This window comes from Neofelis nebulosa, chromosome 16 (genome assembly GCF_028018385.1).
Source record: "Neofelis nebulosa isolate mNeoNeb1 chromosome 16, mNeoNeb1.pri, whole genome shotgun sequence".
In the NCBI taxonomy this organism is placed as follows: domain Eukaryota; kingdom Metazoa; phylum Chordata; class Mammalia; order Carnivora; family Felidae; genus Neofelis; species Neofelis nebulosa.
Genome location: NC_080797.1, coordinates 40,365,067 through 40,427,919, shown reverse-complemented (window position 1 = coordinate 40,427,919; position 62,853 = coordinate 40,365,067). Strand labels below are relative to the sequence as shown.

The 62,853-nt window shown below is 54.2% G+C and overlaps 1 protein-coding gene across 2 annotated transcripts; it reads right to left on the bottom strand.

The window, feature by feature from the left end:
- Positions 1–40,237: 40,237 nt before the first annotated feature.
- TMEM92 (transmembrane protein 92) lies at positions 40,238–50,775 on the bottom strand. Of its 2 annotated transcripts, none has more exons than XM_058704343.1 (6): positions 46,151–50,775; positions 45,559–45,844; positions 42,310–42,335; positions 41,406–41,480; positions 41,065–41,260; positions 40,238–40,837 (listed from the first exon to the last, which is right to left on the bottom strand). In XM_058704343.1, exons 2-6 carry the CDS (start codon positions 45,640–45,642, stop codon positions 40,730–40,732), a joined length of 489 nt encoding a protein of 162 aa, XP_058560326.1. In that variant the 5' UTR covers positions 45,643–45,844; positions 46,151–50,775; the 3' UTR covers positions 40,238–40,729. The 2 variants fall into 2 exon arrangements, with proteins under 2 accessions (XP_058560326.1, XP_058560327.1); XM_058704344.1 differs by having other exon boundaries at positions 45,574–45,844; positions 46,151–50,048.
- Between the last annotated feature and the right edge of the window lie 12,078 nt (positions 50,776–62,853).

Here is a 62,853-nt window from a genome sequence, read left to right as displayed (position 1 = left end):
GGTGCACTTTAGGGACAGGGAGGGCGGTGCTGTGGTGGGTGGCGTGGAAGGCTGGAAGCCTCCCGAAACCTTGCTGGCTGGGCCTGGGGGAAAAAAACCGCCGTCTGCAAATTAGAAGCAGTTGTGGAGGACATTCGAATTCCCCTTGCTCCAAGGCTCGTTCTTATTCTGGGCCAAACACCGGGAGACACGAGTTACCTGGCTGACCCGCAGGTTCCCACTTGTCCCTCCTGGGGAGGACCCTTGAGTCACTGACCACACCGACCCCGAGCACAATGCGAGCGGTCTGCTTCCAAATGTCAATGCGGTGCGTTTGTGCAGAACTGGACCTCGGTTTACAGACTCAGAAGCTTCTCAGAACGGATTTCAATGGTCTGTGTCGCCTGTGTGTGTGTGTGTGTGTGTGTGTTCATACACTCATGGATCAGGGGCCCTGAGGCTCTGGGGAAACTCACACAGGCCTGACCCTGATGGACTCTGACTTAAAAGAATCTGGCCTGGATCTGGCAGGACTTAATTCTGACCAGACTGCTGGTGTCTCGGACAGCGGTCTTCAACCCTAAGTGACGACCGGGTGCCCCAGTCGGTTAAGCGTTCGACTCTGGCTCAGGTCATGATCTCACGGTTTGTGGGTTTGAGCCCCGCGTCAGGCTCTGGGCTGATGGCTCAGAGCCTGGAGCCTGCTTCGGATTCTGTGTCTCCCTCCCTCTCTGCCCCTCCCCTGCTCGCACTCTGTCTGTGTCTCTCTCAAAAATAAACCTTAAAAGAACTATTTAGAAAGTGTCTCTCTTCTGCTGGCCTCCTCTCCCCTCACACTTGCAGCAGGGTCTTTACAAGGTAGAACCCAGTCTCCTACTATCGCGTCAAACTCCCGGGAGCGCCTGGGCCAGTCCTGGGGATGAGGAGGGTCACCCTGACGGGGGCCGGGGATGGGCTGTGACACAGTGGGCAGGGGATGGGTGGCGAAAGCAGAGCCATGGTAGGGGCAGAAGGCTGGGAAAGGCCGGGTGTCCCACAGCTGATGGGAGGGGAGCGGGAGCCCAGGCTGCTGAGGCCAGGGCCTGCCAATAACCCTGAGGGCTGGGGATCCTCGCTGAGCCTCGCTGAGCTGCAGGATTGGAGGAACTGGGGGCCCTGTGGGCTCTTCTGTCTGAAATGGTACACATGGGGGCATGGGCTCTTGTGCTGAGGAGGAGGCAGGAGGGATTCACTTTTTTTTCTTGTTCTTTCTACAGAGTTTCTTGAGCATCCGTTATGCGCTAAGCACTGTTCTGAGCACTGAAGAGCCGATGGTGAAGAACACGGGCAAAAAAAATACCTGCACTCATGGAGCTTACATTCACGTGTGTGTGTGTGTCTGTGTGCGTATGCATATGTGTGCACGTGTACACACACACACATGCACAGCATGTGGAAGGAGATCCAGGAGAGGGAGGAAGTGAGAGTGGAGAAGGGAAGGAATGGAATAGCCCATGCGTCCTGGCCCAGCCTGCAGAACTGGTTTAGAACCTCCACGGTGACAGGTGCGGGGGGCCAGAAGCTGAAGGATGTGGGGAGACTGCACGCGCCCCTGTCCCTCTGGAGCCCAGGTGACAGGATGCGGTGTGGAGCTGCGGAGGGGCCGTCCTCCCTCTCCCCTTCCCCTTCCAGGTCTCCACAGGCAGGCGTCAGCAGCTTCCCAGCAGGAGGGCTCTGGGTGTCCCAGCAAAGACTAGCAGGCATCAGGAGAGGCCTTGGTCGCTGCAAAGCTCCCGGAGCAGAGACGGTGCTGGAACCGTCTTCGAGGAGACATGCAGGCAGTGGCTGGCTGGGGAAGAGGCTCAGACGGGGAGGCTTGTCCTAGGGCACAGAGAGGTCCCTCATTCAGACATGCTGTGGAGGGGGTGGCCGGCCATCTGGGGTGCTGCAGGCCAGAGCAAAGAGCTTTTGTGTTTGGGGCATTAATGATGATGTGTCTGTCCTCACTTGGACCCACAGGCTATTGAGGCCAGGGGCCAGGGGGACTGAGAGACCTAGGTGCCCCTTGAAACCGACATTCCCCAAACACATTAGTTGTAGATGGGGAGAAACAGGTGCTCTGTCAATAAAACCTGTATATAAATTCCTTTACGTTAAAAATGAGGGACTTATTGGGGCGCCTGGGTGGCTCAGTTGGTTGAGCGTCCAACTTCGCCGCAGGTCATGATCTCACAATTGTTGGGTTCGAACCCCATGTCGGGCTCTGTGCTGACAGCTCAGAGCCTGGAGCCTGCTTCGGATTCTGTATCTCCCTTTCTCTCTGCCTTCCTCCACTCATGCTTGTCTCTCTCTCTCAAAAATAAATAAATATGTTAAAAAAATTTTTTTAATAGGGGCACCTGGGTGGCTCAGTTGCTTGGGCGACCGACTTCGGCTCAGGTCATGATCTCTCGGTTCGTGAGTTTGAGCCCCGCGTCGGGCTCTGTGCTGATGGCTCAGAGCCTTGAGCCTGCTTCGGATTCTGTGTCTCCCTTTCTTCTGCCCTTTCTCCACTCATGTTCTGTCTCTCTGTCTCTCAAAAATAAACTAAAAGGTTAAAAAAATTTTTTTAATAAAAAAATGAGGGACTTACTGCATATATTTGTTATAGGGTCTCTTTTGAACCATTCAGACAATGTACTGGGAGGCATATTAAACTGTTTAAATATTAGACAATAAAATAAATCTCGCCTTCTGGGTAAGCAGTCTTCCCCTGGTGTGATTCGGTTTCATAATTTCAGCTGACTGCAGCTGCGGTCTTTAGGGAAGTTCCTCAGAGCTGGCTGGGTTAGGGCCCCTGTCATGACCATGGCTGCACCTTGTGATTTCCACGTCGGAGGAAATACTCAACAGAAACTGTTTGGGGGCCGATGAACACTATTTTAAAATTTGCACCACAGGCATTGCCCCCTCTGGCAAGAGTGGGGGTCATTTATATCCTGCCTCTAAGGTACAGAGTCACATGTGGAAACCTGAGTTAGCTGGGACCGCTTTTCTGATTAGGGTCAAGGGTTCTCCTCCCAGCAGGCAGCTGCCACGCTGGCCTTCCTCCTAAACTGGCCCTATCAAGAGACATTGGTTATACTCAGAAATAGTGCCAGTCCTCTTGATTTTGGCTCAAGTCACCATCTCATGGTTTGTGGGTTCGAGCCCCGCATCTGGCCCCGCGCTGATGGTGAGGAACCTGCTTGGGATTCTCGCTCTCTCCTCTCTCTCTGCCTCTTCCCCGCTTGCACTCTCTCTCTCTCTCTCTCAAAATAAAAAAATAAACTTAAAAAAAAGAGAGAGAGAGAAAGAATTAGTACCAGTTTAAGCTAAAGGAAAGAATAACCCTTCAAATTTAAAAGTAAACCCTTATCATTAGACAACCAATCCTTGAGTCTGAGCCTCAAGAATGGTACAGAAAATTTCACCCTATTTTTTTTTATTTTTTTTTAATGTTTATTTATTTTTGAGACAGAGAGAGACAGAGCATGAACAGGGGAGGAGCAGAGAGAGAGGGAGACACAGAATCTGAAACAGGCTCCAGGCTCTGAGCTGTCAGCACAGAGCCTGATGCGGGGCTCGAACTCACGGACGGCGAGATCATGACCTGAGCCAAAGTCGGACGTTTAACCGACCGAGTCACCCAGGCGCCCCAATTTCACCCTATTTTTTGTTGAGCTCAGACCAGCAGACATCTGAAAGCTCCCTCTCTGGTTTGTCCTTATTCTCTCCTCCACCCCCTACCCCCCCCCCCCCCGCACCCCTACCCCAAACAGCTAGTCCTGGGGCCATTTTATCCCATGTGCTACATTCCAGGCCCTTAGTCAAATGGTTCTTTCTGGGTTTTCTCTCCATGGAAGCAGAGGTGGTTTGTGTTTGAGGGAGAGGGTTTTAGTTCCCTCTGAGTGAAACACTGACCAGTGAAACAATTCTTTCTCTGGCTAAAATGGGTCACTTCTTGCAGGCGACTTCGTGGAGTTTTTCTGCTAACAAAGTATCTTTCACTTCTCTCCATTTTACCCAAATACTTTCTTGTAGGTCCTTGCTCGGCATGGGACCTACAGAGGGGGAGGGGGCGCACCTCCTTGGTGGACAGGAAGAGGAAAACCCCAACTGGCCACGTAAGGCAAAACCACAAATGTCCTCAAGAGAAGCAGGTTCCCGGGAGAGGTAACGAACGTGCTGTCTGAAAGTGTTCAAACGGAGGCTGGTTAATTACCTTTTTGGTGAGAGCTTGGACGCGATGATCTCTCCGCTCTGTCCTAGAAGAATCTAGGCACATTTTTCTTGGCGACTTGTTCCCCAAACAAATCTGTCATGGTAGTAGGCATCTACTGTTTCTGTCCCCCTCTGCCCTTTATCCCTTCTCTCTGGCCCGAGAGGGATTGGCTTCAACCCCAGCCCCCATGCGGGGCTCAGTGATCACATTAACGAGTGATAGAAAATGTTCACACCTTGTGCCTCCTCCCAGGAGTCTGTCCACACGCCTTTCTCCAGACCTCCTTTTTCCTAATCTTCGAATGCTACTCCTAGGTCCCTGACTGACCAGCCAAACTATTTACCACTCCCCCGCAAATCCACGCACATCCCCAATTCAGGCCATTTCTCTTTGTGCACAAAGCAGATGACCAGATGTAGGACCTGAAGCTCTGCCCACGGGGGACAGTTTTCTCCTGCCTACAGTTCCAGGACCACCCCTGAGAAGACTATAGGGCAGCTGTAGTCCTTTGTGGCTTTCCCCCACATGCCCAGCCAACTGATCCGTGAACCAAACGTTGTCTTTTTCTTCTCCCACCAGCTAGCTGGTTGTGAGCCCAATCCCTCCATCCCAAGGTGGCTATAGATGCGGCCAAAGCAGGAGGTGCGGATCCCATGGCGGTGGATGGCAGAGGGTCAGACTGAGGGACTAAATGGGAGAAATGACAAGGTTGTCCTTTAAGGACAGCACTCATCTCTGCCATTTGCCCCGAAGAGACAGGATTATTGGTTGGCTGGGGTGGGAGGCAGTTCCAGAAGCTTCCCCTTCTCCTGCCTCATCCTCGTGGCCCTTACCCCATAGGACGAGGATCCAAATCAGCTCCGTCTATCCCAATTATATATAGAGAGGCCAGAAAAACGACCGCTTGGTGGTTCTGTGGACCTGGGGACCCACTGTAAAGCAGGTCATGAACTTGGACTACGCTTACTACCTGACCTTCATGCTCTCCCTTTGGGAAGGGGCCACGATGACATTTCGGGTGCCTGGGCAATAATGTCCACTTGGACTTTGGGTCCAACAGTTTTCAAAATGTCTGTGTAGTCCCCTTTCCCCAGTGTATGATTCTCAAGTACCCAATTTCTTCCTATGGAAAAGCGTGGGGAAACCTCACCCTATACGTTTGCCAGGTGATGTAAGGCCTTCTTTATTCAGTAGGTTCTAGGTCTTACCTTAGGCTGGGAGCTGGCAAAGGATCATGACTTTTTATTGGGGTGGCTGATCGTTTTTAAATAAGCAATGTTCTTTTTCTTTCTTTTGTTTTTTATTTTTTATTTTTTTATTTTATTTTTTTTTTAATTTTTTTTCAACGTTTTTTATTTATTTTTGGGACAGAGAGAGACAGAGCATGAACGGGGGAGGGGCAGAGAGAGAGGGAGACACAGAATCGGAAACAGGCTCCAGGCTCCGAGCCATCAGCCCAGAGCCTGACGCGGGGCTCGAACTCACGGACCGCGAGATCGTGACCTGGCTGAAGTCGGACGCTTAACCGACTGCGCCACCCAGGCGCCCCATCTTTCTTTTGTTTTTTAGAGAGACAGAAAGAGAGAGAGAGAGCGAGCGCGCAAGCGGGGGAAGGGGCAGAGAGAGGGAGAGAGAATCTCAAGCTTCATGCCCAGCGCAGAGCTCAACGCGGAGCTCTTTCCCGTGACCCTGGGAACGTGACCTGAGCCGAAATCAAGAGTCAGAAGCCCAACCAACCGAGCCACCCAGCTGCCCCAAGCAATGCTCTTTCTGTCTGTCTGCGTATCTTGCCTCGAGGAATATCATGTGCTCTTAACCATTTCCATGGCCCCCTGGGAGTCCGGACCTCCGGCTGCTTCTGTGACCTTGCTGCTCCCATGAGAATTGTGCCCACTTTGCTGCAGTCAAGTGCTACCACGTGGTCTCTGTCATTATAGGTTCTTCTCATCCCCGCTGCTCTCAGAGAGTCTGCTCTGGAACAGCATCTCCCACCCGCAGCCCCGGCCAGTGGAGGAAACGGTCAACAACGAACTTCTTCCAGAAGGTCAGCGTGTCCTGTGGGGTCTCTGAAGAAGAGCCAGCTGGGGGGTCTTCAGGCCTTCTGTAGGATAATCCGGCCTAGCAGGCCCTGTCCTGTAAGCCGTTCGATCCTTCCTTCTACCACCTGCCACCACAGTTCTGGCTTTTCTGCTTCACTTACTTTGTGCCACTGCTGTGTCCAGGCCCACCCAAGCCATCCTGGCGGAATCCTGTATCACGGCAGCGTGCTCCCATATTATTAAATCTTCTCTAAGCAGGAGTCCCTGGATGGCTCAGTCGGTTAAGGGTCTGACTCTTGATTCCAGCTCAGGGCATGATCTCATGGTTCGTGAAGTTCGAGCCCCACATTGGGGCTCTGCGCTGACAGATCGGAGCCTGCTTGGGATTCTCTTTCTCCCTTTCTCTCTCTGCCCTTCCCCCACTTGCATTTTCTTTCTCTCTCTCTCTCTCTCTCTCCCCCTCAAAATAAATAAATAAAAAAAAATACACTTAAAACAAAAATCTTCTCCAATCAGACCTTATGTTCTGCCCCCGGGGCCCTCGTTCTTGGGGCCCAGCCTCAGATCCACTCTCCGGACTCCTGCCAGGACTTGTTGGCAGGACATTCTGGTAGCGCCTCCAGGGTACGGTATGGGCTTCTTCCTCCCCTTCACAGGCTGGGTTTTGTTGCGATTTGACTCGTGTTCTTTGTCTGGGGGCTGGGCGAGGGCATGCATGCCATGCTGCCTGGCAGGGACCCCGCACCATCTATAAGCTGGGAGGGGGAGGGGGGCTTTAGCCCTTAACAGGGTGGGTGGAGCACTTCCTCAGGGGCAAGGGGTTCAGTGGAACCCGGAGACTTGAGCTGTTTGAGTGCATTGACCCAGATGCTTCTATGCCAAGTCTCTGAGTCCTAATCCTTGTCTACTGGGGCATGACCTTGGCAGGACAGACTTGTCTTCGGTTGAGAATTTGATCTTCTCTGGATCTCCATTCTTCCCTTTCTCCGCTGGGGTCGGTTTTCACACTGCTATTGGGGGCCACAGAGGAGGCCTCCTCCTTGTCGACAGAGATGCTCACAATTTCTGTAGCCTGTCCAAACTTGGGCCCTGGGGGGTCCTGGGGTGGCTGGGGATGTCGGGTATGTCCCCACCACTTCAGAGGGACACTGGGTAGTGGTAGGGTGTGGCCTGGTGGATCAGGATGGTGTACTTGGTGGGGAGGGGGGGGGGCAGAATTATAGTGAGGCCCCCTGTGGTGAAGGCCCCGGGGTCAGCACTGGCTCCTTGGCCCAGGCATCGCTGAGGAAGGCGACGAGTCCTGAAGGGGTGGGTGAGAAGGGTAACCATCCGCCATCTTGTCTCCCCTGTGACTGCGCCATTATTCTTCTAGTGAATTCCCAGACACGATTCTTAGCTTTTTCTGCCCTCCAGCTGCAGAAGATAAGAGTCTCTCTCTCTACTTGCTGCCAAGGAGACTTTTACACTTTGCCTTAAATTGATGATTAAGTCCTCAGCCTTTCATTGCCTTTCTTTAAGCATTGATAGCCTCCAGCCATGTGACCCCACAGTCCTTGCAGGCCTATTTCCCTCCAACTTCTGAAACGCTTGGGGATTGGCCTCCACCAGTGCCTTCCTTCCAAGGTTTCCCAACCCAGGGCATCCCCAGTGAAAGTTTTAACAATTTCACCAGGTCCAGAGTGCCAGGGCCTCCCGGCTCCTGACCTTCCAGCTCCAAACTGGTTTTAGAAGTCTACTTCCTGTCCGACTTAGGCTCAGGTCATGATCTCCCGGTTTGTGAGTTGGAGCCCTTTGTCTGGCTCTGTGCTGACCGCTCAGAGCCTGGAGCCTGCTTCGGATTCTGTGTCTCCCTTGCTCTCCGCCCCTCCCCCACTTGTGCTCTCTCTCTCTCTCTCTCTCTCTATCAAAAATAAATAAAATGTTAAAACAAAATTTTTTTAATTTTTAATTTTTTTATTAAAAATTTTTTTAACATTTATTTTTGAGACAGAGAGAGAGCATGAACAGGGGAGGGTCAGAGAAAGAGGGAGACACAGAATCTGCAGAGTAACAAGGTGAACCGCCAACTGGTTGTAGCCGAGGCCTTAGCCGGTCCCGCAGGGAGCTCTGGGGCTAAGTTGGCCCTTCAACGGTCTCAAATTTAGGCAAGAGGACTTGCCATTGTACCGCGCATCAGGAGGCCACATAACCTGGGGCGAGACAGAGGAGTATTTGGATGGGAATATCTGAGCGCTCACTAATATGAAACAATGCCTCAAGCGGTGAGCCATCAACAGTCAAGCCACCTGACCGCTGGGGGTGTGAGAGCCCTGATCCCGAAGTGGAGGGAGAGGAAAGGTTCTCGATAGCACAGGCCTTCCCCCAACCCCCCCCCCCCCCCCCCCCCCCGTGAGAGAGGCCGGAAGATGCCAGGTTCTTGGCGACATCCTTGAGCTGCTGCGTGAAACCTTGCCTGAAGTCACATTTCCTTCGTACTTTTCAGTTAAACATGCAAATTCTCCTTTACGCTGAGGCCACGTGAGTTGGGCTTTCTGTCCCTTGCCACCCAAAGACCGTCCACGATCGGTGGATCCGCGTGTGAGCGCCAAGGCTTTATTCCCGTTTTCAAAACCAGATGCCAAGATTAAATTTGTGAATTGGAAAATGCACAAAGGTTTCGGTATAAATTTAATGAGGATTCTTTTGTTTTGTTTTGTTTTGTTTTTGACTGTTGGGTTACCTGAACATGGGGTGTGAATTACTTATGGAAATGTTTACAAACTTACACTGTGGTATAATAAGCGCTTGTTTGAGCCCTTCATTAATATTTAATTTCACACCATTTCTTGAACGAATTTATTGGCACATTTTCACATTCCACTGAGAGACTTAACATAAATCACATTAATAATAAATGGCAGGAGAGCTTTTTACATTTCTTTTTCTGAGCTATCATTTTAAACTAATTTTCTATGACAGGGCGTCCTAAATGTACTCTTGAAGATAAGACTTTCTTAATGTGTGCCGCGGCAGCCAACAGGGAACACCATGTGATTTTAATTATATTCACGTCTTGGATTTTGACAGTGCTTTCTGTCATTAACTCTTGCTTAGTGTTCCTCTTCCTAAAGGGTCTGCAGCCACCCATGAAAAAAACAGGCTTGCTCCGACAAGTGCTTGAAGCTCAAATAAAACTAAAGAAGCAAGGTCATCAGCTGAAGCAAGAAGTGTTCTTGTGGGAACTGGGGCGAGACATGTTTGTCAGGAAGGCGAGGACCTGAATTCTTCAGGTGGCCGATCTTCCCGTTGACAGGCTGTCACGCTCCGTCTACTTCCTGAGAAACCACCAAGTTAAGCCGTATTCAGTCATAAGTAATTCAAAAGTTTTATGCGGAAGAGATGAGAGGATAAACCACCAGAAGCCCATCTTTAAACGCGTGTCAAGAAGGAAGCTGCGGAATTTCAAAACAAACTTTAAAATAGTTTAAAATTCGTTTTTTTTTTAATTTTTTTTAACGTTTTATTTATTTTTGAGACAGAGAGAGACAGAGCATGAACGGGGGAGGGGCAGAGAGAGAGGGAGACACAGAATTGGAAGCAGGCTCCAGGCTCTGAGCCATCAGCCCAGAGCCCGACGCGGGGCTCGAACTCACGGACCGCGAGATCGTGACCTGAGCCGAAGTCGGACGCCCAACCGACTGAGCCACCCAGGCGCCCCAAAATAGTTTAAAATTCTTAAAAGCACTTTTTCGCCAAGCGGATATTAAAAAGAAGCGCGAAAACTGGTATTTTTCCCCCCTGCAATGCTGCTGTGAAAGTATAGATTCTTTTGATTGCAAGTGGTAGAAATCCAGCAGAGAGGGTGATGGGGCGATTAAAGTAACCAAAATGTTCTGTTGCAAAGTAAGAAGGGGAATCCCTCCTCCCCCTCTCCCATAGCCTACTTCCACTTCCAAGGGGATCCCCAAGTCGGGATAACTATTGGTTTTGCGTGCACATCAACCTTCTCCTGCTAACACCATCCCCTTTGTTTTGGAGGAAATACACCGGACGCCCTGTCGGCACCGTGGGGGTGCTGTCAATCACTGGGCCCCTCCCACTCCTGCAAGCAGGGTGGGCTCGTGCCTCCGGCTGCCCCTAACTTAGCCGTACATCTTCCTGGAGACAGTGATTGGGCCAAGAGGTGGGCACGTGACAAATACTGGCCAATCAGAAGCTTTTCTTCTGAAGGCCTGAGGGCTGGGTCTCAACGCTGTTCTTGGTAAGTGGAGTTTCCTGAGCAAGGTCACGGAAAGGGAAGGAGGTAGGAATGTGGTTAGAAGCCCAGAGAGGAGCCAACCCATTCCACAAAAGGAAGGAGAGCACTGAAGGGGGAGGTCCATGGGAAGAGTCAAGAGTGGCAGGAAAAGTGTCAGCGAGGTAATTGGGGGGGGGGGGGGGTGGAGAGCGTGGAAGGATGAGGAGGGCGGGACTCCCAGGGAGGCATCAGGAAGGCTGGGTGATGCTGTCTCTGTCCCAAGTTTCTCTCCTTGTGGGACAAGAGCCTCAGAAAGGGCCAAGGGCAAGGTGGGCCCCTGGCACGCCCCTGGTCAGACTGATCAACATGAAGACCCAGCTTTAATAAAGATTAGACAAACAAACAAGCAAGGGCCCAGGAAGCAGGAGGTGGGGGTGCTGAACAATGCCAGGGGCTGCATGGGGAGGGTCAGAAAAGAGCCCCAAGGACCCACTGACCAGGGAGTGGGAAGAAGACATGGGCGACAAGGAATCTGAAGAGTTTGCTATCCAGGGAGTGTTGTAAACCCCCACCCTGCTCAGTTTTCTCCATGAAATAGTCAGTAAAATCCACATTGCTGATTCATGCCAGAGCACGCAAGATTGGCATGGGGGAAAAACAGAGATTGCTTTCAAGGACAGCGGATGGCTCTGCAGTGACCTCTGACACTCACAAAATAAGAACAGAAGGCTCCTTTCTAAACCTTCTAAATCTCATCCGTTGAAAACCCGCGGGCAAGGCCATATCGAAAGGAGACATTTGCACTGTTATTATGTGATCTGGTTCCGGAGGTCCTTTTCTTTGCCCTGAAGAGGACGACGCAGTGGGTAGGGTTGGAAAGCCTCATGAGCCCCTTGCCTCTCTGGGGAAGGTCTGCCTTTTGTTTCCATGCTTGAACCCACCAGAGAGACCCAGTCAGAAGGTCACTGCTGGCCAAGTTATTCTGGACATCGTTGGGCAAAACTGTCACCATCACTGATGTCTGGATCTTATTCTTCCCGTGGGGGCTTAGAGGGCGGTATCTGGGTGGGAATCCATAAAGCCTGAAGCTTTACTAATAAGAAACATTAGATGGAACAGTCTGGTTCAGTCTAGAGGGGATCAAAGTAGAAGGTCCTGGCCACTAAACTCTGCCCCCAAGCATGGACCAGGAGGAACCTGTGAGCCTTCCTCGCTGATGATGGCGCCAAAGGCAGGAGGTGATGGCGCGTGGCCATGTTGGTGGGGACGAACCCTGGAGCCAGGGGCTTCCATTTACCTTGTACAGATGACCCTTGAACAATGTGGGGGTTAGGGGTGCCACCTCCCTCCCATACAGTCAAAAATCTGCCTATAACTTTTGACTCCCCCAAAACTTAACTGCTAATAGCAGTTAAGGTAGGCTAATAGCCTACTCTTGACCGGAAGCCTAACCGATAGCATAAACAGATGATTAGCACGTATTTGGATTGTTATATGGGTTGCATACTGTGTTCTCAACAGTAAAGCCAGCTAGAAAGAAGAAAGAAGAAAGTTCTTAAGAAAATCAGACGGAAGATAAAACACATTTCCGGCGCTGGAATATAAAAGCATCCACATGGAAGTGAACCCCCACAGTACATATGGATGCTGTTTAAGGATCAGCTGTACTAACCGGACCTCCAGAGGAGCGGCCTGGGCAACATCAGTTATGTGGTGTCCCAGCATGTGGCACAGGACAACGAATGCAGTGACGCTTACAAAACTGAGACCCACGGTATCTATTACGCGTCTCTGGGCAGGTGCAAAGCCTCGGTGCCACCCAGCCATGCAGAGAAAATAGCCCTGCGCTTCAAGAGAACCAGTTTGCCCCAGATGAGCTAACAATGGCCGAGCTAATTGAAGCTTCCCAATCAAGAGTCTCCATGTTGGATGGTGACCGGGCTATCCACTGAAACCCTCTCTCCTTGGGAAGGTTGGAGGTGAGAAGCAGACAAAAAGAGATGCTAGGGAAGGCCCTGAGAGACAGACGCCACCCCCCCCCCCCCCGCCGTCCCCACTGCCACAACTCCCAGCAGCCTGAAAGAGTGGGACCCACACAGCCCCTGGTCCCTCAGCCCCTCGCAGAAGAGGCTGAGCTTGGCAGGCCTCGTCTTGGGAGCCTCTCTAGCTCCCAGGGCTCACCAGGCTCATTTCTAAATGCACACCCACCATCTGTTGGCTGATTTACGCCTGGCTGGTTGCAAAGTCGAGGCTCGATTTGGGTCTTGGGACTTGAATTCATTCCAAAATCAAAGGTGTCAAGCTTAGTGGCCTTAAAATTCTGGAATCATTTTGGGAAATGAGGACCTTGTACAATCTCTTGACGTGTCTTCCATTTTCAGAGAAACGTGGAGAAGGTGCCGAGAGGCCCCCTGAAACAACCGTTTCCCCATCTGGGCTGGGGCCCCTGTGGACCAGGGAGGGGGGCGCCCTTGGGAAGCTCCTGCTCACACCCACCTGCTCCCTTCCTGGATCAGCTTGCTTCCTTCCTGTCCTCCTTCCTCCCTCCTTTGCTTTTATGTCCCCGTGCCCCATACTGTTTCAGCGTTCTGTGCAGAAATTTGAGTTAATCACATGCCTAGTTCATGTGGTTCTGTTGTCTCTAGTCCACGCAAGACCCCTCTTTTGTTTGTGATAGTTTATTCTCTGTTATCCGCATTCCCCTTTGCCATTCTGTAGCTCCTCTCTTGCCATAGGCAAATACTCCCGCAAGTGAATCTTTTCTTTGTAGGTGTCCTTGTAAAAAGAGTCTTGCTGCTTTGTATTTTGTATTTTGTGACTTTAGAGACAGAGAGACAGAGTGTGAGCAGGAGAGGGACAGAGAGAGAGACACAGAATCTGAAGCAGGCTCCAGGCTCTGAGCCATCAGCACAGAGCCCGATGCGGGGCTGGAAATCACGAACCGTGAAATCAAGACCTGAGCTGAAGTCAGACGCTTAAATGACTGGGCCACCCAGGTGCCCCCCCGCCCCAACCCATTGCTTCTAACCCTGCAAAGCTCTTTATGGTGTGTGTGCTGGGCACCTGCCACTTACTCCCAGACCCACTTTCCACCTTGCTCAGTGCTCTGGGAAGCGAAACTCTATGAGCTGTAGCTATCGGGTTCTCTTATCTTCCAGCTGCCAGTTGAATTTGGGCTTCAGGAAGCGTCATCAGGAGATGAGACGGTAGGCAGGGGATGAGGCCAGGATGTTTATTTGGTCTGATGGGCTGGGGGAGCAGTGGCTGAATTCCTTTACCCACGGCAACAGGCCACCGCTTATGTCCAGAGGCCTCTTCCTGCTGTCGCTCCTTCAGGCACCAGGGAGGTGACAGCTCCCGGCAGATGCCAATCTGATGATGCTTGGCTGTCGCTTGTTGGTATCTCCGGATGCTGCCCGTACCTTGTACATGATTCCATCACTGAAGTCCCCCCGGCTGCCCTGTTGGATCCGCACCCTGCCTGACTCCATGTACTCACCACATTTATTTCTCTTCACTCCATGAGCTGGGGACCCCTACATCGCCCGCCAACTCCCGGCCCCCACAAGTATCTCTGGGATAGACATCTTCACTCCCCTCTTGCCCCCCCCCCCCCCCCCCCCCCCCGTGGCCTGCCTTTCCAATCTCAGTGCATTCCCCTTGCTCTTAAGGCTGGAGCATCTAGGATGGTTCTTCTTCTTCTTTGTGGTCAGTTACCACGGGGGTTCTTTTTTTAATAATTTTTTTAAAAAAGTTTATTTATGGGGCGCCTGGATGGCTCAGTCGGTTAAGCGTCCGACTTCGGCTCAGGTCATGATCTCGAGGTCCGTGAGTTCGAGCCCCGCGTCAGGCTCTGGGCTGATGTCTCAGAGCCTGGAGCCTGCTTCCGATTCTGTGTCTTCCTCTCTGTGACCCTCCCCTGTTCATGCTCTGTCTCCCTCTGTCTCAAAAATAAATAAACATTAAAAAAAAATTTTTTTAATTTTATTTATTTTGAGAGCGAGAGAGTGGGGGGAAGGAGCAGAGAGAGAGAGAGAGAGAGAGAGAATCCCAAGCAGGCTCTGTGCTGTCAGCACGCAGCCCGATGCAGGGCTCAAACTTTCAAACCATAAGATCATGACCTGAGCTGACCTCAAGAGTCCGACACAACCGACTGAGCCACCCAGGCGCCCCAACACAGGGGTTCTTAACCGGGGGCAGTTCCATCCCCAGGGGACAGCTGGCAATGTCTGGAGACATTTATGGCGGTCATGATTGGCAGTGGGGGTGGTCAGGTGCTAGGGACACCGTAAATAAATTTCTTCCAATGACAGGACAGTGCCCCCTTCTCCCCAAAGAGTTATCTGTTCCAAAATGTCAGTAGTGCCGAGATCGAGAAACACGGAGGTAACACAGTAGCATTTTGGATGTTAGACTTCCTCTTCTGTTGGGCTTTTATTTGTTCCAGAGAGGTAGCTGGAGAGCTTCTCAGATCTTGCCTGGGCTTCTGTGTTAGGTCCTCAAGATTCCTCATTTGTGCTTGAGAGGAGAAAACTTCGCTCAGTTGGGTTTAGTCGGAGAAGGAGAGTGTGGGCTGTGTCTGTCCAGTGTGTGTGGGGGGAGCTGAATACAGGGGCACAGGAGCTTGGTGGGGGCCAGCGCCCCTCTTCTCATCACTCTGCTTCTGTCTCCTGTGCTGACAACATTCTCAGGCAGGTGGCTGCCGGGAGCAGTGAGACCTGATATTGTTAAGTTCAAGTCCCGCTGAAAATAGCTGCATCCTGTGCGTTGCCGATTCTCTGGCCTCAGACCTATCTGTCTCCTGGACCAATGATTGAATTCTGGGGAGTGCACCTTGCTGGTCTCGTGCTCCTCCCCTATGGCCGGTGGCGATGCCCACCAGGACCATGAGGGCTGTCCGGGGAGGGGGGATGGGTCCCAAAATGAACACAGGCACTGGGGCTGGAAGAAGAGGGGAATAGATACTAGGAAGCATGTCCACAAGAGTCCCATGGGCCTGCTTCCTATCCTAACCTCCCAATCACTGGCTGTGTGATCTTGGGCAGGTCACTTAACCTCTCAGGGTTTCCTGTTTCCTCTCCTGTGAAAAGAGAATGATAAGAACACCTGTCTCACAGAGTTGCTATGAGGACTGTTTGAAATGACACTTATAAAAAGACTAGCATAATGTCTTGCTAAATGGTAGATATTACCACCAGAATTGTAGACGTTATGAATCTACCTCTGGATCCTGCTTCCAGGGGTTCTCGGAAGGCGGGCATCTGGTTGACGGAGGGCTGAGAGCAGGTGTTATCGTCGTTGGGCTGAGAGTCCTTCGAGAACACCCAGAGTAATGATGTTGGTGTGAGTCTAATGCCATTTAGGCATGAGGTCCTGATGCCATTAAAAGGATATTGAGAGAGAGTTCTGGTTGAAGCATGGAGTTAATAGATACTTCGCTTCAGAGTTAGGTGTTCGGCCAAGATACCAACATGGCGGCATGATTCCTAAGGGTAGATATGGAAGGGTTGGAAGCTGGGTGAGAAAGGCATGTTCAAGAAAGCTTTGGTATGCCACGAGTGCCCCTCTCCCCACCCCCGTGAAGGTGGTAGGTAGGGGTGCCTGCCTCTTACCCTAAGCTTAGAGGCCAACCGCTTTGAATGCTCAGTATGTGTCCGCTGGCATCCAGAGCCCAGGGCACCTGACTCCTGGATGGAGGACATAAAGGTTGGGCCTGAGAAGAGGTGCGGCTTGCAGGGCCCATGCTTCTAGGGTTTGCTGGGGGAAAGGAAGGGTGAGTGCTTCCCGTGGATCGGATGAAAGTGCTCGTGAGGGGTCACTGCAGTCCAGTCCAAGAGTGGCAAACACATCTTGGCAGAGAGAAGCTAGAGGCAGAGCCAGAGGCCCAGGGCTGGGGCTTGCGATGCGTTTGGCTTGTTGAGGGAGCTAATTGTAACCCAAAACTCTCTCCTCCACACTTGGAGGGAAGGGACGCCAAGAAGGGAAAGCATGCCTCATCATCCCCATTAACAAGACATGGCTGGCCACTGCCTTCATTTGCATTTCTTTGCTCTCCTGGGATTGTCTTGCCCAAGCAAATAGTTGATTCAGTAGAGGGGCTTCCAGAAAAACTGACCAGCTCTCCAATGGGAAGCATCAACCTTTGTGGCCTAAGATTCCGTGGCTCAAAATCCTAGCCTGGCCACCCCCACCAATCCTGGACTGTTGCATCACGATTCTTACCCAATCTTAATCTAGCACCCCCCAGGCCTGATTTGTCCCAAGCTTACTATTCTCGGTACCTCCCGACCTTAGCTTTCCTTCTGTGAGACACTACTGGGCTTTGCAAGGCGGTGACCTGCTCATGACGACCAACCACAGTGAGCAGTAAGCTGAGCTTTGTCGCATCAGCAAATACGGGAGATTCTTCTAGATGGGGAGAGGGTAGAGCCTCACCCCTGCAAACCCATGCTAAGTACCAGCCAGGGGGTTGTCCTGAGATACATCCCAGTTCCGGAGAGCACAGAGGCTGGATCAGCATGACGGCAGCTTTGCTCCTTGACTTTGCTTGGCCCTGGACCGTCCGAAACTTCTGCCAGCAGAAAGGGAGAGGCTGGAAGGGCTTCTCAGGCTGGCTTCTCTGGAAGCAGACGCTGTGGGGGAGTTTGGCCTGCAGGACATTTCTCGGGGCAGTTTATGAGGGAAGGATGCCTGAATAAAGGAAGGGCAGGAGCAGGAGTGCACAGAGGGGCCAGGTGACCTGTGACGTCTCCCAGTGGGCCTGTGGCCAGTCACTGGATGTGGGGACGGGCTGCTGGGGAGGCAGCCGCTGAGAGAAATGACGGCGCTCCCAGCCACTGGGCCGGAAGTCCCTGCCGGAAGCCAGCAGAAACTGGTGGCCGGCCTTTGTCCAGTCACAGCTCTCTCTACGTCTGGGCCCCAGCTTGGAGAGCAATCTCCTCAAGAGGAAGATGGACGATTTCCACTATTTTGCAGAATTAGATGTTTAGTGACTAACGTGACAACGATTTGTGACTTGAAGGGGCTGGAGAAAGGACAACCGGGGGCGCCTGGGTGGCCCAGTCGGTTGGGTGTCTGACTTCGGCTCAGGGCACGATCTCACAGTCCGTGGGTTCGAGCCCTGCGTCGGGCTCTGTGCTGATGGCTCAGAGCCTGGAGCCGGCTTCGGATTCTGTGTCTCCCTCTCTCTCTGCTCCTCCCCTGCTCATGCTCTGTCTCAAAAATAAATAAAAACGTTTAAAAAAAATTAAAAAAAAAATTTTTTTAAACGTTTTTATTTATTTTTGAGACAGAGAGAGACAGAGCGACCAGACCAACCAGAAGCGACCGCCGGCAGGTGGACGAAGGGAATGGAGTCCGTCCGGGCGCTTCTGAGCTGGGACTGTGGGTAAGTACGTCCCACTACAAAGTTGGGAGATGATCGTGTGACCGTCCCCTCAATTCCTCAGGGGCCTGATGCATGGCCACCCTGCACTCGCATGTCCTGGCCACCTCTTCTGGGGTTGTCAGCACCAACCATTGGGTCCAGCTTTCTGGAATGGAGAGGGGGTGGACGTGAGGAGGGAAGGGACACAATATAACCTCTACTTTCTAGAAGAAAGTGGGGGGGGGGAGGAATCACTTAAATCTAAAATCTTCCTTCAAGCAATCTATTGATAATAGGGGCAGCACAGGGGAATTTTAGGGCAGTAAAATTATTCTGTTTGACACTGTGATGGTGGATTGAGGTCACTATGCGTTTGCCAAAACTCACGGAACGTACGATACTCAGAGCGATCTCTAATGTAAATGTGGACTTTAGTTAATAATAATGCATCAGTATCGGCTCAGCTATGACAAACATACCACAGAAATGCGAGATATTAATGATAGGGGAAACTGAGTGTGGGGGGAAGGGAGGTATGTGGGAAGTCTACACTTGCCGTTGAATATTTCTGTAAACCTAAAACTGTTCTCAAAGAATGAAATCTATCAATGAAAACAAAACAAATCTATTAATACAAGGGCATATCTCTAATCCCTTCCAATGAACGCTCACAACACATGGCTGTTTTCTGCAAAGAAAACCGTTCAACGCACAGAAACAAATGACGTAAGCCCCGGTTTTTATCACGCTTCAAGCCAGCTATCTAGGCACAAGCTTTAGCTGAGGCAGACCCCGGACTCACACGCTCCGATCCTCTCAAAGGTTGCGCAAGCATACATTTTCAGTTTCAATAATTCCATTATTTATCTTTGAAAGATACCAGAGCCTTGGACAAATAAGTCCTCTGCGGAGCTCTGAGAAACGACTCCACCTGTTTCTGGGCGGTCTTTCTCCTTCCCCAAGATGACGTTCTCTGCCGGGTAAGTCTCGGTTCCAGCTTGGAAGTGGGGAAGTTTATAGACACACACAGACACACAGACGCACACACTCTTTCTGGAGTCGCACTCTTTTGCGCTTCTCAGTGAGGGGCCATTTCGACAGGCTTTCTGGAATGGGGAGGGGTGGATCACCAGAAAGCGGGTCTGGGGTGCTGGCCGCCCTCCCAGGTCTCTCCCTTCAAGCTGCGTCACCCCTCTGTTTTCCCCACTTGCCGCCAGCCCTCACTGCAGGGCCCCCCTCCTCCAGGCAGGCAGCAGGGGTCCCGCTCCAAGAGGAGGCAGCCCCTCTCTGTTCTCCATCAGCAGCCTTGTGCCTCTCACAGCCCGGATTGGCGCTTTGTCCTGTGTCCCCCTGGGGGGGTGGCCTCCTGCCTCCAGCTGTCGCGCAGCCCAAACCCCACCAGCCTTCCTTGCGGGTAACGTGATGTTCTAACAAGTGCCGTTTCAGTGTTTCCCAGCTCTGTCCATACCTGGCTTAGCCGGCTCCCTGCCAGCCGTTGGGGGCCCACACAGTTCTGCTTCTACTAAAATAATCTTCCAGCTCTGCGATGGGGCAGAGGACTACTGTCTTTTCTTTCTCAAAACAATTTTTAATGTTTATTTATTACTGAGAGAGAGACAGATCGCGAGCGAGGGAGGGGCAGAGAGAGAGGGAGACACAGAATCCGAAGCAGACGCCAGGCTCTGAGCTGTCAGTGTGGCGTCCGACGTGGGGCTCGAGCCCAGGGACTCCTCGACCATGACCTGTGCCGAAACTTAACCGACCGGGTCACCCAGGCGCCTCGAGGAGGTACTTGTCTTCAAAGAAATGTCTGAATAGCATCCCTACGTCCCCAAGAAGCTCTTCCCTTTTGGAATCGAAGTCCCTCCCCCAGCATCAGGCTCCTACTCCAGGTGCCAGACACTGAGGTCCTGGTCCTCCCTCGTGTGTGCCCAGTCCCAGTCCATGGGGACCTTCCCTCCACAAGGTTCTGGGAGAGCACAGGGCACCCGGGTTCCCCTCATGGGCTCTAGAACCAGGCAACCTGGGTCCTGATCTTCCTGAATGACCTTGGACGAATCACAGAACCTCTTTGAGCCTCCGGTTCTTATCTGTAAGGTAGGGATAAGGGTCACACCTACTTCCCTAAGGTTTTAGTACAAGCCCTGGCTTCTGCCAACAACCGTGAGTCATAAGGTCACCATTCTATTCTGACCGGTCCCCAGCAGGCAGTGCCAGAGACTCCCCTCCCCATGTCGCCTGGGGCTGAGGGCTGGGCAGGCCTGAGCTGCACCTTTATTGACATTCCCACCCCATTAGGTTAAATGCTGCCCCTTGTCCCCAGATGGCTGCGGTTTACAGGTGTTTTTCTGGACACCGGAAGGCAGCCCCTTCTCACGGCCAAGGATGAGACAGCCAGCCAGGAGCCGGGGATGCCTGTGGACAAGGGCTTCCCGCGGACAATTGCTGTGTTGCACTGATGGTTTTGCCCATGATTTTCATCAGGGGTGTGGAGAAGCAGGGTGGGGCCGGAGCTGGGTGGTCCTGTCCTCTGTGGAAACCGAGGCCCTGAAGAACACGGCCGTACTTCTTGACCAGTAACACCCTCTCCCTGTCCCATTGGCGGGTTTTGGATGAGACAGCAGGTGACTGCAGTCGCTTTGGGGACCTAATGAAGACCATCTGAGCACAAACCAACTCGGGCTCTTCAAAGATACTGTTCTCTGTCTGAAACCTCTCCTAGACACATTTCTGCCTGTGAACACATGCGCACACACACGTGCACACACACTCAGAGCCTGTCCCTAATGGACGACTCCTCAGTCCTTCCTATTCTTACTTTACAAGTCAATGCCCAGCAAATGCTAGGCTGTGATCTGCTTTCCCTGGACATGTCCTGGGGTGTTAACACTTTCCCAGCCCATTAGGGAGGGACTTGGTGAGCGCCACAAAGACACGGTGGGCCAAGAACACCGTGCGCAGGACATGCTTAACCCCGCCGGTGCGGTCATGAACTTGGTCTGGCCCACCCGACGTAGCTCCCTCCGTCAGTTTCCATCAAGGGGGTCAGCTTCCTGTTCCTTCTAATCTCAATTCCTCAAACGTGGGCCCTTGCTCAGGCATCTGCCCTTCTGACAAAACTCTGGAATGTTCTGTGCACAAAGCAACAGAGAAATCCCAAAAGAAAGACGGACCGATTTGACTACATCAAATGTTAAACTTCGGAAGGTTAAGGAAACAATGAGTTAAAGGCAAACCACAACCCGGGGAAAGCATTTGCCACAAAGATAGTGTGTTCAGCAAATATTTATTGAGCGCCTACCGCTCGCTGGGCATCAGGATACAGAACTAAGGCCGGAGCACAGTTGTGAAGTTGTCTTGTGTGTGCTCACGCACCTCTGTAAATGTGTGTGTGGTGGGGGTGTGTGGAGGGAGTCCCGGTCGGAGGAAGTCCAGATGGGACGGAGTTTGGCACACAGGAGGGGCTGGACCATACACATGGAAGGGATAAAGCCAGGAGGGGACAGAGGGGGCCTTCATCAGGGGCCAGACCCCCGGGGCCCTATAGACCTTTGTTTTATTTATTTTTTTATTTTTTTTAATTATTATTTTTTTAATTTATTTTTGGGACAGAGAGAGACAGAGCATGAACGGGGGAGGGTCAGAGAGAGAGGGAGACACAGAATCGGAGACAGGCTCCAGGCTCCGATCCATCAGCCCAGAGCCTGACGCGGGGCTCGAACACACAGACCGCGAGATCGTGACCTGGCTGAAGTCAGACGCTTAACCGACTGCGCCACCCAGGCGCCCCTGTTTTATTTTTTATAGTCTATTCTAAGAGCCATGAGAAGCCCTGGGTGGATTTTCAGCAGGGGGCAGCAAGGCTGGATTTGCCTTTTTTCAAGCTCACCCTGGCTGGTGAATGAATGGATGGTTGAGAGCAGTGTCGGGGCAGATGCAGGGAACCCTGTAAGGACAAAATGGCAACCGTATGAGGTCAGGCAAGTGGCCGTGCTGGCTTAGACCAGGCGTCATAGCCTTCAGGTGGCTGTACCTGGTCAACACGTTGACGGCGATGTTGTGAGAGACTGAGCCCCAGTTACCCACCAGATTCTGAGTCTTGGAAACACTGTCAGATGATAAATATTTGTTGGTTTAAACTGCTAAGTTCGGGAGTCATTTTGAACGCAGCACTAGATAACAAACACACCCCTGACTATTGTTTAAGGCAATTTTTTCATTTAGCAGCTATTTCTCGAGCAGCCACTCTTTCGGAACAGAAATCATATGTAAGAATCTTAAGTAAAAAGCAAAAGATACAGGGTAGTATGGAGGATACGATCTGCTTTTTATGAAAACGTGTGTGTGCGTGCACGGAAAATACTCAGAAGGATATTTATACACCACAGTGTTTATTGCTTTCCGCCTTAAATTTTCCTGTATTGTCTGAATTTCTCTAGAGTGAATGTGTAGAACTTGGGGAAATAGGAATATGTTAATGCAGCTTCCTGGGAAATCTCTGACACACTGTGACACGCGTAGCGGTCGTTCAGGGGGATGTGTTAAAATGCTGAGGCGGATTCAGTGAGTTTCCAGTGGGGCCTGAGATCCTGCATTATTCTCACAAGTTCTGATGTGACGCGGGGACTGCTGGTCCAAGGACTACGCTCCGAGGAGCCAGGCTCTAAAGCAACCCGGATTTAGCTCAGGGCTCCGGGCTCGAATGCTCTGTCCCTAAGGTGTAGTTCAGCATGGAGAAAACTACATAGCTGCCTTGGTTTTGGTTTCCTCTTTTGTAGAAGGAAAGAGGAGTGCACCTGTCCTTGTTGGAGTTCCCTCCTCTGACCTTGGGCCCTCTCGGGGGCCCTGAAATGGACCTAGAAACCAGTTTTTCAAGCCACGCTTCCTGCCTCTTCCTGTGAGGTGCACTGCTGTCCTCTCCGGAGAAGGCCTGTGTCTCCTAGTCAGTTGGAAGGGGGCTCAGTCCCTGTGGTCCCACACCGCCGCCCCGCCCCAGCCCCCCCCCCCCCCCCACAACACCTTGCCCTGTGGGTCTCTGTCCCTCCATGTCCCTGCAGTCCCACCTCCTTCCAGACGATGGCAGCAGAGGACAAGGAGTCCCAGAGGGTGAGCTCTGGCCAACGTCTTTCAAATGATTACAAGACTGTGCCAGTTCTGATTCACATATTTATTTATTTATTATTTAAAAAAATGTTTTATTTATTTTACAGACACACAGAGAGAGACAGAGAGTGCAAGAGGGGAAGGCGCAAAGAGAGAGGGAGACACAGAACTGAAACAGGCTCCGGGCTCTGAGCTGTCAGCACGGAGACCCAATGCGGCACTTGACCCGACGAACCTGGAGATCATGACCTGAGCCGAGGTCGGACGCTTAACCGACTGAGTCACCCAGGCGCCCCACCTAATTCACATTTTTATTTATTTAGGATTTAGGCTTTTCCCCCTAAAAAGACTTCAAGCATTAAATGACGTGGGAGACTTGAGGATTAAAAATAGAACAGAGGCCATGCAGAGATCTTACCTTGCACCGGAGCCGACCCTCGGGTCCTCAAGTTGGTGTTGACTTTCAAGGGAGGTGAGGTCAAAGGAGAAGCACAGGGGCCTTCCGGGCCAGGATTGGAGGGGGTGACCGCGTGGCCAGCTACAGCCAGGCTGGGACCCGGCGGCTGCTGTTTGCATTCCAGCCTCACATTCCCAGGGGTTGTTACCTCAGTTTACATACGTGGCAACAGATTCAACGAAGCGAGCATGGTGACCGCTGCCCCTCAGCTTGTTAAGTGGCAGAGCTGGGACCTCCCCCTTGCATCCTTCCGTCTCCCTCCGGTGACAAACACGACTTTTATTTTCTGGTCCAGCGGCCATACCCACCTGTTGGCAGAGAGAAGGTTTTTTGTCTTTACCCCTTGAGCTTAAACACATCAGAGTGTGCCAAATGAGCCGGGACCACAATGGGCCGTGGTTTCCACAATAGTTGCGCAGGCCCCAGAGCAGGTGGGTGTGTGGCACACTGTGCCAGGGGTGGAGGGTAGAGAGCAAACTTCCTGGAGACGGGAGTGAAACTGGTTCAGTCCTATTGTTTCCTAATGATTTCCTCCACTCTGGCCACACTGGCCTCCTTGACGTCCTCCAACATACCAAACATACTCCTACCCCCGGGCCTTTGCACCTGCTGTCCTTCTCCCTGGAACACGGTTCCTTGATAACATCAAGGCTCATGTCAACCCCTCCTTCAAGTCTCTGCCCCAAATGAGTCTTCAAGGCGCCTACCCTGACCTCTCGATTTACAGTTGCATCCGCTCTGCGCCCCAACCCGGATCTCTCTTACCCTGCCCTGTGTTTTCCCAGCACGCATCACCCGGTAGCATACTATATTATTGATTCAGGTGTTAGACCTATTCATTTATTTATATGCTGACCATGTTGACCATAATAATGCTACTGCCCCGACCTCCTGGGCCTTCTTCATTATCTTGCATAAACAGATGCCCTTCCCAAACAAACAACTCTTATTTTCTCTTAAAAACATAGAATGTCCCCCCTGCGAAGTATCTTATGGCGGGACCCTCTTCCCAGAGTTCAGACAGACATAATTTTTATTTTATTGTGTTTTATTTTTTTTAAAGTTTGTAATTAAGTGGGACGCCTGGGTGGCTCAGTCGGTTGGGCGTCGGACTTCGGCTCGGGTGGTGATCTCACGGTTTTGTGGGTTCGAGCCCGGCATCAGGCTCTGTGCTGGCGGCTTGGAGCCCGGAGCCTGCTTCAGATTCTGGGTCTCTGCCCTTCCCCCACTCATACTCTGACTTTCTCTCTCTCAAAAAATAAGTAAACGTTAAAAAAATTTTTTTTAGAAGTAAAGTTTTTATTTAAGTAATCTCTATGCCTGATGTGAGGCTCGAACTCATGACCCCGAGATCAAGAGTCACACGCTCTTCCGACTGAACCTGTCAGGCACCCCAATTTCTATCTTGTTTTTGCCCTCGGTCTGTTTGGCAATCTGAAGTCTATGGGCCCCTTCCCAGAAAAATACATAAATGCACTTTAGATGTATAAAGCAAAATACTTTGGAACAACAACAACAACAAAACCAGTTGTGTTCAAATGTAATGATGAAAATATTTTGAAAACACTGTGATACAATGATGCACGTGCTTCTTTATGAAAACACTAAACAGAGAGATCTAGTAGTGAGTCTAATAACTAACTTGATCTTAAAGTAGTTCTGAGTATAGGTATTTTAACACACTCGCAATGCCATCTGTCTGGGCACTGCTCACTGCAGGAGGCCAAAGCCAGTGGCAGCGGGGGGTGGGGGGGGGGGCTGTCCTACCCCTCGTGGCCAGGATTCTCAAGGGTTCCCCACGGAGACGGAGCTGGAGTCCTCCGTGAACCTTGTGGGTTCTCGTGCAGAGGGCCTGGCGGAACTGGCCTCAAGTAGGAGCTTAAAAAAAGAGGGGGAAGCCCGAGGAGCAATGTGGCCAGCCTGGCAGGTGCTCTGGGTGCTCCGAGGAACCTGGCTGGAGCAGGTCACCAGCACTGAGGGGTTCTGGGGGACTGCCAAGCACCTTGAAATTAAACCCGTCTGATTCCCACGGCTTATCAGGATTCTAGAGGCTCCCCGAGGCTGTCTCCTGTGTCCGAGACTGAGAAGCTACCCTGAGGGGTCCCGATATTTCCAAGGTTAAGGGGGAGTCATACAATTGATGCTGTTTCCATTGCTGGTGTGAGTGGTAGATACATGGCAAAATAGATAAGACAGTACATCCTGGATTTTCTAGGGTATTCTGATGGTGCAGATTTCTAGGCCAGCATCAGAATATGTGTCCCACTTTTGGGTATGGGAAATGCTGTAACCACACACGTGGACCAGGTTAATGTTTTGGAGATGGGGGGACGTGTGCTTTGCTGGGACCTGTGTATTGTATCTGTTGGTCCAGAATCAGGCAGAGTCACTTTTACAGAGAATCACTTTTACTCCTGGGATGGGGAAAGGCACCTCGACTAACATTTTTGTTCACGGAACGCAAGACCTCGGAGGAATGCAAAGTCTTCGATAAAAAGAGTTAAAATGGGGGCACCTGGGTGGCTCAGTCGGTTAAGCGTCCGACTTCAGCTCAGGTCACGATCTCACGGTCCATGAGTTCAAGCCCCGCGTCGGGCTCTGGGCTGATGGCCCAGAGCCTGGAGCCTGCTTCCGATTCTGTGTCTCCCTCTCTCTCTGCCCCTCCCCCGTACATGCTCTCTCTCTGTCTCAAAAATAAATAAACGTTAAAAAAAAAAAAAAAAAAGAGTTAAAATGCCGGAGTGGGCTGCCGGCTGCAGTTTGGGGTTCTTTGGGGATCACAAGGGGAAAAGGAGAAACCCAGCTGCAGGCAGGGCCCCGGGGAAACCCCAGGAATACCTGAGGTAGGAGGGCTGGTGTCTCGAGGTCAGTGATGATTGATACACATCATGTACGTGCTTGAAATGTAATCCGCTGGACAGGTTCTGCAGAAGGTGGGGTTCGGGCCTGCCCAAAACTTGCCGTCTGCCCCAGGAACACACTGAAGTACTATTTGTACCAGGCTCAGAGGGGACAGGGATTGTGGCTTCTTGGGTCGCCCCGGATTACTGGAGTGTTGGCCAAGGGATTCTGCCCGTCCTGGGTAGAGACCTGCCGTGTCCTATGTAGCTTCAGGAGCAGGGGGTGGGGTGTCGCCAAACAACCTGTCCTCCCAGCCGCTTCTTCCTGAAACCCTTGCATAATTGCCTCGCGGTGCTGCAGAAGCTGCTTCTAGCAAGGTCGCTGGGATCAAACTGAAGTTCTTGGTTGTCTACACACATCGTCTTGCCACACATTTCCAGTCCAGGCTGTTAGGCCTTCTATTTAGCAGTGACCACTCTGTTCCTGCATATATCATGTGACCCGCCGGGGCCCATCACCCTTGTTAACCCAAACCTTCAGGGAAAGTCACATACGTGCGACCTTGTCGGTGGCGCTTGGGAGGTGGGAGGCAGGAAGGACGCCTGTCTTAGGTGGGGTGGGGGAACAGGAGGAGATCACGAACTACAGGACCAAACGGGGGCCAGCCAGGCTGCGCAACTATGCAGAGAGAAGCATCTGGGCCTCCCCGCTCAAGCCACCTGATTTTATAAGGGAGACCTCAGAAGGCCGGGAGGCTTGGGACCCGCGGGCAGTCGACCCTTGAGTGAGTCTGTCAGTCATCTCTCTTTTAGCCTTGGTGAGGAGGATATTTATCCGCTCGGTTTAATCTGAATCCTGCATGAGAGTTTTGCAAAGAGGGAAAGATCTCCTTTGATCCCGCCTTCCTTGTGTGAGAGCTCAGCCACAAATAGTGTGATGTCCTTTTAGTTTTCCCCTCTAACAAGCCCGGCTTTGTTCTTCCCACTCTCAATTTCCTGTGCCGACCCTCCTGGTTCTAGGCCTCCAGTTATGTTTTGGTGGTCTCCTATTTTTATCCTTTCCCTTTTGTTTCGTGGATAGAAGGAGGTACAGATGCATTTCCTTCCAACTGAGGATTTTGGAAATCTCCAATGGGCTTTAGAAATGTCACATGGCACACTGCAGTGGCAGAAGCTGTGCAGAAACACGTGGGAGCTACAGTCTGGAAACTCAAGGTTCAGTTCCAGCCTAGCCCCTCAGTAACCTCATAGCCTCAGGGAAGTCACAGCCTTTCTGGGAATCCATTTCTGCATCTGTAAAGTGAGGGAGTGGGTCTAGTAGGTAACTCTGGGCTCTTGGGGTTGCAAATAACAATAAACCAACTCACACTAGCTTGAGCAAAATGAGGAACTATTGGCAATTGGTTGCCAAAGACGAGTGGAGTGGCCAGGCTGTGGGAAGGCAGCAGGACCTCAGGAACAAACAGGGCCAGGCATTTGATGGTCGTCAGGACTTCCTCTCTGTCTTCTGTCCCCACTTTATTATTTTTCTGTTGTTAAAAAAATTTTTTTAAATGTTTTATTTATTTTTGAGACAGAGAGAGAGAGAGAGAGAGAGAGAGAGCATGAGCGGGGGAGGGGCAGAGAGAGAGGGAGACACAGAATCCGAGGCAGGCTCCAGGCTCTGAGCTGTCAGCACAGAGCCCGATGCGGGGCTCGAACTCGCAAACCGTGGGATCACGATCTGAGCCGAAGTCGGACGCTTAACCGACTGAGCCACTCAGGCACCTCTTTTTTTTTTTTTTTTTTTTTTTTTTTAATGTTGGCCTCTTTTGTTCTCACTACAGGTTTCTTCATGTAGTGGCTAACATGGGTCCAGTGGCTTCAGCTGCTCCATCTAACAGCTTTGTGACCTGACCATCCGGAGATGAGACAGACTGTGCTGACTTCCTAATCCAGAATTCTCGTGGAAGGGCTCTGACGGGCCCAGACTGGATCTGTGCCTGCCCTGAACCAGTCAGCTGTGGCCAGAGAGGCATAGCCACTTAGCAAAAAGTGGCTGCTCCCCAGTCCCACGGTGATTACGTGAATGGGGATGGGGGTTGCAGGTGGAGACAGATCCAAGAAAATCTAGGGGACTGGACATATGGGAAAATGTGCAAAATAACACGTTTGGGGGGTTGATTGTTCATGAAAGTTCTGCTGTTGCTGTGTCAAAACACAAAATTATCTTCTCGAGTCTCTGATCAAAGGTCTTAACATCCTTTGTTCTGAGAAAACGTTGGCAGGAAATTAAAGCAAGTTTTGAAGAAATTATTGGTCAAATCTCAGCTCACACAGCTGATTTTCCCAAATGGACACCATTAAAAAATAATCCAGCTGAGAGGATTCTGGGAAGATAATGGTGCAGGAAGCAACCAGAATCTCTCTCCTCACCTAGACAGCTGATTGCTGGCAGTCTGATGTAACTATTTTGGAACTCTGGAGTCTGTTAGAGGCTTGCAAGTTCCAGGGGAAGTCTTGGGCAGTAAATTGCAGTTAATTTCAGTCGATTTCAGCTCTTAGCGCAGTAGCACTTGCCCACCCCCCACCCCCAGCCAGGTGGCAGACAGCTGTGCATGTGTTCCTGGAGCAGCTTGCACACCACATGTGGGAACCCAGGTCGGCCAAAAGGACCCTGACTTACAAATATCAGGGATCTGTGCTCTGACTGCTGTTTGCTGCTTCTGATCTCAGAGGCACACAGAGGAGGGCCCCTCTTAGTAACACAAAACGCACCAAGATGAAATCATGAAGAAGTAGAAATTTGAATAGATCAATGACTAGTAAGGAGACAATCGGTAATCAGAAATCTTCAGACAAAAAAAGCCCTGGACCTGAGAGCTTCATTGGTGAATTCTACCCAATACTTACAGAAGAACTAATACCAATTCTTCTCAAAAATTTCCAAAAATCATGACGGGGACATTATCTTCCTAGGTCATTCTAGGAAGCCAGCGTTGCCCTCATACCAAAGCCAGACAGAGACACTACAAGAAAACTACAGACCAACATCCTTTTTGGACATTGATGCCAAAAATCCTCAACGAAATACTAGCAAACCTAATTGGGAAGTATATGAAAAAGATTACACACTGTGACCAAGTGGGATTTATTCCTGGAATGCAAGGATGCTTCAACATATAAAGATCAATTGATGAAATACACCACACTGACAGAATGAAGGGAAAAAACACACATGATGATCTCTTGATGCAGAAAAAGAATTTGACAAAATTCAACCGTATTTCATGATAAAAGCCCTCAACAAACTAGGATTAGAAGGAAACTACCTCAACATAATAAAAGCTATACATTAAAAACCCACAGGGATTCACGGAACAAGAACAAATCATCCTGAAATTTGTTTGGAACCACAAAAGACCCCAAATAGCCAAAGCAATCTTGAAAAAGAAGAGTAAAACTGGTGGTGTCACAATCCCAGATTTCAAGATACACTAGAAAGCTGTAGTAATCAAAACAATATGGTGTTGGCAGAAAAATAGACACCTAGATCAGTGGAACAGGATAGAAAGCCCAGAAATAAACCCATGATTGTATGGTTGATTAATCTTTGACAAAGGAGGTAAGAATATGCAATGGGAAAAAGACAGTCTCTTTGACAAATGGTGCTGGGAAAACTGGACACGCTACATGCAAAAGAATGTGGACCACTTTCTTACACCATACACAAAAATAAACTCCAAATGGATTAAAGACCTAAATGTGAGACCCGAAATCATAAATATCCTAGAAGAGAGCACAGGCAGCAATTTCTCTGACATCAGCTGGAGCAACATTTTTCTGGATACGTTTCCTAAGGCAAGGGAAACAAGACCAAAAATAAACTATTGGGATTGCATCAAAATTAAAAGTTTCTGGGGGTACCTGGGTGGCTCAGTCGGTTGGGCGTCCAATTTCGGCTCAGGGCATGATTTCACGGTTTGTGGGTTCGAGCCCCTCATCGGGCTCTGGGCTGACAGCTCAGAGCCTGGAGCCTGCTTCGGATTCTGTGTCTCAATCGCTCTCTGCCCCTCCCCTGCTCATGCTCTGTCTCTCTCTGTCTCAAAAATAGATTAAAAAAATTTTTTTTAAATTAAAAAAAATAAAAGTTTCTGCACAACAAAGGAAGCAATCAACAAAACAAAAAGACAACCTACTGAATGGAAGAAGATATTTGCAAATGACATAGCCAGTAAGGGATTAGTAACCAAAATGCATAAAGAACTTATACAACTCAACACCAAAAAAACCCCACAAAAAATCCAATTAAAAAGTGGGCAGAGGACACGAATAGACATTTCTCTGAAGAAGACATACATATGGCTAACAAACACAAAATGATGCTTACCATCACTAACCATCAGGGAAATGCAAATCAAAACCACAATGAGATATCACCTCACACCTGTCAGAATGGCTGAAATAAAAAACACAAGAGGGGCGCCTGGGTGGCTCAGTCTGTTAAACGTCCGACTTCGGTTCAGGTCACGATCTCACGGTTCGTGAGTTCGAGCCCCGCGTTGGGCTCTGTGCTGGCTGCTCAGAGCCTGGAGACTGCTTCGGATTCTGTGTCTCCCTCTCTCTCTGACCCTCCCCCGTTCATGCTCTGTCTCTCTCTGTCTCAAAAATAAATAAATGTTAAAAAAATTTTAAAAATAAAATAAAATAAAAATAAAAAAACACAAGAAAAAACAAAAAGGATGCGGAGAAAAAGGAACCCTCATGCACTGTTGGTGGGAATGTAAACTGGTGCAGCCACTGTGGAAAACAGTATGGAAGCTCTTTAAAAAATTAAAAATAGGGGCGCCTGGGTGGCTAGGTCGGTTAGGCGTCCGACTTCAGCTCAGGTCACGATCTCGCGGTCTGTGAGTTCGAGCCCCGCGTTGGGCTCTGGTCTGATGGCTCGGAGCCTGGAGCCTGCTTCCGATTCTGTGTCTCCCTCTCTCTCTGCCCCTCCCCCGTTCATGCTCTGTCTCTCTCTGTCTCAAAAATAAATAAAAACGTTAAAAAAAAATTAAAAAAAAAAGGGATCAAATCGAAAAAAAAAATTAAAAATAGAATTACCATATGACCCAATAATTCTGCTACTGGGTATTTACTCAAAAAATACAAGAACACTATTCAAAAGGATATATGTACCCCTGTGTTTGTTGTAGGACTATTTACAATAGCCAAATTATGGAGGCAACCCAAGTGTCCATCCATAGATGAACGGATAAAGAAGATGTGGTATATATATACAGTGGAATATTATTCAGCCATAAAAAGAATGAAACCTTGCCATTTGCAACCACATGGATGGATCTAGAAGGTATGATGCTAAGGGAAATGAGTCAGTGACAGAAAGGCAAATGCCATATGATTTCACTCATAGATGACTTTAAGAAACAAAACAAATGAACAAAGAAAAAAAGAGACAAAAACCTATATACAAAGAGAACAAAGTGGTGTTGCCAGAGTGGAGACGGGTGGGGGGAATGGGTAAAACAGATTAAGAGTACAAAAACAACCGCTGTTACATTGGGGCTTTCTTTATACTGAAGCACGGGGTGGTGATGTCACAAACACAGAATTGACTTTGCATTTATAGTTCCATCCTAAAATTAAGTGTGATGCTTTGGTTCCTTTTAACGGCAAATGGTTTTATTAAACCAGTTGGGTTTGAGGGGTGCCTGGGTGGCTCAGTCAGTTGAGCGTCCAACTTCGGCTCCGGTCATGATCTCACAGTTTGTGGGTTCGAGCCCCTCATCGGGCTCTGGGCTGACGGCTCAGAGCCTGGAGCCTGCTTCACATTCTGTGTCTCCCTCTCTCTCTGCCCCTCCCCCACACATGGTCTCTCTCTCTCTCTCTCTCTCTCTCTCTCTCTCTTGCTCTCAAAAATAAATAAAACATAAAAAAGAAATTAAAAAAAATATATAAAAGAAACTAAAAGCCTTGTGCCCCATGGGAGGGAATGTAAAATGGTGGAACATGATCTAGAGGTTCTTCAAAAAACGCAACATAGCATTACCAGATGATCCGTGGGCAGACACCCAAAAGAATTGAAAGCAGGCTCTTGAAGAGTGCTGTGTACCGCACCTTCATAGCAGCATTATTCACAATAGCTAAAGTGTGGAAGCAACCCAAGTTCCATCAACACACGAATGGATAAGCAAAATGTGGCATATGCATACAATGGAGGATTGTTCAGCCATAAAAAGGACGGAGGTTCCAACACATGCTACAACATGGATGAACCTCGAGGATGTTATGCTGAGTGAAACAAGCCAGACCCAACCGACAAATACTGTATGATTCCACTCAGACGAGGTAACTTTAGTCATGTGGGGGTAGTCAAAGTCACGGAGGCAGAAAGCAGGGAGGTGGTTGCCAGGGACGGGGCAGGGGCGGGGCGGTCCGGGGAGGGAGAGTTACCATCGGATGAAAGAAGCTATGGAGATGGAAGGGGTCACCGCAGGGATGTGGCGATGGCCGCACCACATCACAAATGCATCTGATGCCACTGGCCTGTACACGTGAAAATGGTGACGGGAAATTTCACGTTGTGCATATTTTGCCACAATAGAGGAAACTGGAAGTGAAATGGGAGAAGAAAGACCGCAACAAAAACAACCAACAGCACAAGCAAGCCGGGTAGGGCGTGAGAGATGGAGGAATAAGACTGACTTCTATTACGTTTTAGTTCAGAAGTCAGCAGATGATGTATACGGACGAATCTATAGATACATAAATCATGTCCCATGGAAGTGCACCCAGATGACCAGGAAACTTCCCTCAAGTTGAGGTCTTCTTCCTCTGGCCTCTGTGTCTCTGTGTGAGCGGGAACCGTACACACTTGGCTACAAGACAGTCACGGTCAGGTGTGAAGGAGGGAGAAGATCCCCTGAACTTGGCATTTGCCACTGCAAGAGAGAGTCCGCGAGTCTCTCTACACCCAAATCACCAGTTTAAATGAACCGCAAATTATAAAAAGCAATAAACGGGGCTTTGTTTTGGGCACATAAACTGAACCGAAATTTGCCCTGATGATCTTTATGTAAAAAGCTCTTGCATGTGGAGGCAGGAAACGGATTTTTTTTTTTTTTTTTTTTTACAAGCTTTGTATTCCGAAATCATTGCAGAGTCACGGGAAGTGGCAGAGATAGTACGAAGAGGTCCCAGGTTCCCTTTGCCCGGTTTCTCCCGGTGGTTCCATCTTATCCACGGCATCAAACTCGGGAAACTGACACTGAGTGTGTTGTTTGTCATTTTATTAGCCGTGTGGATCTGTTACTCCCGCTGCAGTCGAGGTACGGAGCCGTCCCACCACCGCAAAGATGTCCCTTCTGCCACCCCTTTATAGCGACACCCACTCCGTTCCCCGCACACACACCCCCCCCACGTCACCCCTGACCACAGACACCCGCTGATTCATTCCCCGTCTCTATCATCTCGAGGATCCTGTTTTAAATCCAGCGCTTGGCCCTCCCGGCTATGCGACCTTGGACGAGTCACTTCTCTTATCAGGATTTTGGTCATCTCACCTATAGTAAGATGAGGCTGAACTACATCAGCATTTCCCTCAAACGTCCATAGGCCGATGGGATCTTGAAGTTCCGCGGGGATTATGGGAAGGAATATGGTGAAGTCAAGTACGGCCGAGGAGCCCCTTACGTGGGTGTTTCTCCTGCAGGAACTCTGGGGCTTTGCTTTCAAGGTGGCCACGGGATGAGTCAGTCCGCAAGGACTGGCTGACACCTACCACGTGCTAGGCATTTTTCTAGACTTTGGATGGGACAGCGAACTTGGCAAATCACCGTCCCTGAGGAGGTTGGGCCCAGAGGCGGGGGAAAGAGACTGCAAACACATAACCACGTAAATAAAGAGATGACTCCCAGTACTGGGGAGCACTATCAAGAAAATAAAATAGGTTCGTGTAATACAGTAGGGTGGTCAGGGAAGCCTTCTTGGAGAAGGCGACAGCTCGGCGCTGGAACCAGGATGATGGAAACATGGCAGCCATGTGAAGACTCTGGCAGATGTTGAGGGGAGGGGACGGTTCCAAGCAGAAAGGCCATCAGAGGCCCTGAGCCAGGCTGACGGGGGACAGTCAAGGCTCAGAGAGAAGGCCACTGTGGCTGGAAGGCAGTGAGGAGGGAGGGGAGAGGTAAGAGGTGATTTTGGAGGGGATGGGAGGCCCCACGCCTTGTAAGTCCCGCAGGCTGCAGTCAGGGGGTTGGCGTTCATTGTGACCGCAATAGGCAACCATCAGAGGCTTCCAAGTGGGGCAATGGCGTGTCTTATTTGTGCTTTAGGAAGCTCTCCCTGACTTTAGCGTGTCGGATGAACAGCAGCACCAAGGTGGACACAAGAACAGAGGCAGGAAACCGGGTAGAATGTCACTGGGGATGGCACGGGCTACACTTGACCGCGTCTTGGTCCAGGGCTTGAACAGTGAAATGGTGAAACGTTAACATCGGTCTAATCTGGATGCCGGATGAGATGAGAGGGTAAGACCCGGAGGGAAATCACAATCCCTGGGTTATTTTTGGCCTGATCAGCTGGCCGGCTGCCATCTACATAGAATGGGACAACTGGGAAAGGACTTGGCTTTGGGGCGGGGTGGAGGGAAGTGAGACCCTAGTTTGGGCTGTGGTGTGTTCGTTCAGGGTCTAAGTGGAGGTGTAGGTAGTTAAATAGTTGTTAAGGACAGAAGTCTGCAGTTCAAGGGAGAGGCCTTGGCCGGAGACAAAGATTCGAGATCCATCAGACAGTAGATGGTCTCTGAAGCCTCAGTCCCGGATGAGAGCCACTACGGGGGAGGGAATGAAGGTAAAGACAGAGTCAAAGTCGACTCGGGTCCCTCAGGTCAACTATCATTCAGAGATGGTGGAGGAGGAGAGGAGAGCAAAGGAGCCTGAGAAGGAGCTGCGGGTTGAGTAGGAGGAAAACCCGGGAGAGTGGAGTCAAAGAAGTCCAGACAAGAAAGCTTTTCCAGAAGGAGGAAGTGACTAAGTGTGTCAAATGCCACCGACAGACTGAGTAAATGAGGCTAGAGAATTGACTTTTGGCTTCGGAAAGATGTAGGTTACTGGTGATATATGGACAAGAGCCACTGCCTGTCACGATGGGGACAAAGGGCTGGCTGGAGCAGGATGGAATGCGGATGGGGAGGGGGTGGGGAGGTGGGGGAAGGGCATGGAACAGCAGACACAGAGGGATGAGGGTATCAGGGCAGGGCTTCTGGAAGGTCGGGGATGAGGCATACTTATGGCCAGGGGATAATGACAAGGGTCCGCTAATGAGGGAGAAACGGCTGATGTGTCATAACTGCAGGAGCTCACCCCTGAGAGGGTATGAGGGGATGTCACCAGAGGTGAGGTTGTGTTAGGTGGTTCTCCTGTCACCGTGTCCATTTTTGTCTCCGAAGTCTGTGGTGTCACCACCATCTGAAATTGAGGCTGGGAGTGTGGGAAACTCAAAGAGAGCAGAAGCAATAATGACGTCATCTCAAGAATGAGGAAGGGAAGCTTTTTTGTTTGTTTACTTACTTATTTTTGAGGGAGAGAAGCAGAGAAGGGGGGGGGGGGCGGAGAGAGAGAATCTTAAGCAGGCTCTGCGCGTTCATCACAGAGCCTGAGGTGGGGCTCGCACCCACAAACCAGGAGATCATGACCTGAGCCGAAATCCAGAGTCGGACACTTGACTGACCGAGCCACCCAGGCGCCCCCAGGATGGGAAGCTTCTAAGGCGCGTTGGAGGAGTCGAGGACCTGCCTGAGATCTGCAGTTTTGATTCTAAAGCGGGTCCAGCTGCACAGGTGTGCTTGTTCTTGAGCAAAATCTGGACCCAACCTGAGTTTGGGGTTTTGCCCGGTGAGCGCGATGGATGGAAAAGGGGGTTAAGGGGTTGGAGGCAGGGCAGGGCCCATCGGGCTGGATCAAGGCCTCTGGGCTGGACATGGAGGACAGTGGGGACGTGGCGGGTGACCCTTCCAAGGGGCTCAGGCCAGTGGCTTGGGGGCCTCCGTGAGCTCAGAGCACTGCTGCGATGGGGCTAATGCAGGGCCTGACCTGGAAGCAGAGGAGGTCGCGTTCAGGGGTTCAGAGAGTAGGAGGCTTGAGGTTACCAGGGATGACAGGACTGGAGTGCGTGGCTGAGGTGGGGTGGAGACAAGGCGGTCGCCGTCCCAGGAGGACCCCTGGATTCTCTTACCTTCTTAACCCCTCCCAACATGGCGGCCTGAGAGCTACATCCTGCCAGAGCTGGAAGGGGTAAAGCTCTTCACTGTACCAACAGAGAAACAGACCTGCAGAAACTACAATGTCGGAAGCCGAAGTTCTGATTCCCAGCCCCAGAGTGAGGCGAGATTCTTGTTGGTGTCTCCCCATGCCCCGCCCCCAGCCCCGCCCCCTCCCCAGCCCCGCCCCCTCCCCCTCCTCCCTCCCGCCCCAGCCCCACAGCTTTCCCTGTACTCTCCAGCCTCTGGGGCGTCTCCTGCAGACCGAAGCCCACAGCCACAAGGAGCGCCTTCTTATTAACCATGCCACACGTGTCCTTACAAACGTCCGGGGTGGCAGATCTGCCCATTTGTTTTTTTCAACGTTTTTTTTTTTTATTTTTTTTTTATTTTTGGGACAGAGAGAGACAGAGCATGAACGGGGGAGGGGCAGAGAGAGAGGGAGACACAGAATCGGAAGCAGGCTCCAGGCTCCGAGCCATCGGCCCAGAGCCTGACGCGGGGCTCGAACTCACCGACCGCGAGATCGTGACCTGGCTGAAGTCGGACGCGCCGAAGTTAACCGACTGCGCCACCCAGGCGCCCCAGATCTGCCCATTTGTTCGCTCATTCCAATGCCCACTCAGTCATTTCAGTCGTTCGTCTGTTCATTCACTCAGTGATTCTACCTTTCGATATTCATTCATTAGGTTTGAGCTGTTAAGCCAAGTGCAAGGAATGAATTCTGTCCCTGTGAAATTTGCTCACCCACGCAACCAACCAGCCAGACATCCGACACATACATACAGAGCGCCTGCCAGTCGCAGATCTGCACAGGGTTAACATATGGGCGTCACATGTCCCTCAAATGTCTGGCAGGCGTCCAGGTTTTCCCGTGTCCACTGCTGATCTATTCCCTGGTTGCAAGCATGTCATGTGTGTGCCAAATGTCTGTTCTTCTAGCCTCTTCCTCATAGCAAAGCTGATAATATGTGAATTGCTGTCGATCAAAGTCCACAAGGCAAGTCTTCATAAACTTCTAAAGCTGCCTATATTTTCATTAGAGGGTTTTTTTTTTTTTTTCAACGTTTTTTATTTATTTTTGGGACAGAGAGAGACAGAGCATGAACGGGGGAGGGGCAGAGAGAGAGGGAGACACAGAATCGGAAACAGGCTCCAGGCTCCGAGCCATCAGCCCAGAGCCTGACGCGGGGCTCGAACTCACGGACCGCGAGATCGTGACCTGGCTGAAGTCGGACGCTTAACCAACTGCGCCACCCAGGCGCCCCGAGGGTTTTTTTTTTTTTAAATCTGAGAGCAATGCTTGCTTATTGTAAAAAATACAACCCGTGACAAAGCATACAAAGAGAGCTCCCTTATAATTGGCTCCCTCCGTCCCTCCATCCCACGGTGCCAACCACTGTTAAGTGTGGGGAATGACGGAGTGACTGTGGCACAGTTCGTATCCTTCTGGATCTTTTCTATACATTTGCAAAGGAAAAAAAATGTATATACACACACACACATATACATATACACACACATATATACATACAATATGCATGATTGAGTGTATATTTACAAATTGAGATCATTGACTATTCTTCTGCAACTTGTCTTTTCTCTCTGATGATGAAATGAGGAACATTCTGCCAGGTCAGTGCTTCAGATCTCCTTTATCCCCTCTAAAGGATGCATTGCACTCACAATATGGATGGATCTGGTATATTTAACTGGCTCCTGTCAGTGAATATTGAGGGTGTTTTTGTTTACCCCCCGTTACGATGCCTGCAATGCACATCATTCTGAGCTCTTCTGTATGAGCATTTCTTCCCTCTTTTGTTCCTTCTTTCCTTCCTTCCTCCCTCCCTCCCTCCCTTCCTTTTTACGTAGGCTTCATGCCCATCTCAGAGCCCAGTGTGGGGCTTGAACTCAGGACCCTGAGATCAAGACCTGAGCTGAGAACAAGAGTTGGACACTTAACTGACTGAGCCACCCAGGCGCCCCTGTAGGAGCCTTTCTGAAAGCTCATTCTCAGAAGCAGACTTGCTGGGTCATGAGCATTTAAAATTCTAATGGGGAGGCACCTGGGTGGTCCGGTCGGTTAAGCGTCCGACTTCGGCTCAGGTCATGATCTCACTGTTCCTGGGTTCAGGCCCTGTGTCAGGTTCTGTGCTGACAGCTCAGAGCCCGGAGCCTGCTTCGGATTCTGTGTCTCCCTGTCTCTCTCTGCCCCTCCCCTGCTCGCCCTCTGTCTTGTGCTCTCTCTCAGAAACAAATAAACATTACAAAAATAAAATAAAATAAAATTTTAATGGATACCAGGTGCCGGACACATAGTAGGAGATTTGTAACTATCTGTGCTATCAAAGGATGCTGCTAGATTGCCCTCCAGGGTCACACTATTTTCCCTCCCACCAACAATACAACAGAGACCTAGAACTGGCCGTTTCTGCCACCAGGTCCCAGCAAGGTTGGGCTTCAGGAGGCCTACTACCCTCCAGGCCGCTCTCCTGCTGCTGGGGGAGGATCTAAGGGCTCTCGTGTCATCTTTGATGAAAAGAACGTAGCAGAAGGTGACCTCCTCCTCCAGGTCTGTAAATCTCATTGCTTACCATCCTCCCACCCGGGTGGGTGCTTACCCAGTGAGGGCATCAGCTCTGAGACTTCTCTAACTGGGGCTAGCCTCATTTACATCAGGCAGACAGATCTTCCTTCTTCCTTCTGCTCCCCTAACCAATCCCTGAAACTGAAGGGAAACATCTCATGGCCGCGTGCATTCTCCTAACCGCCAACCCGACTCTGCTCCTCGGCCCTAACTACTGTTCTCCCTTTGGACCTCTGGCCCCAGCCCCAGCCCTAGCGTCTTTGGAGCTGGCTGTGCCGTGTCCCTGCTTCTGGCCCTGCCACCTGCCTGGGTCATGACCACCCCCCCCCACACACCCCACCCCACCAAAGGATGGGTATTATCGAGAGCCCTGGAGGAGGCTTACAGCAGGGTGCTACCTCCAATCCTCCCAGGAGTTTCGGCCAGTCTTGCCTTTGTGCCCTACGTCTGGGGAGGAAGGCCAGCATTCATGGGCTGCAGGGGAGCAGTGCAAAGGCAGGATCACGGTGGAGGAGCCATGCCCTGCCTGAGCCCCAAGACACTGGCATGGAAGGTGTCTCTCACTCTGCCTTGCCCAATGCTAGTCCCCCAGCTCCACACTTTGCCGGAGGTCCCATGGTGACTAATGCCCCACGAAGACTCTTCTCTTGAGCCGAGGTGGTGAATGCTTCTTTCCTCTTAGGGGTTAACCCTGCAGACAAGCTCAAGTGGGAGCACCTGGGAACCACACCGGGCTGGAAGAGAAGGGTGAACCTACCCTTTCAGTCTCCTCTTTCCAGGAGATTCCAGGGTGGGGCAGATCGAGATCTCCAGAGGCCCTGCCCCACACCCCTCTCCTTTGCCCCCTCCTCACCCCCACGGCGAGAAAGGCAGGGAGCTGAGCGTTACATCTCCTGAGGAGAGCAGTGGGAGGACGGGATGGGGAAGAAAAGAACAGTTACTCCCATGTGGTCCCCAACTTCCAGTCCTCCTTAGCACCCTGAGACCTGGGTGCTGGGTCAGAGCATCTCCAAAGATCCTTTACCAGAGGGTGGTTCACAGATGTTCTGTCCGCCCTGGCTCATCATCAATACATCAATGGTGGGATTTGGGGGTGTGGGGACCACCCCCCACCATCCCCCCCCACCCCCGCAGTGTCTGGGCTCACTCCCCAGTCACCACCCCACACAGCCAGAGGCAGACTCTCAGTGACGATCAGCTCAGATTTAGTGAGTACACGTTTGGGGTAGGGGGCAATGGGGTCTTCCCTATTCAGGTAGACCCGGGGTTGGCTCAGAGCCCACGCAGTCCAATCGTGCACGAAACAGGAGTGCCCTCTATAATATCTCGGAGCTGGCTGCCCAGCCAGGATTTGTATACCCCCCAGAAATGGGGTTCTCTCCGCTCCCCAGAGTGGCCCATTCTATTGTCAGGCACCTCCAAGCATTGACATGTTCCTCCTGGCAGCCTCTCACTTGGGATGGGGGTGGGGGGGTGGCCGCTGACACTTCTGACCGGCACTCAGGACAACAGAGGCGGCTGGTGGTGGAGCGGGAAAAGCAATAAGTTAAAACCAAGAACAGCAAGAGACATGGCAGGACGGATGGGGGCATCACGGGGGTCCCAAGAGTCTCTGGCTTGATCCAGGAAGCACTGGGGAGGAGGTGGCCGATGATGTCGTAGCTCCAGGCAGGAGGTGGCTCAGAAGGCTGGGTTGTCGATGCCCCTGGGCATCCCAGAATATTCTTCAGGCCTGACACTGTAGGGAGGGGGCGGCTCCATGGGGGGCAGGACGGGCTTCAGAATAATCTGCAGGGGAAAGAGGGAACACAGAGTCTTCTCAGGGCCTGGCAGTGGCCGGCACCCGCCAAGTGCCGGCCGTGCGTGTTCGCCAGGGGGAGGGGGGACCCAATGGTGGCTGCAGGGCCCTCTCTAGGTCCAGAGGCCTGGGGTGAGGAGGGCCTCCCTGTAACCTGGACAATAGGGAGGTATGGCCAGCTGAGGAACCGAGCAAGGAGTGGGGCAGAGGCACCTACCTCGCTGTAGGGGGGTGGGGGCTCAGAGGTGGACGTCCTGACCCTCTCTGGGGGGGCGATGGAGGGCGGCTCCGGGGGCCCCTGGTGATCCGCTGGGGGGTCCTGCTCCTGTTCTCTGCAGCTGCGACAGAACCGCTTAGCAAGACAGCAGATGCACAGGAGGGGGAGGATGATGAGGAAGGTGATGACGAAGATCCTAGGGCGAGGAACCATCAACATCTCCCTGAGTGTCTGGGCTGTCCCGGAACCGCCCCCCCCCCCCCCCCGCCGCCCCCCGCCCCCGTGGGCGGGAAGGCCAGTCGCCCTGAGGACTGCGCCCGAGGAGCTGACCCTGGGCTCACCTCAGGGGACTGGAGAAGAGCTCATACTCCTGGCAGCAGCTGTCACCACAGCATTTGAATCCTCTGGGGCAGGTGCTGGGGGAGCAAAGAGATGCTGCTGGTCCCAAGGTGGCAGGAAGATCCCGGCCTCCCCAAAACTCACCCATTTCCTGGGGCCCAAGCCACGCCCTAGCAGCGGGGCCCAGCGGGAGGACACCTGGCGCTGGGACCCAGGATCTGGCTTCTAGGCTCGTCTCACTACTTGTGCCAAGTTCCGCTCCTTTCTGGGTCTCACTTTTCCTCATCCATAAAGTGGGTGTAATGAATGTTCTGTCAACATCACTGAGCAGGGGTGGGGGAGCATGTGGCAGTGGGTGCCAGGGCACTCTAAGGAGATGGCTGGGGAGGGGAGCAGGGGCGACTGTCCCTGAGCTAACTCGAGGAGCCCTTGCCGGTGCCCATGGACTAGGAGGTGGGAAGCACAGGGTGTTCCCGGAACACCCAGGGTTGAGTTGATGGAAACATTCATCTGCTCAGGGACCACCCCCTCCTCATTGTGCTCAGGCTTTTTGGCATTTATATATTAAAGTTGGCACAGATGGTTTGCCCGCCCCACCCAGGGTGATGGGGGGGGGGGAGCCCTCAGAGAAGAGACAGCAGAGAGAGGGGTGGGGATTAGGCTTTAGACCCGCCCACAGGCAGAAGCTGCTTGGCTGGAGAAGGAGGGTGGGGCAGGGGTGGGATGGGAAACGCATTGGTGGGGGTGGGGGGGAGTGGGAAATGCGTTCAGGCTAGAAGGGCAGTGGGTGAGGATGATGGATGAGATGCTTTTCTGTCCCCCCCCCCCACCCATGAAGGCAGACAGGGCAGGATTTGGGGTGTCTCTTCCTCAGACAGGAAGTTACAGCCCAAAGCCCAGACTTACAAGAAGAGACCACATTTGGCTGCAGCCTGCGGAAGAAAAGAGGCAGAGGTTAGGGGCCGTGAACTGGGGAGCTCATCTCTACCCACCCGCTGCCCAGGTGCAGAGGCTGCCGCAGGTTCGCAGCGGGTCAACCCCTTCCTGCTCTCCACCTCACTCCAGGTCTAGGGCTGGAGCCCCAGCTGACACCTGCGGCCCCAGCCCTCCTTTCTCTCCTCGCCACACCCCCACAACACCTCCACTCACGCCCAGGTCTGTCAGCTGGCGCCTTCCCGCCACCCCTCCGATCTATCTCCTTTCCATCTCCTTTCCGTGTGACCACGGCGGTCCAGGGCACCAGCAGCTCTCCTCCGCAGCACCCCCCTCCCCGAATCACTCCCCACACTGCGGGCAGGTTCGTCTCCAGCAAATCCGATCGCCCAAAACCTTCCTGGACGCTCCCTTCAGTGGCTCCCTGTGCCAGGACCCCCGGCGATCAGCTGCTGCCCCCTTGCCCTCTTGCCCACACATCCGCAACCACTGGGAGTCCCCTGCACACGCCTGGCTGTTTGACACTTGCGTGTAAAGGCAGACCACCTTCCTCGTGCCTTCATGATCTGCATTCATCTTTCGGATCCCTGCCTGGCAGGGGGTGGAGGGAAGGAGGGGGGGGGGGTTTCCTCGGTCTTTGAAGCCACCCAGATCCTCCTCTGTGGGCCGGGTTTCTCTCTCTCCGTTTCTCTTCTGCACCAGAACTATACCCATCCAGGCTCCAGTTTCAGAATGTAACTGGATTAATAGCAATTATGTGTATAAGCCCTGCCTGGAGCATTCTTTCCCCCAGGTATCCTAGCTCCAGCACCCCCTTTCTGCCCCTCTTACTTAAAAATTAGGGGCACCTGGGTGGCTCAGTTGGTTAAGTGCCCGACTTCGGCTCAGGTCAGATCTCATGGTTCGTGAGTTCGAGCCCCGCGTCGGGCTCTGTGCTGACAGCTTGGAGCCTGGAGCCTGCTTCGGATTCTGTGTCTCCCTCTCTCTCTGTCCCTTCCTTGCTTACACTCTGTCTCTCTCTCTCTCTCAAAAAAATGAATAAACATTAAATAAATAAATAAATAAATAAATAAATAAATAAATATTACGTCCACTCCCCCAAGGCACTCCTTTCCCCTCACCGAACTTCAGTTTTCTCTCACAGTCCTTACCCACATCCAACATACTACACAGTTCCTTTTAGCTTGTTCATTGTCTGGTCAGAAGAATGTAAACTCCAAGAGGGCAGGGATTTTTGTCTGTCATCACTGCTGAAAAACCCAACAGCCACAATATTGGCAAAATGAACGAAAGAGCCTTCTCAGACGACCTGGTTTCCTTTCCTCCTGGCTGCTCCTCAACTTGGGGGGGTTGGTGAGAGATGGTGGGGGTGGGGGGGGATTCAGGGGTGGGAACTCCTTAGCGGAGGAGAGGTTATCTGTCACTCTACCCTAGCCTCTGGGGACAAACAGCCACAACACGAGCATAAGAAGCCAACTTTGGCCAGACTACCGTGTCTGTACCTTTACTCGAAATAATTCAATCACATCTCAGTTGCTAACAACAGTAAAGCCAAGAAAACCAGTGACAACCAATGACTGTTGGGCTGATTCCCCTCTTCTGGGCTCAGCCGCAGGCCAGGCGGAAGACTCCCCCCCCCCCCCCCCCCCCCCCGCCCCAAACCTTGCCCTCTGGGGACTGGAGCTGGAATCATGAATGAATACTCCCCCACCCCCACTCCCTCACCCCCCTCACTCCGCAATGTCTGGCCCAGAGAGGGTGAGATCTTCACAGCACACAGGGGCAACTGCAGAGCTGGGGACAGACCAAGGGGGTCCAGGCACTCAGTGGGACCCTCTTCCCCCTCAGATTCCAGACCCCACTTTCCTGGGGCTTTTCTGGCTCCCAACGAAGAAGGACAGAACACAAAAAGGTTCAATCAAGAGTTGCTGTTGGGGAGGGCAGATCTCCCAGATCCTCTCCCCGCCCCCCCTTTAACCTGGGGCAGGTCTTGTCTGGGGTGGCTCAATCTGAGTTTTTTTCGAGCGTCACTGTGGTTGTAAAGAACCTCAGCTTCCGTACATGTGCAGCGTGGATATTATCAGCACCTGCCCCCTGGGGCTGCTGGGAGAAATCAAGAGGATGCTCAGCTTAGTGTTGGTACAAAGGGCTTGCCTAGACTAGGTGGAGAAGGAGCTCGAAGGCTTCGGGGGCAGAGCCAGGAGAGTCTGCACAGTTGTGTGAACGTGCCCTGTTCTGGGGAGGGGGCCTGGGATGTCCTGACATTCTCTCTCTTTTTTTTTCTTAATGTTTATTTATTTTTGAGAGAGATAGAGCACCAGCAGGGGAAGGGCAGAAAGAGGGAGACACAGAATCCCAAGCCGGCTCCAGGCTCTGAGCTGTCAGCACATAGCCCTACACAGGGCTCGAACCCAGGAGGCTGGGCTGGATCATGCCCCAAGCAGAAGTCGGACGCCCAACGGACTGAGCCATGCAGGCACCCCTGTCGCAAGCATTCGTAAACAGAAGTGAGAAATCCCTGTTTTAGACCCATGTCAGTTGCCAGGATAATCTGCCATCCCAGGAATGGACAGATTTCCCGCATCATTTTCAGAGTTCAAGGGAGGAATGGGAGGAAGGAGAGGGTGCTTAATCCCTGCCTCAGGCTCAGAATCACTGATTCCAGAGGTCAACGCAGCCTTCGGTCAGGCAACCAGCTCAAGTCCTGCACAGACTAGAATCCTACACGCGGCTCCTAGAAGGGGTGGAAGGAGCCTTCTCTCCCCTAAGGCACAGGCAGAGACACAGTCCCAGAGAGGGCCAGAGCTTCTCCCAAGGTCACCCAGCACTAGAGGAACAAGACAGTTAGGGAGACGGGCTGGCCGGGCGTCCAGACCTCAGTCCCGGCTAGTGCCCGCTTTCGGACTAGCGGGAGGAAGCGGGAAGGATGAGCCCAGGCTAATATGAGGGTCAAAGTCCCCACTCACAGACAGGAGCTAGGTGTCAGATGGTGGTGGGCGGGGTCCAGGGCCCTCTACACGGTCCCCCCACAGGCGAAGGAACCCAGGCTTTCTCAGGGCCTTCCTCCGCTGCCCCCACCTCCACCTCCCAGGCAAAAAGAGAAAGGAAGTTGCTAACTGTGTACGGTCACCAGGGAATCCTGACAAAGGAAGGTGGTGACGGCGCTCCAGAGGTAGGCCCCTCACCCACAAAGTTCAGGGCCCTGGAAGTAATGTAGCTTACCTCCCAAGCGCTCACCTGTTGGGGGCCAGCCAGCAGGCTGAGCAGCAAGGTGGGTACGAGGCCTGGGACCCAGGTGTCGGACATCCTGGCGTGGGGGCCACAGAGCTTCCGTGTGTGTAGGGGGAGGAGGGCAGAGGCGGGGCCACGACCTCTCCCACGTCTCTCCACCTATGGGGCCCCGCCTCGGGCAGGGGCGGAGCTTAGGCACCCGCGAAGGGCTGGTCGTGGGACAGGGCGGGGGAGGGGAAGAAATCTGGGTTGGGTTTTAGGAGGTAGAAGAGGTTAACTGGAAAAAAAAAAAATTGTGGGGTCAGTGCTAGACTGCAGAGCCACTCCTTGCCAATCCCCGCTCCTCCACCCCTAAGTGAGCCCCGGCTTGAGAGGGACGGTGCTGCGCCTGGCCCGGGGCCGGGATGGGGGGTGGCGGGGTTGGCGGCGGGGCGGGGGAGGATGCCGGCGAAATGACCCGCCCGCTGTAAGTCCCTTTCCACCTGGGTTTGCGGGGGGCAGTGGTTGCGGGAGAGGGAGGAGGCGGCTCGGGAGTGGATTGAGGGCATTGTATGGGGTGGGGTGGGGGGTGGGGATGTGTCACCTTCATTTTTGGCCAAGAAGGAGGGAGAGGCGGCCTGGTTGATTTCAGGAGCACAGCGCTAGTACACTCGCGTCCCCCGGCGTCCCCTGCAATCCTGGGAGGATGTGGGGACACACTTCCTCCCTTTGACTTGGGGGAAATTAAGGCCCAGGGTTAAGAGCCGCGGCCGCTGGGGCCAAGCGGAAGCCAGGCGAGCAGGGGCGCGGCGAAGCAGGCCCATCCGGATTCCTTGGAAAGACCCCGCGGAGGCTGTCCCGGCTGAGAGCGCCGGATTCCGACCCTCGGCGGCCGCGCCCCAGCCCTCCAGGCGTCCTGTGCTTCCCGGCTCCGGCCGGCAGGTGGCAGCATCGCCCAACGCGGGATTCCCACGGAGCCCCACAGCGTGCGGCTGGGACCTGGGGCCGGGTCTCCCCGAGGGAGAGAGCTGGCTAGCGGGCGGCATGCGGGGACGCCTCGATGGGCGTTGGGCGCAGGGTGAGAGCCAGACACCCAAAGGCGGATGAGACTTGGGGACACCGTGCAGGAGTCGGAGAGATGGAGCCCGCCCCCTGGGGAGAGGGCGAAGGGGAGATGATGGGTGGGTGCTGCTCCCGGCCTGGGGAGACGCGGAGGGCTCCCGGAGAAGCTCGGTTTCCGGGTGCTTAGGCGTCTCCTGCTGGGTCTCAAGTCGGACTTTGCCACTGCAAACTATCCCCAACTTAGTAGGGACGGACAGACTTCCTCCTCGGACTGTCCTTTCTTTTTCTCTCACCGCTTTCTCTTTATCTCTGGCTCCCATCTCTGTCTTTAACCTCTCCTTGTGGCTCCCCATCTCTCTCTCTCTCTCTCTCTCTCTGTCCTCTGTTTGTTTCTGCCCATCACTGTCTCCACGCGGTTTGTCTACATTTCCGCTTGTTTTCCCATCTCTGTTCTCCTCTGTTTGTTAATCACCGCTTGTCTCTTTTGGAGTCTGTTTCTGTGTGTGTGTGTGTTTCTTTCTTTTGTCTCTGATTTGGTCCTGTGTCTCCCTGACTGTGTTTCTCACTCACTCTCCTGGACTCTCTCTGTCCCTCCTTCCCTGTCTCTGTTTCTCATTATCTCTTGGCCCTTTTTTGCCTCTAAGGACAGAACCTTCCAGTCTCCTGATCCTGGTGGAATTAGGGTCTGGCCCCAGAAAATGCCCTCTATTTCCAGTTCCTGGTGATTCTGAACTTGGAGAAGGTCCTGGGCAGGGGCACCTCTTCTCTCCTACGCATGCAGTTGGCTCTGGCCCCAGCTAGCCCCTCTAACAAGTCCAGGGAGTGCTGGAACCTTCTCCCAGCAGCACCCCTGCTGCTGCCTCCTTAGTGGGGTTGTTGCTCACTTGGGTTTTCCTCCTGCTCCTGCCCTTGCCCTGTCGCACCAACACACCTGGCCTAGGGTGTCTCGCTGGGTCCCCTGCCACTCTGCCCAGGCTTGGAGACCTACAGAGTCGTGTCCTTTAGGGGAGAGAAAGATGGGTGAGCTTAAGGGAGGAGGGCATCCTGGTGGGGTTGGGGGGGGGGCGGAGAATGGCAGGGCTGAGAAGGGGACAGAAGACTTGGAGGGGTAGACGTGAGAGGCTGTGAGGACTGACTAGGTGAAGGGGCCAGGCAGGCACCAGTGCCCTGAGGAGGGGCAGGAGGAGGGCAGGAGGCTGGTATGGCTCCCCTCTGGCTCTCTGGCATCCACCTGACACAGATCTAGGGTTGCCAGACAAAATACAGGATGCCCAGTGAAATTTGAGTTTCGGACAAACTGAATAATTTCTTTAGTACGAATATACTAAATACTCCTATGCAATATCTGGAACATACTTATGCCAAAATCTGTTTGTCGCTTCTCTGAAATTCAAATGTAACTAGATGTCCCGCATTTTTATTTGCCAAACCTGGCAACCCTACCCATCTTGCTAAAATGTCATAGGGACAGACATCTGAGAATGGCTACTCCACCCACCCCCTGCCCCACATCTCCCCAGTGGGAAAGTGAGGCTCATGGGGCGGGGTCCCGAGGGCATCTGGCACCTGCCCCTTGGGTACGCATTTTTTTTTCATGACACCAAACTGCCTTTCTGGGTGCCTTCCTGCGGTTGGGGACAGGGCAAGGGACCTGGAGGCGGGTGGTCCCAGCTCAGTCAGGCCAAGAACACCAAGCCCTGATGTCAACATCCATCATGGCTCCCAAGGGCCCCAGCATTCTTGGTGGGTGAGGTCGGGTGGTGGTGGGGGCGCAATGGGGCCCCAGCCTGAGCAGACAGGGGGCTTTCTTGTTTAGAGGCAGGACCGTCGGGCACAAGGACAACATCTGTTCAACACTTAATCTGGCAATGGGGGGGGTGGGGAGCGTGTACATGCGTGCACGTGTATGCTCAGGCACGCAGGGCCAGGAGGGCAGGGAGGCCCGGAGACCTCAGGCAGTCTGTGGGTCCCTCTAGATTCCAGGCCAAATTCCATGTGGGGTTTCCCAAGAGCGGCCGAGTTGAAATGTCTTCATACTCGCTAGCTGCCTCCCCGGCCCATTCACCAAAGAACGAGCTGATTGTCTACATCCTACAAACGCCCAGCTGCAAGGGTCTTGGAGGTCAGCTGGTCCACCGGCTCCCTTCTCGGGGAAGCCAACCGGAGCCCCGAGGGCCGGGAAGGCCAAGCCACATGGGCTGTTGGGCTGAGTCAGGACCAGAACCAGGCAGGTCTCGAGACCCCACACCAGAGGCAGCCCCCGAGCAAGAAGCTGCCCGGGGGGGGCCGCTTCTCCGGATGAACTCCTGACGTGGGGGGGGGGGGGGTTGGGGTGGGAAGGCTTGCCCAGCCCTGGGTGAGAGGGAAGAGCCTGGCTGGAGTTCTGATCGTCTCAGCCCCTCCCCTGTCCTGTGATGGCCACGGACACCCATAATGGCTTATGGCATTGGGCTGGGATCCTTCTTTTCAAAGCCTGCAGAACATTCTGTTCTAGCCTAGCTCTGCCGGCAGGGACAGACAGTATGATGCTGCGTCGGTAAGTCTGCCACTGCCGTGTGCCGTGTGATCCTCGTCAAGAAGCTTCTAACCTTCTCTTTGCCTCTGTGAACCCTGTGGAGGGGCGTGGGGGTGGCAGACAGGGCCTCCTTCGTCACATGGGGTCACCGTGAGGATGATGTAAACCGCTCGCTGTCAGCATACCGTGATGGTAAATAAATGTTAGCTTAATCATAACGAGCAATAAATGTTTAACTCCCGGCAGAGCAAAGGGGCCCCAAACTCCTTCTCTCCATTTCCCCTGGAGGCAGAGTGAGGTACCAAGGAATGAAGGGTCTTGCTCCTCTCTGAGAACCTCTCTCGGTCCCCTCTGGATGGGCCACCAAAGTCCAGCTACGGTCCCCCCCAGAACACCCGGCTCCTAGCCCCCTCTGCTGCTGGTCAAGTGAGTCTGGGCCAAGGAAGAGAGCGCGGGGCCCGTGACCTACCTCAGGGAGAGACCTAGAGAGTCTCCAGGAGACTCACAGGGGACTGGTTGCGGCCAGTTCTCTCCACCTAGAAACACCTGTTCCCAGACCCCCCTCCCTGAAACCTCACAGATTCTCACCTATTTTTCAAGGCTCAGCTCAAATACGACCTCCTCCTGTAAGTCTCCCAGGACTTGGATCTTACCAGCCAGGCCTTTTCTCTGGGCCTCTCTGCTGGCCCCTGGCCATTCTCCCTAGAAGATGTGTATACATGTTCTAATGTTCCCACCAGGCCGTGGGGGCTGGCCCAGTTCTGATTCATCTTTCATTTCCCCATGGTGCTTTGTTCCAAGTAAACACTGGTGCTGTTGTCACTGAACTGAAGCTGGTTGGGGGCCTCCCCGGGTCAGGGGCCAGATTTCTCTAAGGGGATAGGGAATGAAGTCCCCAACCCTTGGTAGGGGGCTCTCATTTTGGGGCGGCGGGGGCGGGGGGGGGGGACTCCTGTCCCAGGCTGCCTGGCTTCTCATCTTCAGTGGCTGCGTGTTTTCGGGAATCCACTTCTGCTTCCCGCCCCCCGCCCCACCAAGTGTCCACATACCCTCTTAAGTGGGTAAGACGGCTCCCTAGGGATCAAGCAACTCCCACAGGGTGCGCTGCAAGGAGGGCCTGGCTCGCTGCCCACCTTCCAGGAGGAGGCAGGATGCACGTTGGGTCGCCAACAGGAATGCTTGGCCATGGAACCAGGATCTGAGCCTCCTTCCCAGCATTCCTTTGGAAACTGAAGTCCAGCCGTCCCTCACGCGCCCAGGGTGGGGAGATGACTTCTAGAGTTGACCTCGCGTCTGAGCCACCAAGCTGGGGGCCAGGCGGGTGGAGGGAGGCGTGCCACCTGACAATTAACGGTGCAGGGAGCTTATTATCCTAATGAGCGGCTTGAGGAGCTCCACTAACACTCACCTGCCTGGAGGCTTAGCAGAGACAAAAACGGCATTTGGGAGCCATTATCCTTCCAAAGTGTAGGTTTCCGGGCCACAGCCAGGGGTGGGTGGAGAGAGAAACACCTTCAAGTGGTGGGGTGGAGTCAGGGTGAAGGTTGAGCTAGTGAGCTGTGGCTGTCTGGGGTGCAGACTGAGCAGAGCCACCAAGCCCCAGGTGGGAGGGGACGAGGCAAGACCAGGGTGAAGGTCATAAGACCCCCCTACCCCAGCTCTGGTCCCCTCCCTCTAGGGTTCCTTCTCCCCAGGGCTTCCCTGCCCCTCCCCTTCCCTGCAGCCCCACTGCCACCCACACTCTGTGTTGACTGTTTTCCACGGGACCCTGCCGCCAGAGAGAAGCGAGGGGTTGGGGATCCCCTCCTATCTCCCACTTTCTAACTCTGCTCTGGTTGGCCGGTTGAAAGAGGGCTCTCCTGCACCGGCTCGTGTGGCTGCCTCTGTCTCAGATCCAGATGTTGCCGGTCATTGTAGGCAGACTTCAGAAGAACTTCCCAGTCCCAAAGAAGCCGGGAGTTCTGGGTGGCCCGTGGCCCGTGGAGGGGGGTGGGGGGTGCGGGAGAGAAGAACTGCTCCCGCGGGCTGGCCGCATGGAGAGGAGGGCCTCTAATGGGTCTGGGGGCTTAGACTACAGCGGGGGAGAAGGCACAGCCTGAGACATCCCTGAAGCGAATCGCTTCTTTGGGACGTGGGGTCAGGCAAAGAATGAGGGAGAGCGGAGGGGCGGGAGAAGTGAGGTGGGCAGCGATCACATTCTTCCGCAAACCCTCTAAGCAGCCACATCATCCGGCCCCCAGCCCAGGACAGACTGGGCCCCCACTTGTGTGCACGCGCCCACGTGTGGGCGCGCGCGGTGGTCCTGCCTGTGTGTACATACACGTGCACACGGGGATGCACACCTCCCGGCTTCCCCTGCTCATGCGGCGGCCCCCCACTCACCCCCCTCTCCCGGCCGCTGCCTTATCACCAGGCCAGCCTTTAGGGGGCGGCCTCCAGGATCCCTTCACCCCAGTGGCCCTGTTAGCACCTCCTCCCTCCCTTGTTAGCGCCTCCCAGCCCCCCTTCCGCCTCCAGCCCCTGTCGTCCCTGGAGAGAGGCCCCGTGGCCGGCAGCCCAGTTCTCTTCTTCCCACTCGGTCTTCTATTTTCCCGAAGCTTCCTTCTCCTCCCAGCGCCGAAGCCCCCTGCCCTCTCTGGCCTCCCTCATCCACGCGGAGAGGTCCTTTCCTGAACAAGGGAGGCTGGGGGATGAAGTCAGAGTCCCTACGGTTGAGCACGCCCTCCCCCTCCAGGCTACGGGCCACAGTGTGCCCACCGGCCTCTCCTGCCGGGAGGATGGGAGGGGGCAAGTCTGGGGCCGAAGCTAAGTCCTGGTGCCAGTTGTGCCACCGTCACCAGGGCAAATCACCACCCTGTCTGCAGCCCTGGCGGGGCTGGGGGTGGGGTGGGGGGGTAGAAATGTCTTCTGCCCCCTGGCTCTGAGACCGCTGTGCCCAACCTGCGCCTGGGCTGCCGAGTGGGACAGGGTGGTCCTGTGCCTGGAGCCAGGCTGTGAGGCCGCCAGGACTGCAGGTTTCCTCTACTGAAGGGCCCCTTCCTGGCCGGCTTTGATGTGTCTGCGAGGTTAGTGAAGGATGTTTGGCTTTGGGGCCCTGCGCCAGGATAAACTCCCTCTGCCTGCTGGGCCAAACCACTGCCTCCTTCACCGCCTGGCTCGCCTGCCTCCCCCGGCCTGGGGCTTGGCCTCCCCCAAGGCCAGCGCTGTTCCGCCCCCTCAGTGGGGTGGGCACCAAGTGGCCAAAGTTACCGTCACCTGGGAGAGGTCCTGTGGTCAGTGGACGTCCTGTTGCAGAGGCTGGCACTGGAGTGCTGGCCTGCCTGCTAGGTGATCTGGGCCCTGGCCCCGGGCAGGGACGGAGGGGCTGGACCCCAGCTTCTGTCGGGGGCGGGGGGGGGGGAGTGAAATGCAGTTTGGGGGAGGGGTGTCCACGTGGAGCTGGCTGCACAGGCTTCAGCTCTTCCAGATGTGCTGAGGCTCCAGATGTGGGGATGACTCAGCCTGGAATGGGGAGGGGTGGGCGGTCCATGGGGGGGGGGCGGTGGATGACAAGCAGGGGGAAGTGAGGCCCCCTGAGCCACCGCCAGCTGCTGTTCCCCTTCCTTTGGAGCCCCCAGACCGGGCTGGTGGAGTGGTAGCCGCAGGGAGCTGCCCAGATGTGCAGCCCGTGTGCAGATGGGGGAGAGGAGAGAAGTGAGGTCCCAGGGCCAGGGGCCCAGCTAGGAGGTCGCCCAGAGACAAAGAGGCAGAGACAGAAGGTGGGGGGGGGGAACGCAGTGAGTGCGGAGGGAGTGGGGAAGGGAGGTGGGAGGGGGATAGAGATGGGGGGGAAACGGGACTGAAATGTTAGACCCCTCTTGGTTCACCTGGGGGCGTGGCACTGGGAGGAGGGTGTGTGTGTGTGTGTGTGTGTGTGTGTGCATGTGACTTTGCTGCTGGAATGTAGGTTATATGTGGGGTAGGGGGTGTTGGGGTGAGCATCGTGTGTCTGACACCTATAAGCTGTATTTGTGAGCTGAGTCGTAGAAGATTCCGTGTGTGTTGGGTGTGGTGGGCTGGGAGGGGGGGTATGGTCTGTGCGGTGGAGAAAGAATGTGGACACTGGGTCTGTGTAGTGATCGGCAGGGCGGGAGGCTGTGACAGTGTTCTCAAGCTTGGGAAACCACATGTGCCTTTGGGTGTGGAGGGTCAGTGGTGCCTCGAACCTGGGGAGCCTAGAGGTGTCCAGGCACGCTAGCCTGGGGCTCCGACGTCCTGGGGCTTCCTCCACCTCCTCCAGCCTCCCCGCTTCCTGGGGACGGGTTGGGAGGGGACTTCCAGAATCCTCAGAGCTGCTGTTTCTCCTGCCGCTCACCCCTGGCCTGGCCCCGTGTGATGGTCTCTCGCAGGACAGCTGAGAGGCCGCTGAGCTCTGGGTGGGGGAGGGGGGGCAGAGGGAGACCCAGGTTTGCAGCTGGGCTAGACGTCCCTCCAGGCACCTCTCCCCGAGCCCCGCAGTCCTCGCCTCCGTTTTTGGCCTCCAGGTGCGTCTGCTGGCCGCGCCTCTGGCCGCTCCCTGGAGAGCCCCACCTGTGCCAGCTGCCCGTGCCAGGGTAAACAGAGCACTAAGTGTCTGAGCCGGTGCCTGCCGCGAGCTGGGCACTGCTTCTCCACTCGAGGCTCTGCGGTGGTTTGGGTGGCCTCCTCCAGCTAAATGGCAGGTCTGACGCCCTGGGCCCCCCCAAAAACTGTGTTTTCGGGCCTGGGGACCTGGTAAACGGACGGATAACCCAGTTTAATAGGGAGGCGACGCGTCGCCACCTGTATGGGCGGAGGGCTGTTGTAACTCGCTGCCCTCCGTGCTGCAGGGGTCCTCATCTGTCCCCAGCAGCCTTGGTGGGATCCTCTATCCCCTCCCCCTGTCCTCCGGACACAGTAGTACCACACCCACTGCCGGATCCCTGGGCCATGTCACTCTCTCCTCCTAGAACTCAGGCCTGGAAGCCAGCTCCTCTGCCTGCGGGTTCTCCTGCTCCTTTACCCCTCCTCCACCCCCTTCCTCTGCAACTCTCCCCTCCCCTCCTCTGGGGCTGAGTCCCCAGTAAGAGGGGCCACCTGTTTACCTGTCCGCCTTCTGACCTCACTGCTGCCCCCTCCCGCAGGGCAATGGAGAGGGAGGAGAAGCCTCAGCCCCCTCGAAGCCCCTTGAGGGGCAGGTTGTAGGGGTGGGGGGGAGGGGGTGTGGGCAGGGATGGGGCATGGAGGAGCAGCGGGAGAGTCTCTCTCCTGGGGTGGCCTGGAGGCCCTACACCTGCCCTCCCGGAGAGCAGGAGCCGGGGGACAGGGGACAGGGGACAGGGGTCCAGGCCCACGGGCGCCACCCAGGAGAGGCCATGTCCTCCCAACCTCCGTGTTGTCCCAAACCTCGGCGCTTCTGCGTCTGTCTCTTTCCTTATTTCTGTTCCTCTGTGTGTGCAAGTCTCTGTCTCCCACTGTCTTCTCCAGTTCCTTCTCTCTTGCCTCTGCCCTCCCCTCCCTCCTCTGTACTCGGCGAGGGGAGCGGCCCCAGTTCGGGACCGGGTTCCCAGAATGGAAGGTGACTTTTCCAGGGAGGTCCTTGGCCTAGGCCTGGGGTCTCAAAATGACCGCATCCAGCTTCCCACTCTCTTTGCCAAGCACCCCCACCAGGCTCCCCCTCTGCTTGGGGTCCTTGGGGCCAGAGCAGCCTTGTCCTTGCCGGGTGGGGGAGGAAGGGGTGCCCATCCTCAGAACTGCTCAGTGGGCAGCTAGGGAGCAAGGACACCTCTCTCTCTCTCTCTCATTCGTGAGAAAGCCGTGCTCTGGGAGGCTGCAGTCTGGGCCCCTTTGCTAGGTGACCAGATGCCCGCTGTGCCCACGATCCAGATATATGCCACTGCCTGGGTGTAACTGTTAGTCGCGCCCCAGAGTATCCTGATGGGGCCCATAAATGATGTCCCCATGCCCGGTCAGACCCTGGAGAGTCTCACAGCCTCCCCCACCCACTTCACCCTCCCGGGAGAGCCGTGTAGCCTGCTTGGGCCTCACCCACCCAAAGGCAACCAGGCCAGACAGCAAAAAGGGGAGCTGTATAAATAGCCATTTGGGGGGGGAGGCCCCCCCAGCATTGTGTGGGGCGGGTCTGCTTGCTGGAGAGGGAGGAAGGAGAGCTGTGGTTGCCCCCAGGCAGCATGTAATTTAAGATTTATTTTGGGGCACTCTCTCCAGCTCGGGTGGGGCTGAGGTTAATTTAAGGGTTTAATGGGGTGGGAGTTTGAGGGGAGGGGAGAGGGAAGCCCTCCCCCTCAGGCCTGGCTGGGAAGGGGGGTTCCTTTCCAAGATTGCCACCACCCTCGGATCCCGGGTCCGTCTGCAGAGACCTTCCCGGACCCGCTGCACCTGCTTCCTATAGCCTGGGCTCCGGCTCATGGGTCTCAGCCCTCCTTATGCCACCAGGCACCAAGAAGAGGGACTGTGATGGCTGGGGTGTGGGGGTATGGTCAGCATGTGGGCACTGCCACAGAGGGTCCTGCTGGAGGGTCCTTGGGCTGGGGAAGCAGCCATTCCTGGGAACTGAGAATCTCAGCTTTTGTTCCCGGATGCTCCGTTCTCTGTCCTTCCTCAGAGGCGCAGGGCTCCCAGTCCGATGGAGGAGACGCGGGCTCTGCCCACAGGGAGCCCTCGGTCACAGTCTCTACCATCAAAGACTGGCCAGTCATTATGTTCCTCACAACCCCTATCATGATCTTAATTTTTAGTCTTAATTTGTTTATGGCATTATAGTCTGTGTCTCTTCCTGGAATTTATTTAAACTCTGGGATGTCAGGGACTTTGTTCTGTCCCTCACAGTATCTTCAGCACTTGCCTAGCATGGAGTAGGATCTCAGATATTTCCTGAATGAGTGAATGAATGAATGAGTAGGGAAACAGCACCAGATCGGTAAGCCCCGGGTCAAGAGGCAGCAAAGTCTGACGGCTTCTCCCTTGGCACTCCAGGCCCCTGTGATCTGGCCTCTTCACCTTGAAGCCTCCTGCCCCCCCTCCCTGCTTTGGGGCCACCAGCCACCCTGAGCTACGGGCTGCTGTGCACATGTGGACCCCTTTCCACCTGCACACCCTTTCTCACCCTTCCCTCCTCCTGTAGCTCCTTCTGCTCCATGGCCATTTGACCAAATCCTGCTAGTTCTTCAAGGTCCCAGGCAGAGTCACCTTTTCCATGAAGTCCGCGAGGGCCCCTCTGCTGGGTCCAGACAGCCACAGCTTGTTCTCTGGGCCTCTCCTCTCAATCGGCACGGGCCTGTCAGGCCCTTGCTTCTCTCTCCTTTAGGCTGTAGGCCCCTGAGCGCCAGGCTGGCCTGGAGCTGGCCTGGAGCCTGACCCTAGGGCTCAATCGAGGAGGCTATGAGCTACCCAGGAGGTCAGATTGGGATGTGTGCTCCTCTCTGCCCCAGCTTCTGGATCGGGGTGACTCTCTGGTGAGAAGTGAATGTGATGGTGTATGTTGTTGGTGGTGATGGTGGGGGTGGCGGGTGATTTCGGGAGCCAGGGAGGGCAGCCAGGCCCCAAGTGGGGTAAGGGTGGCGTGGAGTTTCTCTGAGAAAGATGTTGAGCCTCGGGTCAGAGAGAAAGAGTGAGGGGAAAGAGGGCACATGGGGAAGAGGGAGGGGGCATTGAAGGGTGAGGGTAGTGGGGTTTAGGATGGGGGGGCTGTGGAACAGAGAGTTGGGGGAGGCTGGGGTCAGGGAAAAGGCAAAGGCTTCTTGGTCCCTAGACCGTATGTCCCTTCTCGGGCCTCAGCCAACTTCACCTCTGGCCATTGGCCTTCTAGAAAGCCTCCTCCTTCGGAGGCTTTGGCGCCCCTTCCTGTCCCAGTTTCCCGCCTGCCTCTTTGTCCTACTCCTTCTCCAGCTCCTTAGCGGGCTCTGTCTCCTCTGTCTTCCCTCGGGTGTGGGCCTGGTCTCTTCTCTCTGCACTGTCTCCAGGGACCCTTCACGCATCCAGCCCACCCGGAACCATCCACTCGGATGCTGCACAGGTGTATCAAAGTCACCACGTTCGGCAATAAAGCCCCTGGCGAGATGGTCAAACCAGAAACCCAGGCGCCAGCCCTTATCCTTCTGCCAATCTGTCACCAAGTCCTGTGACTTCTGCCTCCTGAAGCCCAGTCTGGCTACCTACCCCTTGCCACCCTGCTGCCACTGGCCTGGGTCTGGCCACTGTCACCTCCCACCCGGACCTCTGTGGCAGCCTCCCCACCTCCATTCTGACGGCTCTCCAGCCAGTCCTCCACATGTCACCCAGAAATCTTCCCAAAGCACCCATTTGATCGCGTCATCCTACCTGCCCACCCCCCACCGTAGGCGCCCCTGCATCTCCCCCTCCCCCACCCCTCCCCCCCACCGCCCCCTGTCAGCCTCTACACCTGCAGCTTCTGCTACACCGGCAGCTTCCATACTGGGTTCTCTCTCATCACTGGGCCTTCGCAGGGATGCTCCCGAGGCCAGCCACGCTCTTCCCGGGGGCTCCTCCCAGTTAGCACTCAATCTGGGACGCGTTTCCTGATGCTCCGCTCAGCAAGCTTGGGTCAGGAATTTGCTTCCCAGGGCTGCCGCAGCCTTGCGCGCCCCCACCACGACGCTCACGTTTGCACCGAGGGCACTGCACTTTGCTCCTTGCTTCTGGAAACTCTACTGGGGCAGAGACCCTAACTGCCCACGACGAGGCGCGGCACGGGCAGGGTAGGTGCCCAGGAGCTGCTCGTTGATGGAACATGCATTCAGGGGAGACTGACAGGGCAAGGAAGAGGAAGACAGAGGGCTTCCTCCCAGGGCTAGGCAGGGAGGCGGTGGGGTAGGGAAGGTTCCGGGAGCTGGCGGCCAAGCAGGAGGCCTCGGTGGGCCCTGGGGCTCCAAGTGGAGGCTTCCCTGGGCCTGTGCTACGTGTCCCTTGGAAACCGACCTCCCCGGGAGGCACAAGAATCAGCAAAGGGCTCCAGCTCCGGGCCTCTGCAGCCTGGGATGGGCCCAGGCTGCCCACCGTCACCCACCAGCATCTTCAGCAGCAGTCCGGGGCCCCAACTAAACGAGCCACACACAGATAAGCCCAATGTGTCATCCCACTTCACGGCCAGGCCCGGGGGGGTGGGGGAGGATGCTGTTCCCTGGCATCCGGGGGCAGCCCCAAGTGGCGAGCTCTCCTGGGAACTTGTAAAAAACGTTCACAGGCCACTTTGTTTCCTACCCCCTACTATGCCCTTGCATGTTTTAATATGAAAAAATGCTTTAAATCACTTACCATCGGGGGAGGGGGAGATGCACACTCTGGGGCGATGAGGCAAATGATCAAGCCTGAGCTGTTCTTGCCCTCTTCCCGGGTCTGGCAAGAGCGCAGACCGGGAGCCCCGGGGCCTCGGGTCCTAGGCCCCGCTCTGCACACACTGAGCATGGCTGCGGCACACAAAGTGGGCGGTGGGCCTGTAACGCGTTGGCCGAAGACGGTGGCCACCGTTAAATGGAGCAGTGGATGTGAGGACCTAATGATTCACACATGGAACCTTAGGTGCCAGGCTGGATGTCTGGGAGCCTGGCCCTTTCTGGGCACCCCCCACCCCGCCGTCGGGGACGGCAGAGGCAGAAGGAAGCCTCTAGGCCTGTGGCCCCTGCCCGGCGCTGCCCCCTCCCACCGCCCCCCAGCTTCCCGGGAGCAGGCTGGAGGCTGGGGGTCCGGGCAGCGGCCGCCCCCTCCCTGGCCGGAGGAAAGGGTGAGCTCACCCTCTGGCCCCAGCAGCAGCAGCAGCAAGCGGGTAGAATAATTAAAATGCCAGAGGTTAGGAGGTGAAGTTACAATGGAAAGAATGAAACCCAGCGTTGCCGCCACTCGCTGCCGGCTGCTCTCCCACCCCGCTCGCTCTGCCAAGCCCACATTTGATTTTTATTTCGGGAGCCGCCAGCACGGCACTTGGGAGGGAGCAGAGAAACCTCACTCCTGCTGGCCCTGCCACGTCTGGAGCTGGGGCTGTGCAGGGGAGGGGCTCCTGCCCCCCCACCCCTCCCAGGAAGAGCCTAGAGGGCCCTCACCCCTCTGATCTTCCTCCTGACTTGCTGTGTGATCCTGGGGGAAGTTACTATCCCTCTCTGGACCTCCATTTCATCTGTGAAATGGGAGGGTAGGTAAGAGAAGCAGGTTCAAGCAGGGCTCCACAGAGGTGTCCAGAGGCCTGGGCACGGTCCTCCCCAGGCCACCCTCTCCCCGGGGCACATCTCTTATCTGCCCCCCCCCCGGGGACTGGGGAAGTGGGGGCAGCTGCTGGCCCATCCTCTGAAGAGCACTGAGCCCCTTCTTCCTGCAGACGGGAGTCTCGGGGGCCAACTCACATTTTCCTGCTCTCGGCTTTCTCCACCGCCCGTAATACACTCCAGATGGTTTCTCCATCCGAAAGCCGAGGCAGCAGATTCCAGAGGGAAAGTGGTTGGGCTCCTCTCTGGGCTCCTCTTTCCATCAGGCTGGAAAGGGGGCCTGGGTGAGGGACTGGAGTGGCTGGAAAAATGGAGTGGGGGTGGGTGGGAGATCTCCCCAGGTTCCTCTCTGCCAAAGAAGGTGCTGGGGACAGTGGGAGAGACTGCGGGGCAGGGCTGAGGCAAGGGCATGGCTCCAAGCACCTCTCAGATTCCTGAAGGTTCTTTCCCTGATGGGGCAGCTCACCAAGAGCCGTTCAGGGGGCTCCGGGCCCCGGGGGAGGAAGGCTTGCCAGGGTTTCCAGGAAAGAACACCATCCAATGCGCCAGGCACAAGTGGGTTCAAATCCTGACTCTGCCACTTAGAGGCTCTGCAAACCTTGGCCTCTCAGAGCCTCAGTTTCCTCCCCCTGTAAAATGGGGATGGCTGTTGCTGCTTAGGGTGACTGTGAATGTGACCTGGATAATGCACAGAGAGGCTTCCCGTGTCCTCAAGTGTTCAGGAAGGGCCCGGTGGTTGTCTGGGGAACACTCTGAGCACACAGCTTGCCTCCCCTTTAGGAAAAAGCCCTGTTCTAGCCTGACTCAGCTCCCTTTTGCTGCAGCTTCCCAGTGGTTCCTTCTAGGACACCAAGGGGACTTGAAGTCACCCTTTGGAGGGCGGCTTTGGAGACAAGCCGGGGAGAGGGTGCTATGGGCCTGAGGCTGAACCCAAGCCAGTGCTGGCCTCCTCCCAGGCCCCGCCCCCTCCACCTCAGCCTTGCAGGACTGAAGCCTGGGCCTGGAGAGCCACGTAGAAGCAGAGGGGGCTGAGAAGGGGGGACAGTCTCTCCCAGCCAGGCCCCGCCTGCCCCTCAACTTCCCCGCCAGGACAGCCTCCCAGCCACGCTCGCCTTTCTCCTCTCGGCCTCAGCTGTACCAAAGGGAGAGCTTCGATTTTTCCACCAGAAGAGCCAAGAGCAAAATGAGAAACAAATCCAGCCTGGGGCTGCTGGTCCCCCCCCCCCCCCCCCCACCCCTGCCTGACCCGTGGTGGATGGAGGGAGAGGGAGAGAAAGCCCCCAGCCCGTTCCCTACCCCCTCTCTCACCCCCTACCCAGAACACTGGTCTGCTCCAGTATCCCTGGGGGGGCAGAAGGCCTAACTGGGGAGGGGAGGGAGGCAGAGGGGAGGGACCCTCACTTCCCCACACCTGCCATGAAGCAGCAAATCTGGGGCTCACACTGCTCCCCTCCCCCCGCCCTGGAAAAAAAATGAGAAAAGAGGCTGCCTCTTCACTTCCTACAGGGAAGCTCTGCGCTGGGACCATTATCAGAGGGGAAGGGACAGTCACTGCTCTCAGGTGCTCCCTGTCTAGACAAAGAGATGGGACCTCCAAGTCCCCTTCCAATTAATAACGCCCCCCCCAGGTCCTTCCCCTCCTGGAGCTCCCCCCTGCCGCCACACTCCCCCGCCCTCACTGACACCCCCCCACGCTAGGTCGATATCCCCCCCTCCCCACTGCATCCGGTTCCCTCTCCCTCCTTCCCCCCCACCCTGGGCTACCCTTCTCTGCGGTGAGCTCACCTCAGCCAGTCCGGGAAAGAGCCGCATGGAGACGGACACAGATGCAGGCGGAGACCCAGCCAAAGTCCCATACACCTGGCAGGCCTGAGCTAGCGTTTCCTCCCCTCACCCTATGAGGCGGTTGGTACCCCATCCTGGCCAAAGCCCGCCTCCCCGGGCTCGGGGCCCTGCACTCCTGCCCCAGCTCCCCACCCCGGTTCTCCCGGGGCTGGCTGCCCACACATCCCATGGTGGAGCCTCCTTCCCATCCGCCCACATATGCCCACATATGCCCACATATGCGTGCTGGTGTCTCTCACCACCCTGCACTCCCGAGCCCCCACATCACCTTCCTGGCGCTCTCTTCCCTTCCGGGCACACTTCTTACAAAGGCTGTCTTCGCTGCCATTGGGCTCACTCTTCAGCCTGCTCTGATCTGGCTTACCGTTGGGACCCTGGAAGGGACTCTGTCTGGAGAAGGAAGTGAAGTTCTCTGTGGGAGAAGAGGCCATCAACCAGACCCTCCACCACCTGTCACACACAACGTCCACCTTTCAATAAAAAAAAAAAAAAAATTTGCCAGGCAGCTGTCTTCCTCCTCCTCCTCCTCCTCCTCCTCCTCCTTGCCCCTCTCTTTCTTCTCCTCTTCCCTTCTATTCCCTTCCCTTTAAGCACAGTTCAGTCCAGAAGCCTTTAGGTAAGTGGACCAAGGTGAATGTCCCTTGGTGGGGGGTGGGGTGGGGGTGTGTCTGGCAATGGTTTCAGAGCTCAAGTGAAGTAAGGAGGGCTTTCCTGCTTGGGGGGACAGCCAGAACAGAACAGGTGGGTGTTGGGGGTGGGAGTGCAGAGAGAGAGAGAGAAAGAGAGAGAGAGGAGACAGTCAAAGCTCAGTCATGTAAGCAGATGGCCTCTCCTGAATGTCAGAGCTCAAGCAGACAAAGGAGGGCATCCAAGGAAAAAGGCACTGCTGTGGGATGTCAAAGCCCATACGAGATAAGGAAGATATCCACATGGAGCCAGCTCAGTGAGGGAGATTGGTTGGACCTTGAGGCCGTGAAGGGGGCACTGGACCAAGGTAGTGGCCAAGCACTGGGAAGTGGAGTCCGCAGGGGATGAGAAGGGCATCTGCAGGGGTGGGCTGGAGAGGGGCAGGGCATCCAAAGCCTTGGATGTCAGAGCCTGTGGGAGTGAAAAACATGTCCAGATGGGAGAAGGGGCGGTGGGGGTGGCCTGAGGCAGGTGTGGGAGCCCAGGAGGGCCGAGGAGGAGTCTGCATGGCAAGCAGTGGCAATGGGCCATGGTTACCCACAGTGGGAGCGATCCGGTAAGTACATATGTAGAGGGAAAGAAGCAGGTTTCTCCATGTTGGCAAAGGGTGTTGTAAATATGGAAGGGAAGAAAACTGGAATGAACCCTACGGTGTTAGACTGGAATTGGAGGTATTGGTGAGATCTCGTGATTTTCAAAGTAAGTAGATATAAAAATAATTGTTGATGCAAATGTGTATATGTGTTTATGTTGTGTGTATGTGTCGATGTCTGCACATTTATGTACATACGTGCGTATATTTCCTAGCTTCATCTACTGTGAGGGCTTGGGGAGCAGTGACATCTTAATGATAACGAGCATAGCTAGCACCAAGTCTTGATTTCTTTTTTTTTTAATGTTTATTTGAGAGAGAGAGAGAGAGAGAGAGAGAGCAAGTGAGGGAGAAGCAGAGGGAGAGGGAGGGAG

Excerpts from the sequence above, each read along its gene's own strand:
- TMEM92 (XM_058704343.1), bottom strand. The coding sequence starts at position 45,642 with ATGTCCGACACCTGGGTCCCAGGCCTCGTACCCACCTTGCTGCTCAGC. Across the intron at positions 42,336-45,558 it reads AACAGGTGAGCGCTTGGGAG|GCTGCAGCCAAATGTGGTCT; the intron begins GTAAGCTACATT and ends TTTCTTCCGCAG. Across the intron at positions 41,261-41,405 it reads CTCTTCTCCAGTCCCCTGAG|GATCTTCGTCATCACCTTCC; the intron begins GTGAGCCCAGGG and ends TCCTCGCCCTAG.